Consider the following 63297-nt stretch of genomic DNA (forward strand, 5'->3'; position numbering starts at 1 on the left):
AAGTACCAAACCTCTGCTGAAATTGTTCTGCATTCACTTAGAATTTCTGTGTCTCAAAGTCATATCTTAGAAATTCTTAAGTCCATTGAGTCTGTATCTGATTTGTATTGCGAGCACCTCTGATTGTATATCAAGTGTTCAACCTTAAACAATTTTCTGTGTAATTTTGTTTAGTTAGGAAGTCTCTTGCAGTTGTGCTTGAGCAGGAAGTCTCTTGATTGTGTTCTTGAGCAAAGGAAGTCTCTTGCTTGTGTGCTTGAGCATTGGAAGTCTCTTGCTTGTGTGCTTGAGCATTGGAAGTCTCTTGCTTGTGTGCTTGAGCATTTGTAATCAGATATTACTCATAGTGAAATCTCCTTGGAAGTGCAAGGGGGACTGGACTACTTCCGGATTGTGGAAGGAACCAGTATAATTGCTTTGTGTCGTTCTTCTTCTCTCTCTCTGTTTTATTCCGCTGCATTTAGATTCTGATCATCACTTCAGAAGCTGTCTCACTTAGCTTCTGATCAGTGTATTCAGTTGTTTAGAGAAACGAAGAATTTTTCAAAACACAATTCAACCCCCCTTCTTGTGTTTTTTCTCACCTTCACTCTTAACCACTAAACTCTCTAAATTTATAAAACAACCCCACATCTCAATATATATTTTATTTTCAAATCTTATTTTATTAAATAATAAAATAAGTCATAACATCTTAAATAAGTCATATAATTCACATAAATCATATAAACCACTTAAATCACATAAAAATCATATGAATCACGTAATCTCATAAATCACATATAAATATATCCTAAAACTCATCAAGATAATTAAATAATTAAGACGGGCGTTACAACTCTCCCCAACTTTAAAAATTTTCGTCCTCGAAATTATACCTCAAGCAAACAACTCTAGATAAGACTCCAACATCTTACTCTCAAGTTCCCACGTCAAGCTTTCACCAGTTGCTCCATCCCAAACGACTTTCACAAGGGGTATCTCCTTGCCTCTCAACTTCTTCACTTCACGACCTTCAATCCTCACTAGTAAGGTCTCAACCGTAAGGTTATCTCTAACTTGCACATCATCACTTTGGATCACATGAGATGGATCCGGAACATACTTCCGAAGTTGCGACACATGAAACACATCATGCAAATTCGAAAGGTGTGGTGGTAAACCCACTCGGTAAGCCACCGTCCCAACTCTCTCTGATATCTGATACAGACCAATAAACCTCGGAGTCAACTTCTTTGACTTCAATGCACGACCAACACTGGTCATGGAAGTAACTCTTAGAAATACATGATCTCCTTCTTGAAACTCAAGGTATTTCCTACGCTTATCATGATAACTCTTTTGTCGACTCTGCGATGCTTTCATCTTTTCTCGGATCATCTTTACCTTTTCAGTAGTCTGTTGAACAATTTCTGGTCCCAAAACCACATTCTCTCCTGACTCAAATCAACACAACGGAGTTCTGCACCTCCTACCATACAAAGCCTCAAAAGGTGCCATTCCAATACTAGAATGGTAACTGTTATTGTACGTGAATTCTATCAATGGTAGCTGACTATCCCAAGTTCCACCTTGCTCAAGTACACAAACTCTCAACAAGTCTTCCAACGACTGAATTGTTCTTTCCGACTGACCATCTGTCTGCGGATGATACGCCGAACTTAACCTCAACTTAGAGCCTGAAGCCTCTTGCAAACTCTTCCAAAATCTAGAAGTAAATCTTGGATCTCTATCTGATACAATGCTCGAAGGAACACCATGCAGCTTCACTATATCTCGAATATAAATCTCTGCTAATTGAGCCACAGTAAAACTAATATTAATCGGAATGAAATGAGCCGACTTCGTCAATCTATCAACAATCACCCAAATAACGTCATTCCCTTTAGGAGTATTCGGCAAACTCGTCACAAAATCCATGGATATACTATCCCATTTCCACTCTGGCACATCTAAGGGTGTCATTAACCCAGCAGGTTTCTGATGCTCAACTTTCGAGTTCTGACAAACTAAACAAGAATACACAAACTGTGCCACATCACGTTTCAATCCAGACCACCAAAACAACTTCTTCAAATCATGATACATCTTGGTAGCTCCCGGATGAATACTCAAGCTTCTTCTATGACTCTCTTCAAGAATCATCTTCTTCATCTCATCATTGTCAGGGATGCAAATCCTACCTCGAAATCTCAACACACCTTGATCATCGACCTTAAAGTCACTATCTTCAGTCTGATTACTAGTAACCAACAAGTCCACAAACTTAACATCCACTTTTTACGCTTCCTTAATGCTCTTCAAGAAATCACTATCAATCTTCAACATTCCCAGCTTAACACTCTGAGGTGACATTTCACAGACTAAGCTCAAACTGTTCCAGTAACTCAAACTCTTTAACCATCATAGCAGACATGTGTAAAGTCTTCCTACTTAAGGCATCTGCAACAACATTAGCTTTGCCCGGATGATAATTCAAACCAAAGTCATAATCTTTCAACAATTCAAGCCACCTTCGCTGTCTCATATTCAATTCCTTCTGATCAAACAAATACTTCAAGCTCTTGTGATCACTAAACACCTCAAATCTTGAACCATACAAGTAATGTCTCCAAATCTTAAGCACAAATACAACCGCAACTGATTCAAGATCATGAGTAGGATAATTTCGTTCATGAATTCTCAACTGTCTTGATGCATAAGCAACCACCTTACCATCTTGCATAAGAACACCACCTAAGCCCAACTTAGACGCATCGCAATACACCACAAAAGGTTCATCGGACTTCGGCAATATCAAGATTGGAGCCGTCGTCAAACGCTTCTTCAATTCATTAAAACTATCCTCACACTGAACATCCCACACAAAAGCTTTACCTTTACAAGTCAACTGCGTTAACGGAAGTGTCAACTTAGAAAATCCCTCTATAAATCTTATATAATAACCAGCCAATCCCAAAAAGCTTCTAATCTCTGTAACTGACTTAGGGGTCTCCCATTGTGTTACCGCTTCAACTTTAGACGGATCAACTGCAATACCACTACCAGAAAAAACATGGCCAAGAAAACTTACCTCTTTCAACCAGAATTCACATTTTGATAATTTAACATATAGCTTCTTTTCTTTCAGCACTTGCAAAACAATCTTCAAATGCTCAACATGTTCTTCTTCAGACTTGGAGTATATCAAAATATCGTCAATGAATACTACCACAAAACAATCCAAAAATGCATGGAGGATGCGATTCATATACTCCATAAACACACCAGGTACATTCGTAACACCGAAAGGCATCACTTTATACTCATAATGTCCATAACGGGTTCTAAAAGCTGTCTTCTGCATATCTTCATCTTTCACTTTAATCTGGTGATAACCGGATCTCAAGTCAATCTTGCTAAACACACGTGCACCCACTAACTGATCCATCAGGTCGTCAATTCTTGGAAGTGGATACCTATTCTTTATAGTTACTTTATTCAACTGTCGGTAATCAATGCACAACCTCATACTACCATCTTTCTTCTTTACTAGCAACACCGGCGCTCCCCAAGGTGAAACACTCGGTCGTATAAACTTCTCATCAAGCAAATCCTCCAACTGTTTCTTCAACTCAGCCAATTCAGAAGCCGACATACGATAAGGAGTCATAGACACGGGCTTCGTACCCGGAATAAGATCAATCTAAAATTCCACTTCTCTTTCTGGAGGCAGACACTTCCTGATGTGCCGGGAAGATCAAACAACAATCTCTTCAGGAAATCTTCGGGAAATCCGCACACAATTTGCAACTTATCACTCACTGCTTGATTCTCAATAGACAGTGACGCCATCAACGAAAACATCATAATTCCATCACGTGCAAACTGCTTCAGCTGCTTAGTACACAAGAACTCCGCTTTCTTCAGCAGAAGAAAAATACACTGACTTACTAAAACAATTAATATGAACATGGTTGTACTCCAACCAGTTCATACCAGGTATTGGTTCTCTACATAACAAACAACAATAAGTACAACTTAAATACATTACAAAACTGTAAAACGACACAACGCGACTCAACTACTTGGCCAGACGGACCGACCTGCTCTGATACCAATTGTAACACCCCGTTATCCCAACGTAAAAATTTCTTAATAAAAATCAGAGTTTAACAACTTAAACGGAATGCTACACTTCTTAAAATCAAAAAATGGAATAAATAAGTATTTATCCTTCAAAATTCAGCAACAAAATTAATTAGAACTTCACAGCGGAAATTATTTCAACAACTTAAAAATAGTCTTGGCACACAGGCCTCATCATAAAAATCTCATAACATCTTGGTTCATCAAAATTCATGGAAATTCATAAAACAATACGTAAGGAACAGAAACAATAACAAAACTCCCATCCCGTTACGTATCAGAGCACCTAAGGACACACACTTGTGAGGAGTCCACTCACGACTGCAACTAATCTTGGTTACCTGCAAGTTACCCATACGAAGAGCAACATTTTCAAGCAGAAGGGGTGAGATTTCACAAACAATAATATTAAGCATATAATTCATCAATTATATTTAACAACTTAAGCATTATCAATAAATCATAATAACAATTATGTATAATCATAGCATCATAATCATTTACCAACTTAAACTTAAAGCATCATATCATCATCATAAACAACTTCTTAATCGACTTCAACATCAACTTCATGAGACAATTTAACACTTGACTCGATAAATGCAACTCGACTCGACTACGCAACTCTTATCTTCTTATATCATCTTGAATATGCAAATGCATGTGGTACCAATCAGGGCATCAATCCCCCAACATATGAGTGTAAAAAGGCTCCAGGGCATCAAGCCCCCAACTTAATTGAGCAAAAGCTCCAGGGCATCAAGCCCCCAACGTGGTTGAGCAATGGCTCCAGGGCATCAAGCCCTCAACTTTAATGAGTATGCAAATGGAATCAACATCTTACAACTTAGAAACATCGTGTACACCTCTTAAGACTTCATAAATATGGACAACTTCTTACATCTTTGCAACTTGGACCGACACTTACAACTTATGACATTAATTGTAAACAACAACATAACATCAAATCATTAATCATGGGATATAACAATATCAATGAAAACATCATTCAAACATCACATAGATTTCACATACATATCACATATTGCACATATGATTCATAAACAACATTTAAACATCTTATAACAACATACTCATCATTCATATCATTCATATCAAACCAAGTTAGATTCATCACAACACAGATCAAATGCTCATAAACACCTCAACTAAACCCCTGATACTTAAGTTTGAAGTTTGGGAACCAACCATAAGTTTTGGACTAACTCAGAATTAGTTATGCTAAGTTTCTGTTAAGGTTTTCTCAAGACCCACTTGGACTATTTCCACCATATCTCAAAATATACAAATCATCTTCAAGTCAAACTAATGCCTTTAGAAATCTAACTCAATTATCTACAACTTTCATGTTTACATCAAACGCCAATTCAAAACAGAAACGGGTGAAAAATATGCAAGAACGCAAAATAGGGAATGGTTTTTCCGAGACCTACTTGGACTATTTTTATCATAACTTAAGATTCACAAAACATTTTCGAATCACTCCAAAGTCATTAGAAAGCTAACTCAATTATCTACAACTTCTATGTTTACACCAAAAGCCAGTTCTAAACAGAAATGTATGAAAAAGACGCAAGAACGCGAAACAGAAAATGTTGTCACTGGGCAATTTCGCTGATAGCGAAAATTCTAGCTAATAGCGAAAATGTTCCAGAGAGTTTCGCTGATAGCGAATTTCTGGCGAGTTTTTCATCTACTGTTACAATTTTAACACCATTTTCACCCCAAAAACCCAATTTCTGATCCCCCAACACCCATAAACAATAGGGAACTCAATCTATGTCTATTCTACCACCTAAACATCAATTAAACACAACAATTCATGAGAATTCATACACTTTCTATAATCTTTATTGAATTAAACCTAATTTCAACTTCTCTAAAACCTACAACAATTGATTAACCTAATTCTCAAATTCTCAAAAACTAATCCTACAATTTCTTAAATACAATCATATGAATTACATACTTAATAAAATTGTATGCTAGACTCACCCTTACCTTATAACAGATGAAATCGGCAGCCTCCAGTGTTCTCTCCTCTTCTCTTGACTTTTCTCCCTTTTTCACCAAAAACTGATCGTACGTTATGTCTTTCTCTAAACCTAACTTCTCTATTTATAACACCTCTTCTATTCTTTCTATTTTCCTCTTAACCACTAAACTCTCTAAATTTATAAAACAGCCCCACATCTCAATATTTATTTTATTTTCAAATCTTATTTTATTAAATAATAAAATAAGTCATAACATCTTAAATAAGTCATCTAATTCACATAAATCATATAAACCACTTAAATCACATAAAAATCATATGAATCACGTAATCTCATAAATCACATATAAATATATGCTAAAACTCATCAAGATAATTAAATAATTAAGACGGGCGTTACACAAGATGTGAGATGTTGATCCAAATTATTGGAGTCATATAAGACGTTCATGTTGTCTAAGTTGTAAGATGTTGAGTCCATGCATACTCATTTAAAGACGAGGGCTCATGCCCTAGGAGCTTTTGCTCAATAAAGACGAGGGCTCATGCCCTATGAGCTTTTGCTCAATAGCGACGAGGGCTCATGCCCTAGAATGGTACCACATGCATGAGTAAAATGATAGAGTTGCATAGTCGAGTTAAGTTGCATTGTCGAGTCAAGTTGTTAAGTTGAGTTATGAAGTTGATATTGATGTTGATTATGAAGTTGATTATGATGATGATAATGATGCTACATAACTATTGTTATGATATGTTGATGATGTTTATGTTGTTAAATATAATTGTTGAACTATATGCTTAACATTATTGTTTGTGAATCTCACCCCTTCTGCTTGGAAATGTTGCTCTTCGTGTGAGTAACTTGCAGGTGATCGATAATAAGTAGTTGTTGATTGCTGTCGTGAGTGGCTATCTCTCACTGTGTCCTTAGGTGCTCTGATACGTAACGGGATGGGAACTTTTGTGGCTATTTTGGTGCCACGTTGCAAAATGTTTATGTGGATGGCCAATAGAAGTGTAGCATTTAATTTTGGTCATTGTAAACCATTCTCAATTGTATATAGATATAGATATAGATATAGATATAGATATCGTAAATTTATGAAAGGGTTAATTAAGTTTTTGGTCCCTATAAATATCTTCGGTTTTGTTTTTAGTCCTTATAAAAACAAATCACACTTTTTAGTCCCTACAAAATTTTCCGTTAGTGTTTTTAGTCCCTGTTAAATTAAAATTTGTTTAATTATGCTTAAAATTTCAAATTTTTAATGATTTCTTACATACTTGTTTAAAACATTATAAAACATTCCGCCGCAATAATTTAGCTCAAAATTTTATTTTTAGGTCCAAATTTTCGTTAGTTTTATCTTGAATTTTTGGCATTTAAAAAAAATTATATTTAATTCATTACATGTTAAAAAATTCTAATTTTTTATAAAAGAGATTATTATAATGTTCTTAACATGTCTGTTAAAAATCATTTAAAAATATAAAAGTTTAAGTATAATTAAACAAATTTTAATTTAACAGGGACCAACACATACTTTTAATCCTTGTAAAATTAAAATTTGCTTAATTGTGCTTAAACTTTTAAATTTTTGACATAATTATTTAGAAAATTATACAAAGTTCCTCCTCAAAAAAGTAACTCAAAATTTTATTATTAGGTCCAAATTTTCATTAGTATAATCTAGAGAATTTGGCTTTTAGAAAAATTTATATTTAATTCATTACATGTTAAAAAATTAAAAGATTTTATAAAAGAGTGTCTTACGATGTTACGAACATGTCTGTAAAAAATCTTTGAAAAATTTAGAAGTTTAAGCATAATTAAACAAATTTTAATTTAACAGGGACTAAAAACACTAACGGAAAATTTTGTAGGGACTAAAAAGTGTGATTTGTTTTTATAGGGACTAAAAACAAAACTGCAGATATTTATAGGGACCAAAAACTTAATTAACCCTTTATGAAAAAAAAAAGTGATATAAAGTCTTGAGCGAGAAAATGCTTACCAAATAATTGTATTTTGAAACGAACCAATTTTTAAGTTATATGCTTCCCTAAAAACAAAATTAAGTTATAAGCTTAGCAGACATACTCATAACAATGATCAAATAATAAATGAAGGGGGACCAATTATGGGTTTGCTTCAAAAGTGACAAATAAAGATGCTCAATTGTTCACGAGCTTGGATGTGTTTTTTATTTTTATGATGTGATACATACACATACTATATGTTTATTTTTTGATTTTAACTTGACATTCTTTTTCCTTCAAAAAAACATGTCATTTTTTATTTTTGAGGATATTACATTGGACTCTTTCAAAGGGTTTACGTAAAATGGAAATGTGTGGCCAACATGACGATTGAGTTTATCCAAATATCTGCAGATATTCATGTGTGATTTGCTTTAATTAAACTGTCTATCCAAATAGGGTCCAGTTCTCTTTGTAACCATTCACCCATCTACCATAAGAAAACTTCAAAAATAAGCACTTATTTTCGATGTTCGTACGAATCCATGTTGAACTTGGTACTTTTGTGTTCATCTTAAAAAAAACAAACATATATTTACACAATAGTTTTGATTTTGACAAGACCCCAATTTTTTTTTGTTAAAAAGGGTATTACTATTACTATGGAATAAACCTCGTGATATTTTCATATTATAAAGCTATTGAGATATTATTTTATTTTGTTCTATTGAGATATGTTTTTCTTAAAAAAAAAAAAACTATGGAGATGTTTTACTCCCTTTTATTCTCCTTTTTTGAGGAAAATCTTACTCCCTTTCTTAAGCATCAAACAAAGTCCATAAGCCTAGCTTAACCAACAATGTTGAGATTGTTAAGCTGAATTTCATGGCTACTCAAGTTTGAACACGGGGTCTTTCCTTTATGTGTACTGTGTATGAGTTTTCAGGTGGTGTTTATTTCTGTTTAAAAGAAGAGATAGTATAAAAAAAAAACAATAAATTTTTCATTATTTATGAAAATCAAACCTGCTTGAATTTAAAATAGTTTTCTGCTTTAGCTATAAATATTTATCAACGTTTTTAAAATTGAATTAAAGATTCATCGACGAGATCTTCAAACCATGATTCAACTCGTTAAACCCGTATAAACCGGGACGAAACCACAATTGAACCACTTAAATAATCGAATTGTATACAATGTCGGTTCACAGTCAGTTGGTTTAACCATTTGGTTTAGTTTTTAAAACATTGATATTTATAAAAAATAGTAAAAACACAAAAGAACCAAATAACCCTTCCAAGGTGAAATATCTTTTGACAAGCAAGTGTTTGATTTCTTCATGTGTCTACTTGTATCTTCCATCATCATGTGGAGTATTGTAAGGCCTTCATTTTCTTCCAAAACCAAAGTCACAGTCCCAATATCACAAGCATATGTAATATATAGCATGGTCCTATAAAGAAAACAAACAAATTTCCACTGTCCCTTAGTTTATTATCCTTATTGGATTCCTTATAAGTAATAGCATTCTGCAAATATAATAAATGGAACAAAATCAAAATTCCTTACGCAACACATGAGATAGGGAATGACCAAAGATGTCTGTTTCATGTTGCTTTCAAGTTTAAGGGTGCAATAATTAATTTTGTTCTCCATATAGTGCAATGCCATAGGAAGATATGAGAAAAATATGGTATGTTGTCTGTTATAGGGAATGAATACAGTTTTGTATGAGTGGTCATTTTCCTTTCTCAACAACATACCTTATCCATGCTCTTCATTCCTAGCTTCAATAATAAAATCTCATTCCTCAATGTCAAAAGAATAAAATCTTCTCTATGCATTAAGATGAGTGTTATAGACGTTCTCTCTCTAACACGCACTTTTTTATTAGGTGAAACTCACGTAGGTCTCACACTTTGGAAATGGATACCACGTAAAACATAAAATTGTGAGATCTACATGAGTTTCATTCAATCAGAGAGTGAAAGTTATAGATAGTGTTGAAAAGAGAGCGTTCATACTTCATATCATTTCTTTAATGATAAAAGAAAGTTTTATGACTATACAATGATGGTGTAAAACATATTTACGCAATCATCAAATTACATTTGATCGTGATATAACTTTGTTTTATTGTTGGGTCATGAAGAGGTCCGGAGAATCATGACATTAGAATTTGAGCAACCACATAAGTGCGACAACACGGGTCAACAATCTAGTTAGACATCGTATCTAAATCCAAAACCTTAATAGATTGAGTATATGAATCCTCTCACATATATATTGCTAAACATCAATTTTTTTCATCAAATGTGAAACTTTTACTCGCAAATCACTTGCTACACTAAGATTTATCACTTCCTAAAATATCGCAACAAATATCTACACAGTGAAGTATAACTGAATGAATATGATTTTGGATGAATTGATTAAGGTTAAAGTGATTTGAATGTAAAATGATTTATATACAATACAATCATGTAAAAGTGGATTGAAAAATAAACTCAGGCAAAAAAATTAAATGTATTGGTAAAAACACTGAATCGGAAGCAAAATCAATTTTACTTGATAACTTAAAAATATGTCGAAATCAATTCTACTCCGTAATGAAACTCATCTAAAAAAAAGTGAAACCAAAAAAATACTTTTTAACTCGTATAAATATGTAACTTTTGTAGCATACTTTATAATACAAACATGTCTAAAACAGATACAACACAAACCAATTGTTCCACTACATTATTTGAGCTACTTACAGAAATGAAGAACCAAACCAACACAGAACAAACAAATATTCAACCAAAATCACCATCAAACTTCTCCTCAGAATGCTGGTTCGACGACGCATGCATCCTAGACATGGACTACTTTGTGAAAACACTTTCTGGTATCAAAGCAAAAGGTGTTCGAGCCGACTTAATCGGTTCCATAATCACACACTATGCATCCAAATGGCTCCCTGACGTAGCCGAAAAGGGTATAACACAATTTGAAGAATCACCTGAGAGTGTAACAACATCATGGATGAAGAAAAGGTTCTTTGTAGAAACCTTAGTTAATGTTCTACCACCAGAGAAAGATTCAATTCCATGTAACTTTCTCCTTAGGCTATTGAGAACAGCCAACATGGTTGGTGTTGATGGAAGCTATAGACAAGAGCTAGAGAAGAGAATTTCATGGCAGTTAGATCAAGCTTGTTTGAAAGAACTTGTTATTCCTTCTTTTAGTCACACTTGTGGGACTCTTTTGGATTTTGAGCTTGTTATTAGGCTTGTTAAGAGGTTTGTTAGTTTGGATAATGAAGGTGCTAAAAGTGGTGCTGCTTTGGTTAAGGTTGCTAAGTTGGTTGATTCTTACCTTTGTGAAGCTGCTGTTGATGCTAATTTGAGGTTGGATGAGTTTGTTACTCTTGCTGGTGCTCTTCCAAGTCATGCTAGAGCTACTGATGATGGTTTGTATAGAGCCATTGATACTTACCTAAAAGTATGTTTTCTTTATCTTTGATGTTTCAATTTTTATTTTGTTGTTTTATATATGAAAATATTAGTGGTTAATTTCTCAGGGGTAGAGGGAATTAGTTAGCAGCGGTAATCGAACCTTAGACATCCTTCTTAATAATCCTTCAACATCTCGACTCATACTACTAGCTAGGCTATAGCTTAATGGTCATTTTACAACTGTCTCCGAGGAGATTTAAACTCTCTTAAGGACATCTATAGGCACCTTAATCCTTGTATTTATGTGTTTGGCAAAATAACTTTTAAAAGTGCTCTTAAGTTTAATTTTTGTCTTTGACACTTATAGTACCAAGGAGATTAGAATCTCTTTGGAAACCAAAAATAGGCTTTTTGGATTTCCTGGAAACTGTTTCATGTGTTGTCACCAGCATAAGAATATTCAAACAAACAGGAATAGGGATTTGAACAGAGAAAAAAGTGAGTTGATATAAAATCCCTTGATATGGGGACACTTTAGGATAAGCTTGTAATCTACATGTGGCTTTTTTCTAGTCCACATACTCATGCATGGGAAAAGTGTTGTAACTGTTTCATTGAAAAGAAAAAATATGCAAAATAAAAAGGACAATAATTTTAAAAATGTCTTCAGTATTTTTCTCCATTAATAAGCACTTGATTAACACATTAAGTTAGACACCTTATAGAAGTTGGACCAAAATTTACTCAATAAATAATTTCTACAATCATTGTACTCAGTTGATCTAAGTTGTTGATTAGAGATCAGATGACTCATAATGTGACTTTGAAAAATAAAAAGCTCCGAGTCTCAGCTATCTAATCTTCATCGACGGTCAAGATTATAGAACACTAGTATTAATTATAGAAGACACTAACTGTGTCTTTTTGTGTAACAGGCACATCCAAGTGTATCAAAGCAAGAAAGAAAGGGTCTATGCAGACTAATAGATTGCAGGAAACTAACACAAGAAGCATCACTTCATGCAGCACAAAACGAACGATTCCCGGTAAGAGCAGTAATACAAGTCCTTCTCTCAGAGCAAACAAAGCTCAACAGACACAATATCAATCACAACATGGATTGGAGTGGATCCATAATGAGCATCACAAGAAGTCCAACAAATGGATTCGGACTAGAAGCAGTTCCGACAGCACGATGTTTATCAAAGCGCGAAATGAATGCTCAACAGATAGAGATAAAGAAGCTAAGGGAAGATGTTCATAGGCTGCAAAGTCAGTGTAATGCAATGCAAGTTCAGATGGAGAGAATGGTTGAGAAGAAGAAAGGGTTTTTTAAGTGGAGTAAGAGGTTTGGTGTGCATGGTTTTGGTAAAGGAGAGAGTGTTATGGAGAGAAGAGGAGAAGGTGTTGATGGAGATGATCAGGCTGAGTTTGGAAGACAGACACCTGCTACTACTTCTGATATGAAAACTAGGTTGGTGAATGTCAAAGGTAGGACTCCTAATAGGTGGAGGAAATCTATGTCTTGAAAATAAAATATGGTTTTAAATTGCGGTGGCTGGTTACACTTACGGCTGAATCGCGATCCTTGATATTGCAGGAAATTGAGGACAAATGCGACCATAATTGCAGTTACGAATTACAATGATGTTGTGGATCAGACCTGTGAAGTGTTTACGTCGTTGCTACAATTGCAGCTGCAGACCGCAATTTAAAACGATGAAGTGAAGTGAAGGTTGCATAGCATGGTTCAATTAGTTTATAGTTTTGTGTTTGTTATATTAAGCAAATTAATTAAATTAATGTAGTTAATAAGTTTGTTTGTTGGTGTTAGTCTTGTGAGGAATAATATGCCAAACTCTTGTATTTGGAATAAACTCAATAAATTAATGTAGTTAATAAGTTTGTTTGTTGGTAAGTTTTGATATAAAAAGAGAAAAGAGAGTATAGTTTAAATATCTTTGAGGAGAGTTGAGTATATTTTTTTTCTTAATAAAATACAGTAGAAAATAATGAAAAACGTATATAATGTCTCCAGTCTCACAAATACTTATGAAAATAGATAAGATCAAATAAATCAATACAAACACGAAGAATCACATTCGGAATCAAGACAAAGATTTGCATTTTGAGTTTGCACCTGGACAACTTGCGAGTTCAATGTTGTCATCAATAACATGGACATCAAGAACATCGGACTCGGTATCATAAAAGGATCTATGCATATCATTGCACTCTCGATCCTTGTGTTGACTATTTTCCTCCACCTCTTCTCCATGGTCTGCATCAGCACAATCTTTCTTCACATTCGATACGATGCTTTCTGTTTGTGATGTATCATCACATGTTTCAAATGAAAGTGACGGCCTATAACTTTCAAGTTCCTTTTCCAAAAAGAGAATCTCCTTTTCCCTTCTTATAAGAATCTCTTGCATAATATTCATTTCTTCTTCATCATAAGCAGCTCTTTCTTCAATTAACCTCTCGTATTGTCTCATTTCTATTTCCATTGACGCTTTCTCCTCTTGCAGACGCAATATCATAGCCATGGCGTCATCAGCAGCAGTAGCAGCTGCAGTTATCTCCTTCTCTAACTCTAGATAAAGAGCAGCATAAGCAGACTTCTCTTCTTCGATCGCATTTTCCAACATCTTGATGCCGATGTCTTCATTTCCAACAACTTGGACATTGTCTTTTGCAGTAGTACTCATGTCGTGTAATTCCAAAGTGGGTGAATATATTCCTTGTCCTGGACTATCAACCGTTGATGCATTAAATTCATAACTGTGACAGCTTTTTTCGTCCAAATCATGGAAAGTTTGGTCATCTTCATCGTCTAAATAATTGGATGAAGAAAAGTAAACACGTTAAAACTAAAAGCTCATATCCAGTATGCATAACAGTAACAAAATATATAGATATAAAACAGTTTTCTATAAGAAAATGACATTCAACATGTGCTAGAACTAGCTAAGCAACTATAACTTAGTTTATTATTACTCAACTACAGAACTATGGGGGGAAAAAATGAATTTGTAACGCTGTCAATTCTAACAACTTTGTGACACCTTCGAAACAAGTTGTAAAACATGGTTGATGTTGTATGATTTTCTTGTCAAACGTCGTTGTTGCTTAATAATTGAACGAAACAAAATGTAAATCGTTTGCAACACGGGTTCTGAATACTAGTAAAATAACATGAGATAGTATACTGTAGCATAAATATGAAGACGCAAATGCACATGATGAACACTATGAACTAGGAAGACTTTTATAATCAAAATCATCGAAAGAATGATAACTATGTTGAAGATTTGTCACTTACAGTTAACACTAACTTCTTTCCCTGAAGAAGGATTTATGCTCTGACTGGATCTATCTTCAATACTATTGTTGCTTCCATCACAAGGCAAGCAAGAACTGAACGCAACCACGTCAGAATGAAAAGTATCACAGGGAATGACCGAATCGTTCTTTCCATAATCATAGCTACCTCTCTTCCTCCGCCGAATTCCAGACCTACGTTTCAAACTCATAAATCTCTTTCCCTTAGCATCATATCCACTTTCAATGTCTACTAACGAAAGCAAACGCGGACCTGAACACGAATTCTCATCTTCCAATTCAACAATCCCATTATTATTAACACATGTTTTCTCATTAACAATCATTTTGTCATTGGTATTGTCTAAAGAATGACCCTTCTTCACCCAAACAAGATCAAACGGAAACCTCTTCGCCGCCATTACTTGAATGGAACATACCTTCTTTAAAGGCCATTCAAATAATATCTCATGAAAACATAAATTTCTATTCCTGTAACCAAAAATCCCTTTGCAAGGACAAGGCAAATGAAGTCCAAAAACCCTAAACAGTTTGGAAGCAAAGAAAGTAATAGTTGATACACACAGCAATATATAAGCTAGGAAAAGGTCAATAAAGGATCCAACAATTCCTCCTAAACTCCAAAAATGAATTTTCTCCAAGGCCATTTTTCAATAAAAAGCTCACAATCTCAACATGCATACATACTCTTTCAACAAGGAATTGAAGAGTATGTATGTTGTGATCAAATATAAACAAATAAAGATGTTTTATTTGGACTGAACAATGAATAAAGATGCTGTGATGCACATGGCAGAGTTTTTAAATATTATTGAGATTTAAATATACCACACATATTTCTTTTTCAAAAAGAATATACACACGTTTTAAGTAATAACATTCAATTGTTCTAAATAATTGTGAACACTAACAGACAAATCATTTTTCTAATAACATCATTTTATCAAAAGCTACATATTCCTCCCTCTGACCAGATAGACACTAGTGTACTATGTTTTGGTCAGCATACTCCAAAACATGGGTAAATTGAACTAAAAAATAGTACAAGATAACATGCTATTTTTGAAATTTAATTTCTTTATACCTGGTCAGTCCAAGATGTCTCCATTAGAGTTTGAGGCTTGGAGCCTCTTTGGAGCTATGCTTTGGCTAAGAGCATATGTTGGCTTGTTAAGTTTTATTGCTAAATAGGTAACTTCGTTCGGGAGAAACATAAATGATACTGATAGAGAAGAGGTGCTTTATTAAACTCTCTTCGCGGCGGAACTCACTTTTACAATAGTTATTAATAGATTTCGTTAGACACATTTTGTAAATTTTTATGACGTGTTGGAGGGATTGAGTGTTTATTAAGTACTATTAGTGATGTGTACACACCTCTTCAAAAAATCGGTGATGTGTAGACATGAAATCCACTTAAGTACCCAAAAATAGAGTTCTCTATTGTTGATGCTTTAATATCTCTTGGTCTACAATGGGTTATTTTTATTAGAAATGTAAACAGGTAGACGAGGACGTGCACATGTATAAATTCAATTGCCAAAAATATGACTACATTATCAGAGAATGAAAAATCTCATTCGTTTGTATAACTATACAACTATAAATGGTAGTGCTCAAACCTTAACTAGCTAGAGCATCTATCTATTACACTCCTTGTATTACTTTTTTTGTATTCCAAATTGTATACAACTTATTATGAATGAAATGGCTTGACATTGTTTGAGTAAAAATAAGACAAAAATGATCACTTGTGAGTTATAATCATACATTTACACACACACAATAGTAGTTGCAAATTATAATTTTAGCTTAACATACAATATACTTGTGAGTTAGGTGGGGTATTGAACACCCATTCCTTTCATGCTTTTCAACAAAAAGGCAAAAGCAACAAAGTGAGACTAGTTGACTATGCTGACACGTTTATTTACAATACTAAAATTGTTCTCAAACATACAACAAGGCTAAGGAAGGAGTGATGAATTCTAGAGGCTACAAGAGGTATTTGCCATGGCATTTACAAGTTGCCAAGGATGCTTGGCTATGAAGACAAAGGCACAAACCTCATTACAATTAAAAAACTACATGATTTAGCAGCTTTCACTTGTCTCCCAAGACACACTTTGGCAGCCTCTTTTCCTCTCCCTTACCTGGGAAAAAAATTGGTCATTTAAGATTAGCGATGGTCATCAAGCAATATAGCAGAAATTATGCCTTATTTGGGTAAACATCTCAATTAAACACTTATGGCATATATACTTATCATATAAGTGTTTATGGATATAAGCTGAAAACAGCTTATGGACATGTCATAAGTTGCTTTCATAACTCTCGCAAACAATCTCACAAGTTTTTATGTCAATAGATAAACTCAAATAAATCAATACAAAGAGACTGCTGATAGTATTGTGCCCAGAAAGACAGACAGAATTATAGGAAACATGTATAAACATAATGCTATGAAATATAGATGCACAAAGAAGCTAAGCTGAAAAGAAATTGAAATTATTAACTTTCTAGAAAGCTCTACTGTCAAGACAGGTTTTACCAGAATTTGTACTCAAACAGAATTAGTACTTGTAGATTCGTGTCAAACTCACACATATTTGTTGTTCTTCTAACATGACAGAAGCATTAAAACATCCTAGAAATAATTATAGATCCGATCATCGCATGAATGTTTGCACATAACTAAAACTCACCACATACATGCCTCTATAAACGAACACGTTCGTGATGAAAATTTAAATGGAGATAGAAAACAAATTGGAAGCTATACCTTAGTCCATGGAGGGGGCAACGATGCGCCACGTGCGGGATTCCTTAATTGTTTAATTTTCTGAAGACGGTTTGCTATCTCATCCAAAAGCTTCAACTGACCTTTATCATTTTCTCCTTTCTCTGAAAGCATGGTCATTTTTTCTTTTTCATGTTTCACCATCTTCAGCCTTTCTCCAAGAACTTCAATCTCATTATCAATCCTTACCCTTTCATTATGAACTAAACACGAAGAATCACTTTCAGAATCAAAAGGCAGAGATTTGCATTTCGAGCCATCAACATTGTTGTCATATTCGGTCTTGCTTGCACATGGACCGTCATCAATAACATGGACATCAAGAACATCAGACTCAGTATCATAAAAGGAGCTATGCAGATCATCACATGCTCGATCCTTGTATTCAGTGTTTTTATCCAACTCTTCATGTTCTGTATTATTGGTACAATCTTGCTTAACATTAGGCAAAGTGCTTTCTGTCTGCGATGGATCATCATATGTTTCAAATGAAAGTGGCGACCTTCGTTTCCATTCACTAAGCCGCACCTCTGCTGACTTTGAATGCAACTCGCAACTTTCTGTCAAACTCATTTGCCTATAACTTTCAAGTTCCTTTTCTAAAAAGATATTCTCCTTTTCCCTTCTTATAAGAATCTCTTGCATAATATTCATCTCTTCTTCATCATAAGAAACTCTTTCTTCAATTAACCTCTCGTATTGTCTCATTTCCATTTCCATTGACGCTTTCTCCTCTTGCAGACGCGATATCATAGCCATGGCTTCGTCAGCGGCAGTAGCAGCTGCAGCTCTCTCCTTCTCCAGCTCTAGATAAAGAGCAGCATAAGCAGCATTCTCTTCTTCAAGTGCATTTTCATACATCGTTATAAAGTTGTCTTCATTTCCAACAATCTCAACATTTTCTTGTGTAGTACTCGAATATATTCCTTGTCCTGGACTTTCAACCGTTGATGCATTAAATTCATAACTGTGACAGGTTTTTTCGTCCAAATCATGACAAGTCCGGTGATCTTCATCGTCTAAATAATAAGAAAGAAAAAATAACCAAGTTAAAACTAAAGGCAGATAATATCCGGTATTCATAAAATAACAATAGTATTTAGAAATATAAAACAGTTTTATAAGAAAATGATATTCAATTTGCACTAAAGTTTTAGGCTTTAGCTATGCTATAGTTCTGTTATACTGTTAGTTCAGTTATTAGTTCAATTTTTCTGAGTAAATAAATCAGAAACTGCATTTGTCAAAATCCAAATTCAATTTTTTCCTTCTCACTCTCTATCGGTGTTATCAATCGCATTTCACATAAAATAGCGGTTTGTTTAAATTTTGGTACTCAACAGAGCTAAATAGTGTAATATTTGACACCATTTTGGACTAAATAGCGTATCTCAGAACAATAGTGAATTGTTTTAATCCGCTATTGCACCACTATTTAACAATGCTGCTCTCTATCAATTCTAACAACTTGTGACCCCTTCAAAATCTAGGAATCATTTACCGGTATAATCACAACTTGTTGAGCTTTGCAGTATGCAAAAATACAGAATACAGTAATGTATGCAAGCTAGCTAGTATAATATAGCATACATACGAAGACAGCAAATTGATACGATGAACAAAAAAGGATTTTATTAAAATCATTGAAAGAATGATAACTAAGTGGGTGATTTTTCACTTACAGTGCACACTAACTTCTTTCCCTGAAGCAGGATTTATGCTCTGACTGAATCTATCTTCAATCATACTGCTGCTTCCATCACAAGGCAAGCAAGGACTGAATGCAACATCAGACTGGAAACTATCACAACGAATAACCGAATCCATTTTTCCATAATCATAACTCCCCCTCTTCCTCCGCCGAGTTCCTGACCTACGTTTCAAACTCAAAACCCTCTTCCCCTTAGCATCATATCCGCTGTCCCTGTCTACTAACGAAAGCAAACGTGGACCTGAACACGAACTCTCATCTTCCAATTCAACAATCCTATTATCACAGGTTTTTTCTTTAACATCAACAACAATGTTGCTGTCATTGGAATTATCTAAAGAATGACCTTTCTTCACCCAAACCAAATCAAACGGAAACCTCTTCGCCGCCATTACTTGAACGGAACATATCTTCCTTAAAGGCAACTCAAACAATATCTTATGTAAACAAAAATCTCTATTCCTATACCCTAAAATTCCCTTGCAAGGACAAGGAAAAACAAGTCCAAAAAACCTAAACAATTTAAAAGCAAAAAATGCAATAATTGATCCACATAACAAAACATAAGCTATAAAAAGGTCAATATAGGATCCAATAATTTCTCCTAAACTCCATGAATGAATTTCCTCTATAGCCATTTTCCTATAAAGAGCTCAAAATCTCAACATGCATACTATCAAGTCTCAACAATGAATTGAAAAGAATGAACTCAAAACAAACACAACCCAACAAGCAAAAACTGAACTTTTTTAGTTTCACATAATCCTCAATCAACAATGAATTGAAGAGAAAGAACTCAAAACAAACATGACCCAACAAGAAAAAACTAAACTTTTTGACTTAATATGACAAAATTTCTAGTAAAAACAAAATTTTGCAGAAGAAAAAAGTGTATTGAATAGAACAAAAGGAAAAAAACAAAGATTTAGATCAAAGTAGGTGATAGAACAATTTGAAGAAGAAAACAAAAATACAACAGAAACTTAGTAACATGCTTTGAAGGGAAAAAGGGTGTGAGATGAAAAACAAGAAGAAGAACAGTGATGGAATTGAAATGATTGTGTATGAAGAAGAATATTCAGATTGACATGATGACATGTGCTGTTAAAGCTATACATTATCCCCCAACCCTCAAAAGACATTATTACATTAATACTTCATTTATTATTACCAATTTTTATACATATAATTTCTAGTTTCTATATATTTTCTTCCAACCAAAAAAAAAATTATGTAGTAAAATGGTTTTGGATGCATGTATATAACTTGTTTTACATGAATGATGCATTCATATTAAATTATTTGTTATATAGTAATTCATAATTTATTATTATGAATTTAATTAATATGTTATAATTAATGTAAAAAATATTTATTGTACATATATCATTTATGTTTTATTAATTTTTGTTAAAATAATAAATTTTATTATGTGGATAGTTATATATTTTTAAATTATTAAAAATAAGTTTTTTAAATAATTAAAAATAAGTTGTATAATAGTGATACATACCCTAATTAAATCCTATCTCTAATTAATTTAAGAGTACTACTTTTCCCACCCTATGCATTTCCTCGCGCGCCCTATTTTTTTTCAAAATTACCCTCGGAGCTTTCCGGATTTTATAATCCGGAATGGTGTTTTTCTAGAATTTTTTGATTTTAAGCTTTCTATTGCTGTGGAATTGGTTGCTAACCCTTCAATCATCTTCATGATGAACCAACATCAGGCCTTGATGCTAGAGCCGCTGCTATTGTGATGCGAACTGTTAGAAACACAGTAGACAAGGGAGAACTGTTGTGTGTTCACCAACCAAGCATTGATATTTTTTAAGCTTTTGATGAGGCAAGTTAATTTGGAATTTGAAATCTTTACAATTCATGACTCATGATTCTAATGCTTTAAAGTGGGTATTGAAACTTTACTTTTCTCATTCATCACAAGAGTTATGGATATGTCAGCTTCATACTTTGAGCATTGTTATGTAGAGAAATAAGTACTCCAATGTTTTATCTTGGTTTTCGGGTGTCAAACATTGATTACGTTTGAACCTTTTTAACCGGTGATATCTTATTTTTTCTTGGGAAGGGAAAAAGTAAGCAAAACCCTTGATAATCGAGGTCCGGGAGTTGTTTTCGCTACGGGAAGGTGTTAGGCACCCATAACGACTATAGTATCCTATAGGAACCGTCTTTACTTTCTACGCGCGCGCTTTATTTTTAAATGCTAATTTGAAAGATGATATTAAGCCTAAGAGTATTCTAAGTGGAGAATTGGAGGGAGAAGAATGTGTTTGAATTTTTATTTTATTTGAATTGAAGGAAATTTGTTCCTTGCCTACGTACCCGTTTAAGGGATCAAATCCACTGTAGTTCTCTTCCAAAAAAATGTTTTTTGTTTTTGTTGGTTGATTTTAAGTTTGAAAATTGGAATTTTGAAGAATAGAAAGAGGCCTCAAGGGCATGAGATTTAGAAAAGGTGAGGTGGAATTAGTTAGTTTGCAAAAGAAGTCTAAGTATGATTAAAATTCATTAAGGTTTTTGTTTAAGAAAAGAAAAGGAAAATTCAATGGGATTTTGGATCCCAAGGTTTATTTAGAAAAATATTTGAGTGATGTTGTTCACATTTTTTGGAAAATGATTTTTCTAAGTGTAAATCCTAGGCATTCATCTAAACATACAATCCTAAACATACATCCAAACATGCATATTCTAGCCATATACCTAAAGTGATGTGTGTGCATGTGTCGGTGCTTGTGTCGGTGTACATTATTAGAGTCCATAGTCCATATTACATCATTGGCCTAGATACATTCTATGGTCTTGCAAGAATTAAATGGCATGAAAGTAAAATACAAGAATTCCTAAGCTTTTACATACTAAGTCTTTGAAGCTATAGAAATGAAGTAGGATGAGGAATGCTTATGAATGAATGAAACATGAAATGAAATGGTTATTAGAATAAGGTATAATAGCATGAAAATTACAATCAAAAGGAATGTTAAACAAAGTAGCAAAAACTTGACAAAAAGGTGACTAAACTCTTAGCAAAATATACCTAAAAATTCATCATGATAACAAGACAAGTGTATGACTTATAACTCCCATATCATGACAATGTTCAAAGATTTTTATCACAATCAACAATATGAGAACCATAAGGACACATTCAAGTCAAGAATCATGACATATTTTAGGCATATTTGGCATTTAATTTTCACAAACAATATCCACATAACTTGCAACACAAGAAATCAACAAATTGCACTCTCAAACAGTAAAAAAAAGGCCCAACTTGGAGACTAACATATCCACAAATTTGCACATCAAGCATCAATATCAATTCAACACAATATCATATCAAAGTATAGTAAAAAGGCCACAAGAAAGATGAACAAATCCCAAGTGTCAAGCACATTCTTCTTCTATCAATTTTAATATGTAAAAACACTCACAAAAGTATCAAACAACACATTGAAAACACACAAGAATTTTTAGATATTTTTATAAAAAGACTTTTGAGTCAAAAGAGGTGTAATTAGTAAAAGCAGCGTATGAAATAGCAAGAAAACATGAAGAAAAAAAAAAAAAAAAGGGGCTGCGCAAAAACCAAGCCCAGGCCCAAGGTTAAAAATGGATCTTGGACTATCCAAAGGCCTCAGAGGCGTTGGATTGATCCAAGTCCGTCCAAACCCTAGATCTAAAGGCTGGGAATGCATGGCGCATGGTAAACGGTTTCAGGCACATCCTATCAAACAATCTCAAGCGTACACATCATCATGAAACTGATCCGACGGTGGAAAAGGAAGATGAAGCCGGTTTGGAGGTGAACCAGACTGGTTCAGACGAACCGGTTTGGTTCACTCCCTTATAAAAACATGAGGACCGGTCCAAGCTTCATTTCCCTCACTTGTTTCTCTCACTAGGTTATTCTAGTGAGAGAAGCTCTCACTTCTCTCTTCCTTCTCCGTCGTCTTCTCCGACGAACACAAACGGCGACGGTACGGCTGTTTGGCATGCCTGAACTTTTTTCTAAAACTTTTTCTCGTCGTTGTGTTCGTCTGAGTCTCCTCTCCATGATTCTTAAACTTGTTTTTTGAAATAAGGCATGGATTTGAACAGATCTACACTTGAATCTACGTTCTAGGGTTTCAAGAAATTTTCCTAATCTTTTCGAAACTAAACCCTAATTCGTCCTATTTTCTTCACTGATGATGATTATACACTCTGATTTGGAAAATAAACGGTGAATCTTCATGATTTTTGAAATTAGGGTTTCGACTTTGAAATTTTTCAAAAGCTTTTCAGGATCTTCACTTCGATTCACCGTTTATCTTTTACTACGAACCTTCGATGATGATTTAAAGTTAAAACGAGAAGGATTTGTGTGTTTACCTGAGTTTGATTTGGAGATTCGAACGAGATAGATCCTTGCAAGCTTTTGGTTCTTCTGGTAAGCTTCGAAACCGAAAATAAATCGGTGCTTGATCTTCTTCTTCTTCACTGATTCGAATCTTTCTTCAATTCCTCTTCTTCTCCACTGTGATCGTGTGGATTTGTCGCTTTGGTGGCAAATTCACACTGGAATTGCAGTGTTTCAGGTTCTGTGATGAAGATTCAGCTTTGAATCTCTGAGAATCTCGCAAAAATCACTTCAATTTTGTCTGAATTGTGCTTCTGGGGAACTAGGGTTCATAGATGAAGATGAATATTCATCATGTTCTTGAGAGGATTCGGTTTCAGATTGTAACTGAATGGAGAGAGAAAGTCTTTTCTGTTTGTGATGTGGCACTGAATTTTGCTGAGTTGTTGCGTTCTGAATGGGAATGTGATGATTGGGCCTTTATATAGGTGACATGTGTTATACCTTGGCCAATAGCTTGCTGACATGTGTCCCTGGACTAATTGTAATCTGCCACGTATGCTTGGACTGATACTTGGACATGGGCCTCTTTGCAATTCTGAAAAATGTAAAAGGACCAGCTTGCAAATAATAAAAAAACTAAAAATAAAATTGGACTGCAATTATTTAAAATAAAAAGGCTTAAAAATAAATTCGAGAAAAAAAAGGACTTGGATGCAATTCTAATAATTTTGAGGACTCTGACAAAATTAAAATAAAATTGGACTAAAAATTGGTAAATTTGACTAAACGTAAAGTGAAACGATTAAAAATAACAAAACGGACTAAAATGAACCAACTACTTAAATGAGGTACTTTAAAGTAACCTCTCTCTGTCGAAATTTCGTGTGAAAAGACCAAAACGCCCCTGGGGCTAAAACGACTAAAAATGACTCAGATGCAAATTTTAAAATGGATTTTTAACAGGGAATTGAAGCAAGAGCTTATACAAGCAAATTAAAAGACTCAGAGACAATTTTAAGAGTTTAAACAGGGTTTTAACACTGGAAATGACTAAAATGCCCCTAAGGGCTTAACTGACTCAAAATGACTTCAAATGCAATTTTTGGAATGGGTTTTGACATAGAATGGGAACAAAGACTTACTCAAACTATTTGAAAGGACTCAAACTATTTTTGAAAGACTGAAAGAAATTTTAACATGGGAAATGACTAAAATACCCTTTTTAATGGATTTTGCAAGTAATATTGGAATAAAATGCAGAGAAAGATGTAATTGACCAGAGACAGTTCAAATGACTTGAAATGCAAGAAAAGGAGAATTGAGTTAGTATTTTTAGGTCCAAAATTAGGGTATAACAGCTGCCCCTATTTAAGTTTCTTTGTCCGGAGAGTCAAGAGACGAAGTCTTTGATTTGACGGGACGAAGATACTTAAATATTAACATTTGCACTGCTTTTGGACATAAAAATACGTTTTCAGATTTTCAAAAATATGAATGCCATGCAATACTTTGGTTATGAATGCAAGACAAACAACTTGAGTCTATGGAACATGTCATGTCACTGGGGATTCAGGTGGACATTGACAGGGTAGACGAACCAGGGGATAGAAAATAAGGTACAAGCTGTTCTTTGGATCGAACTAGCCACTTGACCAAGGAATACAAAACAAGAGATAGGTACAAGCTGTTCTTGGGATCAAACTTGGCACTTGACCGGAGACATAAACATATAGGCAGGTACAAACTGTTCTTTGGATCGAACTTGACACTAGATTGAAGATACAAACAGATAGACAGACGCAAACTGTTCTTTGGATCGAACATGTTGTTTGGCTGGAGATATAGACAAAAGGGTAGATACAAACTGTTCTTTGGATCGAACTTGCCGCTGGATCATCACCACATCATGTAGGTAGGTGCAAACTGTTCTTTGGATCGAACTTGTCATTTGACTGATAACAAAGCATAAGCAGGGTACAAACTGTTCTTTGGATCGAACTTGTCGTCTGTCCGGAAGTATAGGTATATAAGCAGGTACAAGTTGTTCTTTGGATCGAACTAGTCACTTGACCGATAACAAGATATGAATTGGGAGTATGATTTAACAAGATGCCGGTTGAGGGTAAATTGTCATTGACTTGGTTTAAGGATAGACATGACCATTTTTGTTGGCCCAAAAGTAAATTGAGAGTGGATTAACATTGACACAGACATTGAATTGAAAGTTTGAGATTTGAAAGAGAGATTGAAAGTTGAGATTGATCGGAGACACAGACATTGAATTGAGAATTGAGATTGAATTGAATTGAATTAGAAATTGAAATTGGATTGAATTGAATTGAATTTGGAGATTGAAATTGAATTGAATTGGCAGTTGAAATTGAATTGAATTGAATTGAATTTGGAGATTGAAATTGAATTGAATTGGCAGTTGAAATTGAATTGAGTTAAATTGACATTGAATTGAAAGTTGAAATTGAATTGAATTTGACAGTTGAGATTGATATTGTGATTGGATTGAAATTGGAGATTGAAATTGAGTTTGACAGTTGAAATTGGATTGAATTGAAATTGAGATTGAAATTGGAATTTGAGTTGAATTTTGAAAGTGAAGATTGAGTTGGTTTGAAAGTAAATACAGCATGTATGTATGGTACAACAAGATTATTGAATGTATGAGCACATAAAATGCATGATTATGCATGTATGAATGCTTGAAATGCATGATTGGCTTGTAATTTGACAAAAGGAGTTTCACAGAGGCAGATGAAACATTGGAAGTTTGGGCACGTAATGGCTCGTGTTGTAACATATTCACATAGAAAACCTCTTTGGAGAGACCGTCGTTGAGACGTATCGAAACCATGGCTGAGGGCAATGAAACTTGTAAATGAGGGACCCTTGGAAGATTCTTGGATACAGGTCGCCGTTGCTAGGCGTGTCAGTGCTGGGTAAACATTGGATGTTCGCATCTGTGGTCAATGCTTTTCAATATTTCGTTCTTTCATTCTTCAATCCCTTTTTTCCTGAACCGCCCTTTCGGGTTTTCGATTCACCGGGGAATAAGATTCTTTTCATTGCCCCATTTTTGCCTGAATTGCCTTCACAGGTTGTCAATCAGCGGGGTGCTCATTTTTGCCTAAGCCGCCCTTTCGGGTTTTCAACTTAGCGAGCTTTTTATTTACATTTTTTTTCAAAATTTTTTTTCATTTTCATTCTGTTTTTTCATTCTTGCCATTGACCACAGATCATCCTGGGGAGTAACCTGCTTGTAACATGTATTGAAATAGACATTGACACTCATTCGTTCATGCATGTTTCATTGAAATATACCCTGTTGCTCAGGTTTGCTTTCAAAATAGACAGAAAAAGATTTTTCAATTTTCCCAGATATTTGTTTCAGACATTGACATTATCAAATGGAAAGAAAATATTTTGTATATAGCATTGAAAGTAGAAAGAAAAATAGAGTTTCAAACAAATAGCACAGGCTCAAATTGATGTAGAAGAGTGAGAGTCAGCCGAGGGCATGACTTCACGGATTTACAAAGCTTGGAAAATGGTAATTTTATTGGTTGGTTATACATTGAACACAATGACCGTTACATTTCATAGAAATTTTGAATTCACATGTACAGAAGCTTCTGATGAAGAAAATCATTGACAGTTGCAGATGCCCCAAGGGTGATGGTGATTTGCCAGATATAGTTACCTGTCTTTTATTGTCAACCTCATTTTTGCATGAACCGCCCTTTCGGGTTTTCGGCTCATCGAGGCGCTCATTCTTGCCTGAGTTGCGTACAATCTCAGCGAGCTTTTTCATATTCATTTTTTTTGTCCCTAACTTTTGCCTGGATCGCCCTTTCGGGTTTTCGATCCACCGGGAAGCGCATTTTTGCCTAGGTCGCCCTTTCGGGTTTTCGACCTACCACGCTGTTCTTTTCTTTCTAGACAAAGTATTTCTTGACTATATCGGCATTGACAGGATTTGGGAGTTCAACACCATCCATGTGTGTAAGAATCAAAGCACCACCAGAGAAAGCCTTCTTGATAACATAAGGACCTTCATAGTTAGGTGTCCACTTGCCCCTCGGGTCGGGTTGCTGACTTATCCTTCTTTTCAATACAAGTTCGCCTTCCTTGAATTCTCGAGGTCGGACTCTCTTGTCAAAAGCATTCTTCATTCGCACTTGATACAACTGTCCATGAGTCATAGCATCCATACGTTTCTCTTTAATCAGATTCAATTGATCATACCGACTTTGACACCATTCAGCCTCAGTTAACTTTGCTTCCATGATCACTCGAAGAGATGGAATCTCCACTTCCAGAGGGAGAACTGCTTCCATGCCATACACAAGAGAGAAAAGAGTTGCCCCGGTTGAACTACGCACTGTAGTACGGTAACCATGCAAGGAAAACGGTAGCATTTCATGCCAGTCTTTGTAAGTAGTGACCATCTTCTGAACAATCTTCTTGATGTTCTTGTTAGCGGCTTCAACTGCACCATTCATCTGAGGTCTATAAGGAGAAGAGTTGTGATGCTCAATTTTGAATTCTTCACACAAAGCTTGCATCATGCTGTTGTTCAGATTGGAACCATTGTCAGTGATGATCTTGTTGGGAACACCATATCGACAGATGATGTTATTCTTGATAAACTTGACAACCACTTGCTTGGTTACGTTTGCATAGGAAGCAGCTTCAACCCATTTGGTGAAATAGTCAATTGCCACTAGAATGAAACGATGTCCGTTGGAAGCTTTTGGTTCAATTCTTCCGATCATGTCAATGCCCCACATAGAGAAAGGCCATGGGGAAGATATAACATTGAGGGCATGTGGAGGTACATGAATCTTATCAGCATAAATTTGACACTTGTGGCATCTCTTGGCATGTTTGTGGCAATCACGTTCCATAGTTATCCAGTAATAGCCGGATCTTAACAGTTTTCTTGACATGGTGTGACCCGAAGCATGGGTCCCAAAAGTACCGTCATGTACATCATGCATCAATTTCTCAGCTTCTTGTTTGTCAACACATCTCAACAAGACCATGTCATAGTTCCTCTTGTATAGGATTTATCCGTCCAGAAGGAATTTGCTAGCCCATCTTCTCAAGGTCTTTTTATCCCTGTTGGAAGCACCAGGTGGATATTCATGATTCTGCAAAAATTGTTTGATGTTGTAATGCCAAGGCTTTTCATTATTCACACCCTTATCCGCTTGATCTGGCATATTTTCAATGGTAAACACATGAGCGGGTCTATCAAGACGTTGTACTTTGATTACAGGCACGTCATTCCAATGGTTCACACGAAACATGGAGGACAAAGTAGCGAGAGCATCAGCCATCTGATTTTCATCCCGAGGGATATGGTGCAGCTCGACCTTGGTAAAGTATGTCAACAGACGTCTTGCATAGTCACGGTATGGGATCAGCTTCTCATGATGAGTCTCCCATTCACCCTTTATCTGATTAATAACAAGTGCAGAATCTCCATAGATATCAAGGTGCTTAATCCTCATATCAAGGGCTTCTTCAATGCCCAAGATGCATGCTTCATATTCAGCTATGTTGTTCGTGCATTCAAAAGTTATTCGAGCAGTGAAAGGAATATGGTGCCCCTGTGGAGTTACAATGATGGCCCTAATTCCTTTACCATAAGCATTAACAGCACCATCAAACACCAATCCCCATTTGCTATTGGGGTCCGGCCCTTCATTGATCAGTGGTTCTTCACAGTCTTTTGCTTTCAGATACATAATCTCTTCATCAGGGAAATCAAACTTAATTGGCTGGTAATCATCAAGGGGTTGACAGGCAAGATGCTCAGCAAGGACACTTCCTTTGATTGCTTTCTGAGCTTTGTACACAATATCATATTCAGACAACAACATTTGCCAGCGTGCAATCCTTCCAGTAACAGCAGGCTTTTCAAAGATGTATTTGATTGGATCCATTCGGGATATCAACCAAGTTGTATGATTCACCATATAATGACGCAGGCGTTTGGCAGCCCAGGCTAAAGCACAACAAGTCTTTTCAAGCATTGTATACCGAGTCTCACAGTCGGTGAACTTCTTGCTCAGATAGTAGATAGCATGCTCTTTCTTTCCAGTCTCGTCTTGCTGACCGAGAACACAACCCACTGAATCATCTAACACTGACAGATACATAATCAAAGGCCTTCCTTCCACTGGTGGGACAAGGATAGGTGGCTCTAACAGGTATTCTTTAATGCTATCAAAAGCTTCTTGACATTCATCATTCCATACAACAGGTTGATTCTTTCTGAGCAATTTGAAAATTGGACCACAAGTAGTAGTCATGTGAGATATGAATCTTGACATATAATTCAGACGTCCGAGGAAACCTCTGACTTGCTTCTCAGTTTGAGGGGCTGGCATCTCTCTGATGGCTCAGACTTTGTCAGGATCATCTTCAATGCCTCTCTGACTGACAATGAAGCCTAGCAACTTTCCAGATCGTACACCGAATGTGCACTTGTTAGGATTCAACCGCAGCTTGTACTTTCTCAATCTTTCAAACATCTTTTTCAAATACACAACATGTTGCTCTTCATCACTTGACTTCACAATCATATCATCAACATATACTTCAATCTCTTTGTGAATCATATCATGAAATAGAGTTGTCATACCCCTTTGATAGGTAGCACCAGCATTTATCAAGCCAAATGGCATCACTCTATAACAGAACGTTCCCCACGGAGTGATGAAGGATATCTTTTCTCTATCTTCATGTGACATTCGTATCTGGTTATAGCCAGAGAAACCATCCATAAAGGAGAACACTTTGGATTGAGCAGTACTGTCAACAAGCACATCAATATGAGGTAATGGGAAGTTATCTTTTGGACTAGCTTTATTCAGATCTCTGTAATCAACACACATTCGGACTTTCCCATCTTTCTTCGGTACTGGTACAATGTTGGCAATCCACTCAGGATATTCAGCTGTCATGAGGAAACCCGCATCAATTTGCTTTTGCACCTCAGCCTTGATTTTAAGCGCCATGTCTGGACGAGACCTTCTCAATTTCTGTTTGACAGGAGAACATTCAGGTCTTGTCGGTATCCGATGTTCCACAATCTTGGGATCTAGACCCGGCATATCTTCATAGGACCATGCAAAGACATCTGGATAATCATGGAGAAGCTGAGTAATCTCCTTTTTCACCTCTGGCTCGAGTGCAGCACCAATCTTGATCTCTCGCTTGTTCTCTTCAGTACCCAGGTTGATAAGCTCAATCTCTTCCTGGTGAGGCTGAATGGCTTTTCTTTCTTGCTCAAGCAGTCGAGTGATTTCATACGGTATCTCTTCATTATCTTCCTCATCTTCAGCTTCATATACAGGGAATTCAAAGTTTGGAGGAACCATAGGGTCACTGTGTTCAACGGGTTTATTTTGGTTCAATCTGCATAATATGATTGGGATGATTTTTAGAAAAATGTTTTTTATGCAGATTTTTGAAATTGAGAAGAAAATACAGATTTTTTGGTTTTTTCTGGCATTACCATTATTTCCAAGAAAAAGGCACTAAAAAGTAAAAAACAAAGAGTCGCGAGAAAGACGACAACTTTTATTGATAACGGCAATGCCGAAACAAACATGCCCTTACAATGATATCACTTTCGCCTTGGGCAGAGCGAAAGGATTGTTATTTTGAAAACAAAGAAAACATGAGCAACAAGACACATTACATGGAAGCATGCATGACTAAAGGAACATCAATGGCCTCCCAATTTCTCACAGTGCCTCCTGGTACAACAAATGTAGGCACATAACTACTCTCAGCAGCATCTTCAGCAATAACATTGATAAACCCAGCACTGTAGAAAGTTCCTGTTGAAACGCCAGAGGTTGGGGAGAATCCGAGGCCCTCTTTACGCTTGTTTTCCAAAATCTGAATCACTTTACCCCAGCCAGCAGCTTGCCCTTCTTGAACAGCTTTCTGGGCGTCTTTCAATGAAGCCATAGCAGTACCAGCTCTCCGAGGCTCCGCACCTTCAACAGTCAAGCCTTGAAATGACGTCCCTTCAGCGGACCCTGCTTCAACACAAGAGAAAGATGACACTTGGCTAACCAGATATGCTTCTTCACCATGCACAGTGACAATCTTACCGTTCTTCACAAACTTGAGCTTTTGATGCAAAGTAGAAGTTACTGCCCCAGCATCGTGAATCCACGGTCTTCCGAGGAGACAACTGTAAGAGGCATTGATGTCCATGACCTGGAAAGTGATCTGAAATGTCTCAGGGCCAATGGTAATTGGCAAGTCTACCTCCCCGAGAACATCTTTGCGAGATCCGTCGAAAGCCTTAACCAAATAGCTACTTTCCCTCAGAGAAATTCCATGATGACTCAACTGTCTTAGTGTAGATTCAGGCATTACATTTAAAGATGATCCAGTGTCCACCAGCACATTGGATATCATGTCAGACTTGCAGTGTACCGAGATATGCAGAGCCAAGTTGTGGTGTTTCCCTGCTTCGGGGAGTTCATCGTCACCAAACCCCAAGTTATTGCAAGCAGTAATGTTACCCACTATTCCATCAAACTGATCCACAGAGACTTCATGATCAACATAGGCCTGTTCCAGTACTTTCATCAACACTTTCTTATGAGCTTCTGAGCTCATGAGCAGAGACAAGATGGATATCTTTGACGGAGTTTGCAGCAACTGGTCAACAATTTTATAGTCACTCTTTTTGATAAGCCTCAGAATTTCGTCCAGATTAGACTCTTCAATAGACTGGCCTGATGGGCCGGGGCTCTTGTCAACAGGAGGAGCGACTGGTGGAGTTACTATGGCAATAGGTGTAACCATATTCTTTTGGAACAAGGGTGGACGGACTTTTCCGCTTCTCAGGGCTGTAATTTCTCCCGCAACATTATCAACTGTAGCTGGGGATACCAGAGGCACTTCCACCCCATTCTCAATCATGGTTGCATTGTACTTGTAAGGAATTGCTTTTGTAGAGGCGTAAGATACTGGACCAGGTAACCTGATCACTAAGGGCTCAACATTCCTTGTCTTAGATGCACTTTCAGCAGGAGAATCATGAAACACTGGCACAATCACACATACATCACTGGCAATCAAGTGTTTGTCATCCATCAGGCTCTGTATATCATCTTGCACCACACAACAACCCATAGGATTTTGAAGACATTCTGAACAAGAAGCATGATCTTGATTGAACAAAGAAGCCTGGCAGAGTTTGACATGTAGCGGTACCAAGGGAGTAGCAACATTGCGGACATCCAACATGGGATCCTCTTGAGGAACGGGAACCCTTTTGAAAGCCTCGATCATGTTAACAGCAGCATGGTTTGGAAGTGGATTGTCAAGAACGTGAGGAACACTATTTTCAAAAGTCAACCGTCCTTTTTCTATCAGGTCCTTCACAATATATTTCAGAGCATAGCAACCTTCAACATCATGGCCTTGAGCACCCTGATGGAATTCACATGTGAGATCCTGTCGGAACCTGGGAGGCAATGGATTAGGCGGAGGCTTGCCTGGTCTAGTGACACAGTGTCCCTTAGCAAGTAAAGTTGGGAGTAGCTCAGCATACCGCATAGGTATTGGTGGAAAATAGGTTTTGGGCGGAGGACCCTGTTGTTGCTGCTGTTGTTGTTGAGCAGGAGGCTGGTGTTGTACTTGTTGAGCAATGGCATTAACGGGCACTGGTGGTTGACCCGGTGGCAGAGGATATTGCTGATAGAATGGCGGGAAGAAAGGATGTTGAGAGTACTGCATGTATTGGTAGGGCAAAGGTAATTGAGTAGCATTAGCAGGTGTAGACTGATTACCAGATACCATTCCGACTTCATATTCTTTCCGCTTATGGTGGCCATTACCGTACTTCTTTGGTGCGCTGGCTGAAGATTCACCCTTTTCAAGAACAATGATACCCTCTCTGACAGCCTCCTCGAGACGAGTTCCCATAGTAACCATGTCGGAGAAGTTGTTTGGAGCAGAGACTATCATTCTTTCCTTATATTCCTTCTTCAGAGTCTTCAGGAATGTCTGTGTTAATTCTTCCTCATCGAGTCGAGGAGAAACACGGGCAGCTGCCCCTCTCCATCTCTGGGCATACTCCCGGAAGGTTTCATCTGATTTCTGAGACAAGGACTTAAGAGAGTCCCTATTTGGCCTCAGACGGGTGTTGAACTCATAATGACTTTCAAAAGCAGCAGCCAGATCCTCAAAAGTACGGATGTTGTCTTTGCTCAAACCAGTGTACCAATCTGCCGCATCTTCTGCTAGGCTGTCTTGGAAGCAGTGTATCATCAGTGCATCATTATCTGCATAATTGGCCATATTTCGGACGTACCGAATGACATGGCTATGTGGGCAGGAAGATCCATTGTATTTATCAAAATCTGGCACTTTAAACTTCTTAGGAATCTCAAATCGGGATACCAAGCACAGATCACGAGCCTTAGCAGAGACATTGTTTCCCCGGCTAGCTTTGACCTCACGGAGTTCTCCAGCCAACTCCCTTAACTGTCTTTTCATGGCTTCCATTGCAGGATCTTGTCCACGCGGAGTATCGACATCAATTACCTGTTGCACAGTGTGGACAATAGGGTCGGTAACAACAGTAGTCATTTGAGGCATAGCAGTGGATACAGGAATCTGTCCTTGACCAGCAAAACCAGAGACACCAGCAGCAGTATTAGGAGAATAGTAAGCTGAAAGCCCATAAGGACGCCCATTGGGCATAACAAACCGAGCATCAATAGCCACAGTAGACAGTGGGATAGAGGAAATCCCTTCAGCAGATGTGGCTGGTTGTTCTTGTGCAGCCATCATAGTGGACATAGCGTCATGAGCCTTAGCCAAGTCTTCTTTCATAGCAGCCAATTCGGCACGGAGCTGAGCATTTTCTTCTTCAAAGTTAGCCATGATCCTTCTCTTGTGAAATCTTGTTTGATGAATTCTATCTGGTTGGTAGACCTTGCGAGCACGAGCCACTTTTCAGACTGCGGCGGACAAAACCAGGAGGCAATGAGCACGAGAGAAGTCTTTTGTGACCAATGAATGCATATGATGCATGAAATGTGTAAATGCATATGCAAAAGGACTCTTTTTTTTGTGTTATCGAAGGGTTTTAGACGAATTAGAAGTTTGTAAACATTACTAAACAATAATTAACATAAACGGGAAACAACCAACTAACATATAGTTTTACAAGACGATTCCCTTTGAAAAGCTAAGCCAAGGGATAGACTTTGAAATGTAAAGCAGTAATAACAACTGGAAATAACAACAGGAAATGGAGATCCTCAAGCATAGGAAGTGGAAGCATCATCCTCAGACTCAGACTCATAGCTGCAGTATCGTGCATAGAAGTCACGGGCACCCCTAGCCCTCTTGGAGTCTCTCATAAGTAACCTATCTTTCTCTTCAATCTCCCTCCTAGCTTTGGCTAACTCTTTCTTCAGTGTCAAGACCTCATGAGTCTGCTGCTCATCCTTTCCATCCAAAGTCATGATCAAGTTCTCAGCCTCATAGTATCTAGCCCTCCACTGATGCTTCTCCCGACTCTCCATAGCTAGATGCTCCTGATACATCTCCTGGGTAGGTGGGAGTAGAGGTAAAGGCATGGTAGGAACAGATGCAGACACATATCTCATAGAGGGGTAAGGCATACCAATCTCCTCAGCTTGGTTTATTACCCACTGTGTATAGGCCTCATGAGCAACATCGGACCTTATACCCATATGCTTCACCTCTTTCTTTCGAAGTTTAGACCAAGCTTCTATGAAATCCTCTCTTATTCCCGTGGGAGCATTGGAGTAGTGGAAGAAGTAGGGAGATGTAGCAAGATTGATGGGATTTCCTTTCATCGGGAAACCAAATTGTCGCAAGGCGAGCTCCGGGTTATAGTTGATTCCACCCCGGGTACCAAGAAGAGGTACATTAAGAAACTTTCCACCACCAAAGATAATTTCCTTGACTCTAGAAGCGGGAGTGAGCCAAACCACTTCATTAGGAGTGAGAGCCATAATCCTCTGTGAAATAGACCAATTCTCTGGATTGTCGTGGAAAGACTTCGGAAGGTGCGAAATAAACCACCTATAGAGGAGAGGCACGCAACAAAGAATGTACCCACGACCTTTGCCGGATCGATCGTGAATAGCATGGTATGTGTCAGCTAGCAAAGTAGGAACCGGATTCTTGGAGTGGAAGATCATAATAGCATTCATGTCCACGAAGTCATCAAGATTTGGAAAGAGAATAAGCCCATAGATGAGAAGTGCAAGAATGGCCTCAAGAGTGTCCTGACAAGTGGTATTGAGGTTGGCTTTCCCAAGAAGATACTCTGAAGTGAACCCTCGGATGCGTGCCTTAGTGACAAGATTCTTGGAGACATCGGTGGTCTTGAGATAGAGATTTTTAGCAATAACCAATGGAGTAGGGGGATTCTCGGGTCCTGAGAAAGGTACCCCCCTTGGCAATGGATAGACCCATCAAGTGAGAATAAGCCTCTAGAGTAGGCACCAACTGAAAGTCAGGAAAAGTAAAGCACTGATACTCCCGATCATAGAATTGCACTAGAGTGTGCACGAGCTTCTCATCTACATTAGTCTGGAGAATAGTAAGTAAAGCCCCGTTGTAACGCCCGTCATAATTATTTAACTATTTTGATGAGTTTTAACATATATTTATATGATTTATATGTGTGATTTATATGATTTATGAATTTAAGTAGTTTACATGATTTATAGGTAAATTGTGTGATTTTCAAGATTGATGTGAAGTATGTGATTTTGTGAAGTTATAATGTTGGTGTGACTTATTTTATTATTAAATAAAATAAGATATGAAAATAAAATAAAAATATTAGAATTTGGGCTGTGATGTGAAAAGAGCATTTTTAGAGGTGTAAAGAGAAATTAGAGTGAGGTTATAAATAGAAGGAGTTAGGTTGAGAAAAGTTTTTAGGCAGAACGTACGTTTTTAGAGAAAAGGGAGAAAAAGTCAGAAAGAGAGAAGAACAAGAGGAGGCTATCGATTTTCTTCAATTACCAGGTAAGGGTGAGACTAACTTTCAATATTATTAAGGGTATGATTCTAAAAAAATGAATTTAGCATGATTAGGTTGAGGTTTTGTAAGATTATGAGAATTAGGGTTTGAGTGAGAATTGATGATTAAGTGATGAAAAACCGTTGAATTGATGTAAGGGGGAGTCTTTATTCATCATAAGGGTTGTATAAACATATGGGTAGTGAAGGATTTTTGTTTTCCATTGTTTTTCATGATCTTTGATGATTACATGTTAAATTCGTGCTCTGTAATATTGTTATAATTTTGTGTATGTGATTATCTCTAAATTAAATTCATGTTTTGATTGTGTTAAATTCGTAGCTTAATTGTGGTTAAATTGAGTTTTGAGTTTTATGATAAAAGTGTGTCTATAAATAGGTCGTATACTTATTTCGTGGCCGTTTAACTGAAAACTGACGCATGGCTTTAGAGCGAAGCCATTTGTAATTGTAAATTTATTATTACTGGTCTAGTATAGATGTTTGGTATCTGCTCGATGCAAAGCATAAGTCTTAATCTCCTACCTATCTAAAATATTTCATTTTAACTCTCAAGTACTTGTAGACTCTGTTTACCAGCACGAAAAGAAAAGTTGAAATAAACTTGCATTAACTACCATTCTTCTAAATAATAACTTTCTATGCTAGTTGAAATCAGCTTGTGTACCATAGCTTTTTCATTAGCTTTGTCATTTTAGTTGTCTACAAGGGCCTATAATCTTTATGTGAATGAGGAACCAAATGTTTATTCTTTATTCTCTCTTATCGGTTTTGTCGTATTAGTGTCACAATTACCCTAGATGTTATTAAATTAATTATTATTCAATATCATTGCATGACATATTTGTTTAGAATTATTTTGCTATTGATTCAGGTTTGAATAATACTATTTGCTAAAGATACTATTTGCTAAAGATTTGGATCCTTGATATCATAAAATATTGAATTATAAATAAATAAATAAATGCTAAAGGCTGCAATGGGATTATTCGAAAGTTGTTACGACCTTGATGCTATTTTACCTCCAATAATAGTTTATCTTTTTAAGTGATTTTATAGAGATAATAATTGAAATTATTCTTATTATCTTTGAATGTGTTTGAAATAAGATTTATTCTCCTTATAGATGTGTCTTGGACACCATAGTGACTGAATGTATTATTTAAAGATGTGTTATATAAAGATGTGTTATGTGAAGATGTGTGATTTAAAGATGTGTTATATAAAGATGTGCTATTTGAAGATGTGTGCTTTAAAGATGTGTTATATAAAGATGTGTTACTATTTAAAGATCGTGTAGTTTTAAGATGAACTTGGAGTAGGAAAGAAAGGATGTCTAGATTATTAGAAGCTGTCCAGGAAGCCTAAGTTAAGAATGACTAAGATTATTAATGATGTGATATTGTTATATATGCACTATATGTGTTATTATGATGCTTATGTTGATGCGATGCTTAAGATGCTATTATATTGTTATCATTTGATACTGTTAATTATGATGATGATATGATGTGACTTTATAAGTGTTGCATATGTTGTTGTTGATCTTATTAAAGTTGTAAATGTCGGTCTAAGTTGTAAAGTTGTAAGATGTCGTCCAAATTATTGGGGTCATTTAAGATGTTCATGATGTTCAAGTTGTTTAAGTTGTAGGAAGATTGAGTCCATTGCATACTCATTAAAGATGGGGGCTTTAGGCCCGGCAGCCTTTGTGCTCATTAAAGTTGGGGGCTTTAGGTCCGGCAGCCTTTGTGCTCATTAAAGTTGGGGGCTTTAGGCCCGGCAGCCTTTGTGCTCATTAAAGTTGGGGGCTTTAGGCCCGGCAGCCTTTGTGCTCACACGTTGAGGAGCCTATTATGCTCATTATATTGTTGATTGGTACCACATGCATTTGCATATCAAGAAGTTTCATGATGTTTAAGATTGTCAAGTTGTTGTTGAGTTGATAGAGTTGCATGGTCTAAGATGAGTTGTGTTGTCAAGTTGTTGTTGAGTTGATAGAGTTGCATGGTAAAAGGTGAGTTGTGTCGTCAAGTTGAGTGTTAAGTTGATTAAGATTTGTGATGAAAATTAGTAATGGTATTAGATGATTGTATTTGTTATGAAATGAAAAATATGCTAATTGTTAATTGTTGATATGTTATTAATGTTTAAGTTGTTAAATGCATTTTATTGGATTATATGCTTAATGTATTGATTATGAAATCTCACCCCTTCTGCGTATATGTTGCCTCGACCGTGGGTAATGTGCAGGTAATAAAGATTAGAGGCGTTCGTGAGTGGACTCCTCACTTGGTGTCTAGGTGCTCTGATACGTAACGGGATGGGGGCTTGCTTTTACTTCTATTCCTTACGTGTCTCTTTTATGAACTAATTTATGAGATTTTCCACTAAGGCCTGCGTGCCAAGACTTTTAAATGTTGAACTATTTTCCGCTGCAACAGTTTTAAGATTTTCATGATGTTGAATTTGAAGGATAATTATTATTATCTGTTTGAGATGTTAAAGTAGTGTGTGACATTCCGTTATGAATTAAATACTCTGATTTTAAATGAAATTTTTAAGTTGGGAAAACGGGGTGTTACAATTGGTATCAGAGCAGGTCGGTCCGTCCGGCCAAGTAGTGAGTCGAGTTGTGTCTTTAGCAGTTGGAATACCACTATTATGATATTCTAAATGTTGTGTGTTGTGTAGAGAAGAGACCTGGAGGCTGCAAATCTTATTTGCTATAAGAGGGTTAGAATGGCTGGAAGAAATGATGCTGCGATTGCTGCTGCTTTGGAAGCTGTAGCCCAAGCTGTGGGACAACATCCAAATGCTGGTGCTGGTGCGAATGCTGATGTGAGAATGTTGGAGACCTTTCTGAGAAATCATCCTCCTACCTTCAAAGGAAGGTACGACCCTGACGGAGCACAGACGTGGCTCAAGGAGGTTGAAAGAATTTTCAGAGTTATGCAATGTACTGATGATCAGAAGGTGTGCTTTGGAACGCATAAGCTGGCTGAGGAAGCTGATGACTGGTGGGTGAGCCTCCAACCTACCCTAGGGCAGGATGATGCAGTTATTACTTGGGCTGTGTTTAAGAGAGAGTTCCTAAACAGATATTTTCCTGAGGATGTTCGCGGAAGAAAAGAGATCGAGTTCCTTGAGCTGAAGCAAGGAAACATGTCGGTGACAGAGTATGCAGCAAAGTTTGTGGAGCTGGCTCAGTTCTATCCACACTACACTAGGGACAATGCTGAGTTCTCTAAGTGTATCAAGTTTGAGAATGGTTTGCGTGCTGATATTAAGCGAGCCATTGGTTACCAACAGATCCGTGACTTTCCTGCTTTGGTGAGCAGATGCAGAATCTATGAAGATGATAGTAAAGCTCATTATAAGATTATGAGTGAGAAGAGGGGTAAGGGCCAACAAAATTGTCCAAAGCCTTACAGTGCTCCTGCTGACAAAGGAAAAGGAAGAGCTAATGATGAAAGAAGGTCAAATAAGAAAGATGCTGGTGCGGAGATTGTTTGTTTCACTTGCGGCGAGAAAGGCCATAAGAGTAATGCTTACACTAAGGATATTAAACGATGCTTTCGTTGTGGTAGTAAAGGACATACACTTGCAGAGTGTAAGCATGGAGACGTTGTGTGCTTTAACTGCAATGAAGAGGGTCATATTGGGTCTCAATGCAAGAATCCGAAGAAGGCTCAGACTAGAGGGAAAGTGTTTGCTTTATCTGGTACTCAGACGGAGAGTGAGGATCGTTGATCTGAGGTAAATTTTCGAGGACGAAAATTCTTTAAGTTGGGGAGAGTTGTAACGCCCGTCATAATTATTTAACTATTTTGATGAGTTTTAACATATATTTATATGATTTATATGTGTGATTTATATGATTTATGAATTTAAGTAGTTTACATGATTTATAGGTAAATTGTGTGATTTTCAAGATTGATGTGAAGTATGTGATTTTGTGAAGTTATAATGTTGGTGTGACTTATTTTATTATTAAATAAAATAAGATATGAAAATAAAATAAAAATATTAGAATTTGGGCTGTGATGTGAAAAGAGCATTTTTAGAGGTGTAAAGAGAAATTAGAGTGAGGTTATAAATAGAAGGAGTTAGGTTGAGAAAAGTTTTTAGGCAGAACGTACGTTTTTAGAGAAAAGGGAGAAAAAGTCAGAAAGAGAGAAGAACAAGAGGAGGCTATCGATTTTCTTCAATTACCAGGTAAGGGTGAGACTAACTTTCAATATTATTAAGGGTATGATTCTAAAAAAATGAATTTAGCATGATTAGGTTGAGGTTTTGTAAGATTATGAGAATTAGGGTTTGAGTGAGAATTGATGATTAAGTGATGAAAAACCGTTGAATTGATGTAAGGGGGAGTCTTTATTCATCATAAGGGTTGTATAAACATATGGGTAGTGAAGGATTTTTGTTTTCCATTGTTTTTCATGATCTTTGACGATTACATGTTAAATTCGTGCTCTGTAATATTGTTATAATTTTGTGTATGTGATTATCTCTAAATTAAATTCATGTTTTGATTGTGTTAAATTCGTAGCTTAATTGTGGTTAAATTGAGTTTTGAGTTTTATGATAAAAGTGTGTCTATAAATAGGTCGTATACTTATTTCGTGGCCGTTTAACTGAAAACTGACGCATGGCTTTAGAGCGAAGCCATTTGTAATTGTAAATTTATTATTACTGGTCTAGTATAGATGTTTGGTATCTGCTCGATGCAAAGCATAAGTCTTAATCTCCTACCTATCTAAAATATTTCATTTTAACTCTCAAGTACTTGTAGACTCTGTTTACCAGCACGAAAAGAAAAGTTGAAATAAACTTGCATTAACTACCATTCTTCTAAATAATAACTTTCTATGCTAGTTGAAATCAGCTTGTGTACCATAGCTTTTTCATTAGCTTTGTCATTTTAGTTGTCTACAAGGGCCTATAATCTTTAGAGTGGTGATACACATACCACCATAGGTGGCATACCACTCCTACACCCCTCCATTCACACACTGTCATGTAATCTAAATGAGTGACTCATCCTGGCCCCACCAAAACTCATTCCTTCTCTCTCTCTCTCTCTCTCTCTCTCTCTCTCTCTCTCTCTCTCTCTCTCTCTCCTTCTCTCCTTCTATAGAAAATTTTCATCGCTTTCTCATCTCTGATTCACTCCCTCTCTAGCTAGCTTTGCAGCCGCCGTCCATCCCTCTTTCCGGCGCCTCTCTTTCTCGCCGGCGTCTCTCTTTTTCTCTCTCTACCGAAACACAACCTCTTCTCTGATTCACTCTCTTTTTCTCGCCGTCGGCTACAGGGTGGAGGGTGGTTGGAGAAGAAAGAGTAGTGGTGGGTGACGACAATCTCTCTTTGCTCTCTCTCGTCAGCGTCGTTCAACTGAGGTATATTCATTCATCTCCCTTTTGTTTGATGTGGTTGTGATTTAAAATTTTAGGGTTTTTGATTTGGGTTTTTTTATTTATGCGGTTCATTTGAGAAAACTTGTAGACAATATCGGTTCATTTGAGAATTGAAACTAATAACAACACAGTCTGATTAGAGACCAAAACAATTGAATTTCCAGCTCATCTTTGAGACCAAAACAATGTCGTCTAACCATTACCAATCCTACGAACCACCGGATTAGAGAAGAAATTAGTGCAGGCTGGGTGAGCAGTGTCAATTAACTTCAAACCATGCCACTAAATTGAATCCCTGCTACTTGATGTAATTGAATCAAGAAGATAATGTATATGGATGATGATAAGTAAAAAAAAATCTATTGAACAAATGTAAGTAAAAGCAGTTGAGGTAGGAATCAAAGAGAGGTCAAATGGGAGGAAATCATTTAAAGAGATTGAGAGTGGAGGGTAGAACTCTAGAAATTTTTTATTGAAATTGATGATGAAGTGATACAACTATACAAATATCACAGAAAATAAAGAATACTCCTGATTTTAACACACATATCTTGTTTAAAAATAAAGAATACTCCTGATTTTAACACACATATCTTGTTTAACTTAATTAAGTAATGTTACGGATAATGTTATTATCTTGTTCTGTAATTGGATTTAAAGTTTTTCTAGCTTGATCTTGTTTAAGATATGCTTAGGTGAACAATGTTTAAGGATATGTCACTTTTGCATTTCCCTTTAATTATTTGGTTACTGTTGACATTATGGTGTGCATCTGAAATTTTAAAAATCAATGTATATTTGCCAAAGTTATTCCACCTAGGATATTAGGGCTTTGATCGACACTTCTCATCTTTGCGCCTGTTTATGTTTTTGGGACTGTTCTAGAGCATTAGAGTTTCTTCTTCTGCCTATGTTGTTTTTTTGGGGTTGAATGGTGTTTTGATGACAGTAATTTGCATGGACTGGTTGAATTGTAGTGCAGAAGGCGAAGGCACTGTACTTGCAAGCATAAGTAGGTAAGTCAATTTCTTCATTTCATTTTCTGGATACTTTGGTTGCTAGGTTCTAACACAAATTTTCTACTTCTGACTTAATTTTTCTACTTCTCACTTTTAAGTGCTCTGCTAGTCATGTAAGGGCAGCAGTTGCAACATTAGGAGGTAAACATGGTGCTGCTGGAAGATCTGATAAATGGCGACATCTCTATGCAGGATTTACTGTCTGGTTGTCACAGACTGAAGCATCAGTGATTTTAGCTGATATGTTATTTGGCTGTTTTTACAAGATATGTCTTCAGTTTCAGTCCAATAGTCCAATCTTGTTTACAGAATCTGCTTTGTAGAATTTGCATCATAATTTTCATTCAATTTTCGACATTCTTTATATTGGTTAAACATGATTGTGTGCAGCGCACTGATATTGTAGCCATTTGCTCATTCCAGATTGCAAATTAGAATAAAATTATTTGTATCTCATGGGTTTATGACTTCTATTCATAATGTAATGTTTTGTGCTAGTTAATATAGACCACTTTATCAATTCCTTTTCAGGTGTACAAAAAAATGTCAAAGCACAACAAGCAAGTGCAGTCTTTACAAGAACAGGTATTCCCTGTCTTCTGGCTATTTGACTCGTGCTCGACTGCCCCTTTATTTAGCATGATGACTGAAATTTTGGTAATAAACTTTTATCTGTATATCGAAGAAGGACAAAAAAAGATTCTTTTTGTATTTTGGATTTGAATGGAATTCATGATGGGAATGATGTCTTAGAGAGATATGAGATGTTTAACTATGATTTGTGTGCTTTTTCTTCCTTCAAAGATAGTTATTGTGCAAAACCTCTTGTTTGATTTATTTAGCCCTTCCTATAGGCCAATTCTGCTAAATCATAAAGCATTAAAAGCCAAAGTTGGTGATGAAGTGATGGTGAAGTCACTTGAGGCCAAATTGGTTGAAAGGCAAAGTAAAGGTAGGTTCTTGTGCAATATTGTTATACCTTGTCTAAAAGAAATCTATTTTCTGACTGAAGTAGAAAACATGCCATGTTATTTTACGATTTATATGAAAAATCTTCAATGATATATAGCATTGTTCTTTGGACATGTATATTAGATTGTATATGTATGTTTGTTTTCCCTCTTCAGTTTCAATATTGTGTTTCAATTTACTAATCATTGTCTTATTTATTTTTCTTCTTCTTTTCAGCCAACAAATTTAGTAACAAGAGATGGTAGACATTCATCGGAGTCTAGCTACCGCCTCGAGGATCATTGAAGCAACATCACTAGGGAATATTTAGATAGTTTATGGACTAGAATTAAGAACATCATGCATCAAATCTGTTGAAGCACATCACTGGCAAATGTATCATATGATGAAGCACATCACTGGCAAATGTATCATATGATGAAGCACATCATGCATCAAATCTGTTGACTAGAATTAAGAACAATCCAAGACACCGTGTAAAAAGTGGGGTTCTGCTTTCCCCGTGGGTGAAGGATGGACGCAAAAAGAAGAAGATTTAAATTAATTTAGTGTTTTGATATGATTGTAATGTAGATGTTTTCTGATGATATTTTTTAATTGGTAGGACAATGTCGCACCTATAATATTAAAGGAAACACCATATGTTGTTAGTTACTAACATTGTTGAACTATCGTACAGTTTAATGAGTCAGTTTTTTTGTTATTTTTTGTTCTTTGATATAAAAGATGATTGTGTCTTTATTGACAAGTGAAATCTTCGCATGTCAATAAAACGATATTATTTACATATGGGAAAGATAACTAGCCAAATATATGGTCTGTATGACCACATTTTTACAAATACGTGACCGCTATTTTTTCATAAATTAGAACTTGTCCGTCTTTAGGCGTGATAAACTCGCCGATTGTAAAACAGGTTATTTATGGTTGGAAATACTTTTAGTGCAGTGATCAAATGAGATTATGCGTTCGATTTGCCTAAAACGAAATTATTTACATCTGGAAAATATAAACTAGCCAAATATATGGTATGTATGACCACATTTTTACAAATACGTGACCGCTATTTTTTTCATAAATTAGAACTTGTCCGTCTTTAGGCGTGATAAACTCGCCGATTGTAAATCAGGTTATTTATGGTTGGAAATACTTTTAGTGCAGTGATCAAATGAGATTATGCGTTCGATTCTCCTAAAACGAAATTATTTACATCTGCGAAAGATAACTAGCCAAATATATGGTCTGTATGACCACATTTTTACAAATACGTGACCGCTATTTTTTCATAAATTAGAACTTGTCCGTCTTTAGGCGTGATAAACTCGCCGATTGTAAATCAGGTTATTTATGGTTGGAAATACTTTTAGTGCAGTGATCAAATGAGATTATGCGTTCGATTCTCCTAAAACGAAATTATTTACATCTGGGAAATATAAACTAGTCAAATATATGGTCTGTATGACCACATTTTTACAAATATGTGACCACTATTTTTTCATAAATTAGAGTTTGTCCGTCTTTAGGCGTGATAAACTCGCTGATTGTAAATCAGGTTATTTATGGTTGGAAATACTTTTAGTGCAGTGATCAAATGAGATTATGCGTTCGATTCTCCTAAAATAAAATTATTTACATCTGGGAAATATAAACTAGCCAAATATATGGTCTGTATGACCACATTTTTACAAATACGTGACCGCTATTTTTTCATAAATTAGAACTTGTCCGTCTTTAGGCGTGATAAACTCGCCGATTGTAAAACAGGTTATTTATGGTTGGAAAGACTCTTAGTGCAGTGATCAAATGAGATCATGTGTTCGATTAGCCTAAAACAATATTATTTACACCTGGGAAAGAAAAACTAGCCAAATATATGGTATGTATGACCACATTTTTACATATGCGTGACCCAGATAATCCCTGCAAATTGAAAATATTTTTTAGAAGATTCAGAACAATCCCTGCAAATTGAAAATATACATTCTTTTAGAAGATCTAAATTAGCATCAATTTTCAGAGATTAGATATTACAAAGAAAAGAAGTTTGATATGGATAAAGGTTTAAAATAAAGCTTGGTTTAGAATTTTTCCACTTACTATCAAAGAACCACTCTTTGCAATTTTCAGAGATTAGAAATTTTCTGTTATGATGGTGATCAGTGATGAAGGTGGTGATGGTGGCGGATGACGAGAAAGAGAGAGGAGGACCAACGGCCGGCCATCAAAGGGAGGGGTGGGGCGAAGGGCAAGGATGCGGCGGCGGCCAGTGGTGGTGGCAGGTGAGTGAGAGGCGGAGTGAGAGGGAGAAGAAAGGGAGATCTAAGAGAGAGAAGAGGTGAGAAAGAGAAAGTTGTGTGAAAGAGAAAGTTGTGTGAAATTTCAAAAATACCCATGCCACATAAGGGGTGTACATGGGGGTGTATATGAAAGGGTGTTCATCAATCATTTTCCTAATCTTTATGTGAATGAGGAACCAAATGTTTATTCTTTATTCTCTCTTATCGGTTTTGTCGTATTAGTGTCACAATTACCCTAGATGTTATTAAATTAATTATTATTCAATATCATTGCATGACATATTTGTTTAGAATTATTTTGCTATTGATTCAGGTTTGAATAATACTATTTGCTAAAGATACTATTTGCTAAAGATTTGGATCCTTGATATCATAAAATATTGAATTATAAATAAATAAATGCTAAAGGCTGCAATGGGATTATTCGAAAGTTGTTACGACCTTGATGCTATTTTACCTCCAATAATAGTTTATCTTTTTAAGTGATTTTATAGAGATAATAATTGAAATTATTCTTATTATCTTTGAATGTGTTTGAAATAAGATTTATTCTCCTTATAGATGTGTCTTGGACACCATAGTGACTGAATGTATTATTTAAAGATGTGTTATATAAAGATGTGTTATGTGAAGATGTGTGATTTAAAGATGTGTTATATAAAGATGTGCTATTTGAAGATGTGTGCTTTAAAGATGTGTTATATAAAGATGTGTTACTATTTAAAGATCGTGTAGTTTTAAGATGAACTTGGAGTAGGAAAGAAAGGATGTCTAGATTATTAGAAGCTGTCCAGGAAGCCTAAGTTAAGAATGACTAAGATTATTAATGATGTGATATTTGTTATATATGCACTATATGTGTTATTATGATGCTTATGTTGATGCGATGCTTAAGATGCTATTATATTGTTATCATTTGATACTGTTAATTATGATGATGATATGATGTGACTTTATAAGTGTTGCATATGTTGTTGTTGATCTTATTAAAGTTGTAAATGTCGGTCTAAGTTGTAAAGTTGTAAGATGTCGTCCAAATTATTGGGGTCATTTAAGATGTTCATGATGTTCAAGTTGTTTAAGTTGTAGGAAGATTGAGTCCATTGCATACTCATTAAAGATGGGGGCTTTAGGCCCGGCAGCCTTTGTGCTCATTAAAGTTGGGGGCTTTAGGCCCGGCAGCCTTTGTGCTCATTAAAGTTGGGGGCTTTAGGCCCGGCAGCCTTTGTGCTCATTAAAGTTGGGGGCTTTAGGCCCGGCAGCCTTTGTGCTCACACGTTGAGGAGCCTATTATGCTCATTATATTGTTGATTGGTACCACATGCATTTGCATATCAAGAAGTTTCATGATGTTTAAGATTGTCAAGTTGTTGTTGAGTTGATAGAGTTGCATGGTCTAAGATGAGTTGTGTTGTCAAGTTGTTGTTGAGTTGATAGAGTTGCATGGTAAAAGGTGAGTTGTGTCGTCAAGTTGAGTGTTAAGTTGATTAAGATTTGTGATGAAAATTAGTAATGGTATTAGATGATTGTATTTGTTATGAAATGAAAAATATGCTAATTGTTAATTGTTGATATGTTATTAATGTTTAAGTTGTTAAATGCATTTTATTGGATTATATGCTTAATGTATTGATTATGAAATCTCACCCCTTCTGCGTATATGTTGCCTCGACCGTGGGTAATGTGCAGGTAATAAAGATTAGATGCGTTCGTGAGTGGACTCCTCACTTGGTGTCTAGGTGCTCTGATACGTAACGGGATGGGGGCTTGCTTTTACTTCTATTCCTTACGTGTCTCTTTTATGAACTAATTTATGAGATTTTCCACTAAGGCCTGCGTGTCAAGACTTTTAAATGTTGAACTATTTTCCGCTGCAACAGTTTTAAGATTTTCATGATGTTGAATTTGAAGGATAATTATTATTATCTGTTTGAGATGTTAAAGTAGTGTGTGACATTCCGTTATGAATTAAATACTCTGATTTTAAATGAAATTTTTAAGTTGGGAAAACGGGGTGTTACACCCGTAACGATGTCGGAAACCAGTCGGATCCTCAATCTTGAGTGCCAAATCTCTCAAACTAGCCAAATCCACTTCCTTGAACTTGTAGGACTTAGTCTTCCCCATTCCTACAATGTTTACAAATTCAATTTGTCTAAGCCCTTCGATAACAATGCATGGAAAAAGTTTATGCATGTATGCATGTATGCATGAATGCTTGATTATGTTCAAGTTCGGAGAAAACATGGTGGGTTGAAGTTCAAAGCCGAGGAGTCATGGGTGGACACGGTGTCCGGTGAAACTAGGGCTTTAGGAAATAGTAACCGGGTTCTAAAAAGGTTCCCAAGTTGCAACCTCTCCGACGTATATCATGGTGTCACGAGACAACACTCGCTCCATGATTATCCGTGGAAGGTCTAACTTGAGTGTAGTATCGCGTGACGACTAAAACTCGAGACAACACTCGGTTTAGCCTCCGCACTACATCCTAGAAAATGGCCATGGATGGGTTAGGTTATCTACGGTTCATAGCGTCATAGAACAATTAGAAGTGAAGTGCCTAAACGCGACAACACGCGCCGACAACATCACCCCTAAAATGCCTTAGCTATGTGGGATTGATCGCATAATCCAAAACACGAGGCAACCCCCGGAATGAATTGTCGATTATATCCCTCCTAAATCCTAAGTTCACTCAGCCCGGGTGTAGGACTTTTGATTTTCTCACCCCACACGTTTGCAAAAAATTAAACATTTATTCACATAGGAAAGCAAGTAAAAGAAACAAGTAAAAAGAGCGCAAGCGTGGAAATAAAGACTAGGCGTAACTCTCGAATCTCCCAGTGAAGTCGCCAGCTGTTTTATCTTGGTTTTCGGGTGTCAAACATTGATTACGTTTGAACCTTTTTAACCGGTGATATCTTATTTTTTCTTGGGAAGGGAAAAAGTAAGCAAAACCCTTGAGAATCGAGGTCCGGGAGTTGTTTTCGCTACGGGAAGGTGTTAGGCACCCATAACGACTATAGTATCCTATATGAACCGTCTTTACTTTCTACGCGCGCGCTTTATTTTTAAATGCTAATTTGAAAGATGATATTAAGCCTAAGAGTATTCTAAGTGGAGAATTGGAGGGAGAAGAATGTGTTTGAATTTTTATTTTATTTGAATTGAAGGAAATTTGTTCCTTGCCTACGTACCCGTTTAAGGGATCAAATCCACCGTAGTTCTCTTCCAAAAAAAATGTTTTTTGTTTTTGTTGGTTGATTTTAAGTTTGAAAATTGGAATTTTGAAGAATAGAAAGAGGCCTCAAGGGCATGAGATTTAGAAAAGGTGAGGTGGAATTAGTTAGTTTGCAAAAGAAGTCTAAGTATGATTAAAATTCATTAAGGTTTTTGTTTAAGAAAAGAAAAGGAAAATTCAATGGGATTTTGGATCCCAAGGTTTATTTAGAAAAATATTTGAGTGATGTTGTTCACATTTTTTGGAAAATGATTTTTCTAAGTGTAAATCCTAGGCATTCATCTAAACATACAATCCTAAACATACATCCAAACATGCATATTCTAGCCATATACCTAAAATGATGTGTGTGCATGTGTCGGTGCTTGTGTCGGTGTACATTATTAGAGTCCATAGTCCATATTACATCATTGGCCTAGATACATTCTATGGTCTTGCAAGAATTAAATGGCATGAAAGTAAAATACAAGAATTCCTAAGCTTTTACATACTAAGTCTTTGAAGCTATAGAAATGAAGTAGGATGAGGAATGCTTATGAATGAATGAAACATGAAATGAAATGGTTAGTAGAATAAGGTATAATAGCATGAAAATTACAATCAAAAGGAATGTTAAACAAAGTAGCAAAAACTTGACAAAAAGGTGACTAAACTCTTAGCAAAATATACCTAAAAATTCATCATGATAACAAGACAAGTGTATGACTTATAACTCCCATATCATGACAATGTTCAAAGATTTTTATCACAATCAACAATATGAGAACCATAAGGACACATTCAAGTCAAGAATCATGACATATTTTAGGCATATTTGGCATTTAATTTTCACAAACAATATCCATATAACTTGCAACACAAGAAATCAACAAATTGCACTCTCAAACAGTAAAAAAAAGGCCCAACGTGGAGACTAACATATCCACAAATTTGCACATCAAGCATCAATATCAATTCAACACAATATCATATCAAAGTATAGTAAAAAGGTCACAAGAAAGATGAACAAATCCCAAGTGTCAAGCACATTCTTCTTCTATCAATTTTAATATGTAAAAACACTCACAAAAGTATCAAACAACACATTGAAAACACACAAGAATTTTTAGATATTTTTATAAAAAGACTTTTGAGTCAAAAGAGGTGTAATTAGTAAAAGCAGCGTATGAAATAGCAAGAAAACATGAAAAAAAAAAGGGGCTGCGCAAAAACCAAGCCCAGGCCCAAGGTTACAGATGGATCTTGGACTATCCAAAGGCCTCAGAGGCGTTGGATTGATCCAAGTCCGTCCAAACCCTAGATCTAAAGGCTGGGAATGCATGGCGCATGGTAAACGGTTTCAGGCACATCCTATCAAACAATCTCAAGCGTACACATCATCATGAAACTGATCCGACGGTGGAAAAGGAAGATGAAGCCGGTTTGGAGGTGAACCAGACTGGTTCAGACGAACCGGTTTGGTTCACTCCCTTATAAAAACATGAGGACCGGTCCAAGCTTCATTTCCCTCACTCGTTTCTCTCACTAGGTTATTCTAGTGAGAGAAGCTCTCACTTCTCTCTTCCTTCTCCGTCGTCTTCTCCGACGAACACAAACGGCGACGGTACGGCGGTTTGCCATGCCTGAACTTTTTTCTAAAACTTTTTCTCATCGTTGTGTTCGTCTGAGTCTCCTCTCCATGATTCTTAAACTTGTTTTTTGAAATAAGGCATGGATTTGAACAGATCTACAGTTGAATCTACGTTCTAGGGTTTCAAGAAATTTTCCTAATCTTTTCGAAACTAAACCCTAATTCGTCCTATTTTCTTCACTGATGATGATTATACACTCTGATTTGGAAAATAAACGGTGAATCTTCATGATTTTTGAAATTAGGGTTTCGACTTTGAAATTTTTCAAAAGCTTTTCAGGATCTTCACTTTGATTCACCGTTTATCTTTTACTACGAACCTTCGATGATGATTTAAAGTTAAAACGAGAAGGATTTGTGTGTTTACCTGAGTTTGATTTGGAGATTCGAACGAGATAGATCCTTGCAAGCTTTTGGTTCTTCTGGTAAGCTTCGAAACCGAAAATAAATCGGTGCTTGATCTTCTTCTTCTACACTGATTCGAATCTTTCTTCAATTCCTCTTCTTCTCCACTGTGATCGTGTGGATTTGTCGCTTTGGTGGCAAATTCACACTGGAATTGCAGTGTTTCAGGTTCTGTGATGAAGATTCAGCTTTGAATCTCTGAGAATCTCGCAAAAATCACTTCAATTTTGTCTGAATTGTGCTTCTGGGGAACTAGGGTTCATAGATAAAGATGAATATTCATCATGTTCTTGAGAGGATTCGGTTTCAGATTGTAACTGAATGGAGAGAGAAAGTCTTTTCTGTTTGTGATGTGGCACTGAATTTTGCTGAGTTGTTGTGTTCTGAATGGGAATGTGATGATTGGGCCTTTATATAGGTGACATGTGTTATACCTTGGCCAATAGCTTGCTGACATGTGTCCCTGGACTAATTGTAATCTGCCACGTATGCTTGGACTGATACTTGGACATGGGCCTCTTTGCAATTCTGAAAAATGTAAAAGGACCAGCTTGCAAATAATAAAAAAACTAAAAATAAAATTGGACTGCAATTATTTAAAAGAAAAAGGCTTAAAAATAAATTCGAGAAAAAAAAAGGACTTGGATGCAATTCTAATAATTTTGAGGACTCTGACAAAATTAAAATAAAATTGGACTAAAAATTGGTAAATTTGACTAAACGTAAAGTGAAACGATTAAAAATAACAAAACGGACTAAAATGAACCAACTACTTAAATGAGGTACTTTAAAGTAACCTCTCTCTGTCGAAATTTCGTGTGAAAAGACCAAAACGCCCCTGGGGCTAAAACGACTAAAAATGACTCAGATGCAAATTTTAAAATGGATTTTTAACAGGGAATTGAAGCAAGAGCTTATACAAGCAAATTAAAAGACTCAGAGACAATTTTAAGAGTTTAAACAGGGTTTTAACACTGGAAATGACTAAAATGCCCCTAAGGGCTTAACTGACTCAAAATGACTTCAAATGCAATTTTTGGAATGGGTTTTGACATAGAATGGGAACAAAGACTTACTCAAACTATTTGAAAGGACTCAAACTATTTTTGAAAGACTGAAAGAAATTTTAACATGGGAAATGACTAAAATACCCTTTTTAATGGATTTTGCAAGTAATATTGGAATAAAATGCAGAGAAAGATGTAATTGACCAGAGACAGTTCAAATGACTTGAAATGCAAGAAAAGGAGAATTGAGTTAGTATTTTTAGGTCCAAAATTAGGGTATAACATCCAACACCAGGTTCCAAGGATTTATTCTTCCCAACAAAATATCCCAACCATTTTTTATGCAATTCAAAGCTTGTTTATGGAAAAAAAGTATTGGTCATACTAGAGAAATCCTCCATATAATCACATTCCGGATTATAAAATCCAAATTGTTTAACGCATTCCGGATTATGTAATCCGGAAACATCATTTTTCACCCTATTTGTTGACTTTCAACGGGGTGATTTACATGTTTCGGATTATATAATCCGAAATGTGTAAAAACATCCGGATTATGTAATCCGAATCCATCCATTGAAAATTGAAATCAACAAATTCCTTCATATGGATTAACCAAGAAAATAGGAATGAGACTTCCACTTCGATTAATACCAATAATCAATCTTCTAGTGGAGCAAAAGTTAGGTCGGAAGCTAGTGCAAGCACCTCAAGTTATGGTCCAGCTAACAAACAACAAAAACCTAAGAGTGTTGAATCTACTCAAGCACCAACTAGTAAACCATCAGATTCTTTAGTACCACCAGTAAGTTCCTCTGGTGCAGCAACACTAAAGAGTAGCAACAGTTTGGAAGATCTTACAAAGCCTTTGTTAGAGAATGGCAAACAGGGGTGTTTGATTTGAGGAAGAAGATGGGGAAGAAATTGGAAGAGAAAAGGCGTCATATTGAAGAAAAGAGCATACCCTTGTCATATCGATTTTGTCCGGATTTTAAAATCCGGAAAGCATTAACAGGGGTATTTTTGGAATTTTTGCAGGGCGCTCGAGAAGGCAGTAGGGTGGAAAAAGTAAATCTCTTAATTTAAAATGTAAGGAACTTGCAAGACTTATTTTGGAAGTGGTGCAACTCTGTCCTCCCAAAAACCAAAAAAAGATGGGGGGGTCTAGGATAAGAAACCTCATCTCACACCCTTCAAAAAATTTCAAAATCTCCCATAAACTTTGTCTCATTGGTTGAGATGTTTGTTGCATGCCAAAGAAATACTACCACAAAAAATGTTAGTTATTTAATTACGGAAAAAATTATGAATTTTAAATAAAATATTTTTAATTAAATGTGAAATTGGAAAGAAAAAAAATTATATCAAAAAATGAGATTCTATTTAAATATATGTTTATATTTAAAAATAATTGTTAATTAATGGGATAAAGTTGATCATTAATGTCACCTTTATTAATAATCGTATTTGTTTACCTTCCTTTTTTTTTTTTAAGTATTGGATAAAAAATGACAAAATGATATATAAAATAATTATATTATAAGAAAAACTAAAGAAAAAAATTACTACACGAAAATACTGTAAACCTTTAATTCAAGCCCTTCACATCGATCTTCATCTGATCATTCCAACAACAGTGAGTTGCTTTATCAACAATTTTCAATGGAGCATCCCATGGGAAAAGGACCGGTTATTCCCTAATCCGAGAAACCTTATTCAGCAAGTAATTAAACTGATGGAACGCAAAGAAGACTGTCTTGTTTGGAAAAGCTCATTTGATGGTAATTTGTCATTCAAGGGAGCTTATGAATTCAAAAGAAACAAGAAAGGAAATTTACATTAGGCTAAAACTATTTGGTCCAAAGATATTCCTTCCTCTAAATTTCTCATGGTATGGAGCTTAATGTTGGACAAATTGCCTACAAATGAGAAACTGATGAAGATAGGTTGTTATCTTCCACCAGTGTGTTCCCTCTGCAACGCCTCAGAGTCTTCCTTTCATTTATTCTTTAAATGCATTTATGCTTTCAAGATTTTGTGTTGGTTTGCCTGTGTTCCAAACCTCACTTTTTACATTCAGTCCCTTCAAGACATATGGACTATGTGATAGAGCATGGTCCCGTCAATGCCAAATCGTTTTTTTTAGGAAAAAAAAAAAAAGTACCAACCAAGTCAACGAATGTTGACTCAGTTGATAAGGAGTTGTCTCACACCTATAAAGTCGTGGATTTAATTTCTGTTTCAATTTGAATACATATGTGACTAGTGGGTGATCGGTCAATAACCATATAAACATTATTAAGTTTTAAGATCTCTTCTAACTATGATGAATCTCCGAAATCCAAAACGACCGACACGTGCCAAAGAGATGCCTATCAAGCAAAGACAAACATTCAAATTTCAAATTAAGACAAAGAAGTTATGGATAAGCCTATGGTTATGGTTGGCAAATTTAGAAACATAGATTTTTTACACGACAACACAACACAATTCACTTCACAACACGACTCTCTCTACCTTGTCTCAATTCACCGTTAAACCCTCACACATGCTCCAATGGCTTCTTTTCCAAAACCCTCTCAACTCCACACACCTCAAAGACTTCACAACCCCTCTATCCCAACCACTTTCATCACCTCAAAGTTCAAAACTTTCACTTCCACACATCAAAATTTTCACACCCTTAAACACTTTAGGGTCTCAAATTCATTCACCACCACAATCAATTCTTCCATTAGTAGCAACAACCCAAATTCTGAAATTTGTCAATTATGCCTTGTTGGAAATCTAGATAGTGCTATGAGCTACTTAGATACTATGCATGAGCTGAAAATTTCAGTTGAGGAAGATTCTTATATTGCTTTAGTACGTTTATGTGAGTGGAAGAGAGCTAGAAAAGAAGGTTCTAGGGTTTGGTCTTATATTACAAAGTCAAAAATGATGACCCACTTGAGTGTTAAGCTAGGAAATGTACTTTTGAGTATGTTTGTGAAGTTTGGGAATTTGGTTGATGCTTGGTATGTGTTTGGTAGAATGCCTGAGAGAAATTTGTTTTCTTGGAATGTTTTGGTTGGTGGTTATGCTAAAGGTGGTTTTTTTGATGAGGCGTTGAATCTTTACGATAGGATGTTGTGGGTTGGTGTTAGGCCTGATGTTTATACTTTTCCTTGTGTTTTGAGGACTTGTGGTGGTGTTCCTGATTTGGTTAAGGGGAGAGAGATTCATGTTCATGTTTTGAGATTTGGGTTTGAATCTGATGTTGATGTTGTTAATGCTTTGATAACTATGTATGCGAAATGTGGGGATGTTGATACTGCTAGGTTGGTTTTTGATAAGATGCCTAAAAAAGATAGGATTTCGTGGAATGCGATGATTGCTGGGTGTTTTGAGAATGGTGAGTGCTTGGAGGGGTTGAAATTGTTTTGCAGGATGATTGAACATCCTGTTGAGCCGGATTTGATGACCATGACGAGTGTGATTACTGCTTGTGAGCTTATAGGTGATGAGAGATTAGGGAGGGAGATTCACGGTTATGTTATGAGAACCAAGTTTTCCAGAGACCCTTCGGTTTATAATTCGTTGATTCAGATGTACTCGTCTGTTGGACTTGTTGAGGAAGCTGAAAAAGTTTTCTCTCAAACAGAATGTAGAGATGTGGTGACATGGACTGCAATGATATCGGGTTATGAGAATAACTTGATGCATCAGAAGGCTCTTGAGACGTATAAAATGATGGAAGCGGAAGGTATCATTCCAGATGAAATCACCATCGGGGTTGTGCTTTCTGCCTGTTCTTGTTTATGCGATTTAGATACGGGGATGAACCTTCATGAAAAGGCCAAGAAGACAGGGCTAATTTTTTATGCTATAGTTGCAAACAAGCTCATTGACATGTATGCTAAGTGTAAATGCATTGACAAAGCTTTAGAAGTTTTCCACTCTATTCGCAACAAGAATATTATATCTTGGACATCTATCATCCTTGGCCTAAGAATCAACAACCGATGTTATGACGCTTTGTTTTTCTTTAAGGAGATGATGCGCAGACAAAAGCCGAACTGGGTTACTTTAGTTTGTGTCCTATCCGCATGTGCTAGAATAGGAGCTTTCACATGTGGAAAAGAGATCCATGCATATGCATTGAGAACTGGAGTAAGTCATGATGGTTTTATGCCTAATGCAATCTTGGACATGTATGTAAGGTGTGGAAGAATGGAATATGCATGGAAACAATTTTTCTCAATTGATCAAGATGTTTCCTCATGGAACATTTTGCTAACAGGTTATGCTGAGCGCGGGAAAGGAACACTTGCTACCGAGCTTTTTCAAAGAATGTTAGAGTCAAATGTTGTTCCCAATGAAGTTACATTTATCTCCATATTATGTGCTTGCAGCAGATCCGGTATGGTAGCCGAAGGTTTAGAATATTATGACAGCATGAAATACAAGTACTCCATTAAACCTAATCTGAAACACTACGCTTGCGTGGTTGATTTATTGGGACGTGCTGGGAAATTGGAGGACGCTTACGAATTCATACAGAAAATACCAACGAAACCAGACCCAGCAGTTTGGGGAGCCTTGTTAAATGCATGTAGAATCCACCGCCATGTTGAACTCGGAGAACTCGCTGCTAAAAATATCTTTCACGACGATACAACAAGTGTTGGATATTACATTCTTCTGTCGAATCTTTACGCTGACAACAATATATGGGACAAAGTTGCAGAAGTCAGAAAAATGATGAGACAGAACGGGATAATTGTAGATCCTGGATGCAGCTGGGTGGAAAACAAGGGCACGGTGCACGCTTTTCTTAGTGGTGATAATTTTCACCCTCAAATTAAGGAAATAAATGCACTTTTGGAGAGATTTTATGAGAAAATGAAGGAAGCTGGTATTCAAGGGTCAGAAAGTAGTCATATGGACATAATGGAAGCTTCTAAGGCTGATATATTTTGTGGACACAGTGAGAGATTTGCTATTGGATTTGGACTTATTAATTCAGCACCTGGGATGCCTATTTGGGTAACTAAGAATCTGTATATGTGTAAAAGTTGTCACAACACTGTCAAGTTTATCTCAAAGGAGGTGCGTCGTGAGATTTCTGTACGAGATGCGGAGCGGTTTCACCATTTCAAGGGAGGTATATGCTCTTGCATGGATGAAGGTTATTAGCTTTAGCTTGATTAAAGGAAAAATGTAGGATATGTAGCATCATATTGAAAAATTAGGATTGTTAAATATTACAACTTCAAAATGTTGTACAATAGTGATTAATGGGATTATGAAATATTGATCAGCCCTATGTATAACAGGATTTACAGTGAAATAAAAATATAAAAGTTTGTTATGTATATTGCAATTAGGTTGTTTATTGATGAATGAATAAACTACTACAGGAATAGAAAATTCCCCAACTATGCAGGAATAGAAATTTCAACCCCTTCAAAACTTGTTGTACCATTTCCTTCATCTGTGCAGGTAACCTCTTCAGCGTGATTTTCATGTCCTTTCCAAATTTCCAGCTTCATCTTGTATTCTATCTTCTCTCTTAGTCCAAACATTCTTGTCTTGAACTAGTTAAAAAACCCAGCTTTAGATGCCTTCTTTTCTTCCTCAAAAAGCACTCTGAGCTCTTTGTGGAAAGATGTTCTTGATCTCTTTCATCCTTGCTCCCATTCATGTCTTATCTCTTTCTCCAATTAATCTCTTTCTTCACTCATCCTTTGAGTCTAGCTATCAGTGCCATTAGTTGCAGCCTGGTTCAACCTTATCTGTTCCTTATAAATCACACTCCTACAAGGAAAAGAATTTATAAGCTAGTTGTCGAAATCCAAAGAAACCAAAAGACAATTCATTTCTGTTATGTCTTGTTTGGATTAACAACTGAATTAAGAGATTATAGTGTAAGCGTTAACGTATAAATGCTTATGTAGCTATTTCTATATAACAAAAGATAAAATAAAGTCAATTTGTTTTCATACTATAGATTGTTTTCATATGCTGTCCTAGAGAGTTTATGAAAATAAGTTGAAAACAGTTTATGTACATGCCATAAGCTGTAAACTCTCTCAAACAGTCTCACAAGTGCTTATGTAAGTAAATAAGGTTAAATAAGCAAATTCATGGTCACTGATCTTACTGTCTCTGATCATCTTCTCTAGCACGGTTCTGTTGAACATTGAGCCTCGGCTATCTTCCTTCCCTTTTGTTCCTTTTTCAAATGTTTCGTGAGCACCAATTCCAATTCCTGAATGACAAGTTTTTCTTCTCCATTTGTGAGCTTCATTTCATGTATTTCATTATCTAGCTTCTGTATTTCTACTTGCACTCGTTTTTTCTTCTTTTTGCTTTAGGGGAGTTCCAGCCATGACAACAGTTTGGTATGGATTTTGATCAAATTCAGGATCTTCATTTTCTTCCAAAAGATTGCCATAGCTTTTTCTTGAAGCTACTTCAAAACATCAAAAGTTTGCAACAACAGAATTAAGTTGCTGGCAAGTACAAACATCAAATTATAATCATGCACTAACTGAACAATTTTTAAGAAATTATCCTTGGTTTTCTGTTACAATCCATTTATCTTAAAGCTAATGTATCCTAAGATTTCCTTCTAGAATCTACGATGGCAAATGGAACTAGACCAACTTCTTGTTTCAATCCAAAAAATATATTGTGGAAAAGAATGAGTCAACTATTTATGAAGTCTTCAATTCATGATCTTCTCTTTAGAAATTAAAATCCTCTGTGCCTGCCATTTGCAATGAAATATATCATTACCAGTCCCACTTTTATGTCTCATGAACTATTCAGCACCGCTGACACTTCATATTGAAGGCTTGCCCTGTGTTCGATTCGTGTCAGTGTCAGACACCTACATGTCGTTACAAGTGATGATGTGTCAGTGTTCCCCAAGAAAAACACCAACCTGAAATCTGAGTATGAGAACCAAAAATGGACAAGAACTGATTCACAAAGATACCTAATTGAAAATCCCACCATGGTACTAAGAATTCCAGCTTATTTTTCTTCCTTTTGTAGGCTGGCCTTTATAGAATCCTCATATTGCTCACGACAGTCAATCTCCCCTACATGTTTGAACAAAATCACACCATGATACACCAATGGTCAAAGAAAAAACTGAGTCTGCATAGTAACACAGGACATTTCCATAAGCATCTACTCGAATCAACGAATCATATTACAAGATATAGACCAAAGGTTTTAAAATAGGTCAACGGTGGAGGTTTGGATCACAACATTTTGGTTTTTAACGTCGATCTTACATCATGGTTTTAACAACTTCTAAACTGCGATTAAGGTAGTATTAGCCTCATTTGACCAAGTTCTCGACAATATGACGTCGAAGCCATCTTGACCTTTACTATAACTGTGACCGTTACCACGATGTGATTTAAAACCTTGAATAGGATTTCCTAAGTATTAACATGGTTGAACTCAATTGGCACTACCCTATCAAACCATGTCATTCTGTAAGAGAGGACCATGGCTGTAGGGACCGAAGCCTGATAGCAGCAGAGTTTTTTGTAAACTTCTTCTGACATTGGTGAATATGGCTTATCTTTTTGGTGATGATGTTAAGGCAGATGCAGGGAAAGGAAAACAGAGAAGACACTGTTTTTTTATGGTCCTACTCTTTTTACAGTTGGTGTTATGTTCCTTAGTGAGTCACCAATGTTGGGAAAAAGATAAAAGACACAGTGGTTTTCATTCAAGAAATACAAAAAAGAAGGGCAAGGGAACATCAGTTTCCAGCTGTAGTGGATCATAGATTATGCCAAAATTTGAAAACTATATACATGAAATCATTAGAGATAAAAAAAGAATAAAGGCCCTTTGGCACCTGACTGGCACAGTCTAAAAACAAACCAGAATTGTAATTGTCATAATTGAAAGAAAAAAAAAATGTAAAAAAAAAAAAAGTCAGATTTGGAAATTTCCTAACTAGATTACAATGCGGGTCACATTGTTACCCTTTGTTGATTTTTTCTTCTTCTTAGTTCTTTCCATACCCATCAATGCTAGTCCTTTACCCCTACATTTTTATTTTTTTTTTGCCGTAGTGCTCGTTTGGTTCAAGGCTGGTTTTTATAGAGTCACGGTGATTTTCACTTTTTAACAAAAGTTTGTTTTTGTAGCTTCAAGATTTCCACGTCCAGCTTGCCTTGGGACGTGAAATTTGCACTGCAAAAGCTAATCTAAACACATATTAAAATGTCTAACACAATATTTTTCTTTGTGCGTCAAAAAATTTCCCTTGAATTTTGTGGAATTTTGCAATAAATATTTTTGGATAATTTGAGTTTTTAGAAATGTATAATAATTTTTAGGGATGAAAAATTGACTAACCTGTCAACAACGCGTTTAGAAGAGGAGGTGCGGGAACGGAATGATTTAAGTAGGTGGGTTCAAAACGGGTTGACCACCATATACTCAATCTAGTTTGTCATCTCTAATTTTTTTAGATGACACATTTACAATATTCAAATGTTAAAAAGATACATTTTTAAGTTTTTGAAGACACTAAATACATAATTTTTTAGATTACATTTTTACATTTTACTCCTTAAAATACAATAATCCAATAATTACAAATTTAGCTCATATATTATTAGTAGGGAAAATAGACTCTTTTAGCTCTCAAATTGTTAACTCAACACATCCAGTTGTAATAATCAAATAATTACAAATTTTAAAATATTTTCCTATCAAAAAAAGGATTACAAGATTGATGACATCCACGTGTATATGTGTACTCTACAGACATTTGTTTGTTTAGTATACACCAAAAAATATTCATCATGATTCATGACAACATTAGCTAGTTAACAAACCAACTAAACCCTTCAATTATTAAAATGGAATCAGCACCAACATGTTTCTATCCCAAACGGCACGTAAGCAAAAAGAAAGATACTAAGAACAGTGAATAACAAGTGATCAAACAAAAAGAAAGTAACTTTATTTAAAATTACAAAGAAGGACATGAAAAAATTTATGTACTAGTAATCTATCAGAGAAGATGAGAGAAGTCCGGTAAAAAACCTTAAGGCATAAGGTACCATGGGTCTTCTCTCTTATATATCAATATTTGCTCCATTCTATTCTTAGACACATCTCTACCCAAAACCTTAAGACATTATTTCCAATCGATGTGTGACATAATCACTCACACTTGATTTTCCAACAAAAACAAACTCAAGAATGTCATTTAAAAAAGGGCTTAGACGCACTTTTGACCCTTTAAGTTTCAAAGTGTAGCGATTTTGGCCCCCTTTTAAAAAAAATAGCCAAAGTCCCTCTTTATGTTTAGCCCCTTTTGCAAAACACCAATTTTGACCTGGTTAATGCATATGTGGACAAATAGTTAGCTGACTATGACGTCACATGTGTAATTTTTTATTTCTAAATTAACAAAAATCCAGCTCATCATTTATTAAAAATTATAATTAAAAAATTAAAAGTTAAAATGAATTCATTATGGAGGACGGTTCTACCATGGTGGTTCCCCCTTTGCGATTCTGATCGCAACGAAACCATATCCATCCACTTATGGAGGCCGGTTCTACCATCGGATAATGGAGCCTCCACCCCGTCCATGCCAATTTCAACTCTTATATCGTATATTCGATTCTCAACCCACACATCCCGAGTTCAAAGTTTCAAACCCTTTGTAAGTCAATTCACCTTCTAACTCCTTTGATCTCCGCACTTTCACCTTCCTTCTTTCCTTCTTCCGCACTTTCACATAATCATTTTTTTTAAAGAGGGGCTAAAATCGCTATACTTTGAAATTTAAGGGTCAAAAGTGCGTTTAAGCCTTTAGAAAACAATGAAAAACAAAGTTTTGAAGTGCATTTCCAAAATCTTCGAAAATGTTACGTCTATTTTCAAAAATTGTAAAAGAAAATCATGTGGAAAATTGTAACATTTTTTTTATGTTTAAGAAAACAAAGGCATAACATATTAGTTAAGTTGATAAGAAATTGGTTCTTAACCTAAAAGGGCAAAGGTAAAACTCACATTCGTGTAAGAACCGGCTATTAGATAATTTATAAGTAAATTTTTTTAGTTCTATTTAAACTTTGATCTATGTTTTAACCATGATGAGTTCATGAGAACCAACTCACCTAAGTTTTGAGGTAATAGGACTCTGAAATACTCAACTCAAGTGACTAAAGAAAAAAATCACATTGAAATTCAAGTACCCTACAGTCACATCATGCATATTCCTGTCCCATAGGAAACAGAAATTCTACACTGAAGAAAAAGAAAAAAAATATCTAGATTCTGTTATTATGCATAGCAATGAGCCACAATGGAATCCAATTCTTAGTGCCAGTGTATAACGATTAACGACACAAAAGGTCCTCAATAGCTTCTCCATCAAGACCACAATATAATAATAT

General features: G+C 36.0%; 4 protein-coding genes and 1 long non-coding RNA gene across 9 annotated transcripts; 3 read left to right on the top strand and 2 right to left on the bottom strand.

The window, feature by feature from the left end:
* Positions 1 to 10814: 10814 nt before the first annotated feature.
* On the top strand, positions 10815 to 13483 carry LOC146926052 (root phototropism protein 3-like). 2 transcript variants are annotated; one of them, XM_085758464.1, is made up of 3 exons: positions 10815 to 11611; positions 12501 to 13056; positions 13166 to 13483. In XM_085758464.1, exons 1-3 carry the CDS (start codon positions 10826 to 10828, stop codon positions 13171 to 13173), a joined length of 1350 nt encoding a protein of 449 aa, XP_085614590.1. In that variant the 5' UTR covers positions 10815 to 10825; the 3' UTR covers positions 13174 to 13483. The 2 variants fall into 2 exon arrangements, with proteins under 2 accessions (XP_085614590.1, XP_085614589.1); XM_085758463.1 differs by lacking the exon at positions 13166 to 13483 and having other exon boundaries at positions 12501 to 13148.
* A 122-nt stretch (positions 13484 to 13605) lies between these two features.
* Positions 13606 to 15694, bottom strand: LOC146926053 (uncharacterized). The gene is made up of 2 exons (XM_085758462.1): positions 14891 to 15694; positions 13606 to 14401 (listed from the first exon to the last, which is right to left on the bottom strand). Exons 1-2 carry the CDS (start codon positions 15555 to 15557, stop codon positions 13674 to 13676), a joined length of 1395 nt encoding a protein of 464 aa, XP_085614588.1. The 5' UTR covers positions 15558 to 15694; the 3' UTR covers positions 13606 to 13673.
* Positions 15695 to 16643: 949 nt separating this feature from the next.
* On the bottom strand, positions 16644 to 20506 carry LOC146926054 (uncharacterized). The gene is made up of 3 exons (XM_085758461.1): positions 19393 to 20506; positions 17693 to 18729; positions 16644 to 17063 (listed from the first exon to the last, which is right to left on the bottom strand). The coding sequence occupies exons 1-3, from the start codon at positions 20057 to 20059 to the stop codon at positions 17004 to 17006; spliced, it is 1764 nt and encodes a 587-aa protein (XP_085614587.1). The 5' UTR covers positions 20060 to 20506; the 3' UTR covers positions 16644 to 17003.
* Positions 20507 to 41928: 21422 nt separating this feature from the next.
* Positions 41929 to 44938, top strand: LOC146926055 (uncharacterized). 4 transcript variants are annotated; one of them, XR_015034018.1, is made up of 4 exons: positions 41930 to 42275; positions 43276 to 43309; positions 43411 to 43897; positions 44501 to 44938. It is a non-coding gene; the product is annotated as an uncharacterized LOC146926055 (long non-coding RNA). The 4 variants fall into 4 exon arrangements; XR_015034016.1 differs by having other exon boundaries at positions 41929 to 42275; positions 43276 to 43897; XR_015034017.1 differs by lacking the exon at positions 41930 to 42275 and having other exon boundaries at positions 43258 to 43309.
* A 10409-nt stretch (positions 44939 to 55347) lies between these two features.
* Positions 55348 to 58217, top strand: ECB2 (Tetratricopeptide repeat (TPR)-like superfamily protein). The gene has a single exon (XM_085758465.1). The coding sequence runs from the start codon at positions 55421 to 55423 to the stop codon at positions 58040 to 58042; it is 2622 nt and encodes an 873-aa protein (XP_085614591.1). The 5' UTR covers positions 55348 to 55420; the 3' UTR covers positions 58043 to 58217.
* The last annotated feature ends 5080 nt before the right edge of the window (positions 58218 to 63297 follow it).

This window comes from Medicago sativa, chromosome 4 (assembly GCF_051527215.1).
Source record: "Medicago sativa cultivar Bolivia chromosome 4, Bolivia_mono, whole genome shotgun sequence".
Lineage (NCBI taxonomy): Eukaryota > Viridiplantae > Streptophyta > Magnoliopsida > Fabales > Fabaceae > Medicago > Medicago sativa.

What these genes read in the sequence shown, in the direction of transcription:
- LOC146926054 (XM_085758461.1), bottom strand. Translation starts at nt 20,059, where the DNA reads ATGGCTATAGAGGAAATTCATTCATGGAGTTTAGGAGAAATTATTGGA. An exon ending in GAAAGAAGTTAGTGTGCACT is followed by an intron (nt 18,730 to 19,392) that starts GTAAGTGAAAAA and finishes CTTATTATTTAG; the next exon opens with ACGATGAAGATCACCGGACT. An exon ending in TGCCCCCTCCATGGACTAAG is followed by an intron (nt 17,064 to 17,692) that starts GTATAGCTTCCA and finishes TTTTTTTCCCAG; the next exon opens with GTAAGGGAGAGGAAAAGAGG.
- LOC146926052 (XM_085758463.1), top strand. Translation starts at nt 10,826, where the DNA reads ATGTCTAAAACAGATACAACACAAACCAATTGTTCCACTACATTATTT. An exon ending in CCATTGATACTTACCTAAAA is followed by an intron (nt 11,612 to 12,500) that starts GTATGTTTTCTT and finishes TTTGTGTAACAG; the next exon opens with GCACATCCAAGTGTATCAAA.
- ECB2 (XM_085758465.1), top strand. Translation starts at nt 55,421, where the DNA reads ATGGCTTCTTTTCCAAAACCCTCTCAACTCCACACACCTCAAAGACTT.
- LOC146926053 (XM_085758462.1), bottom strand. Translation starts at nt 15,557, where the DNA reads ATGGCCTTGGAGAAAATTCATTTTTGGAGTTTAGGAGGAATTGTTGGA. An exon ending in GAAAGAAGTTAGTGTTAACT is followed by an intron (nt 14,402 to 14,890) that starts GTAAGTGACAAA and finishes CCAATTATTTAG; the next exon opens with ACGATGAAGATGACCAAACT.